Raw genomic sequence first — 60,948 nt, forward strand, 5'->3', positions numbered from 1 at the left:
AAAGAACTGACTCATTTGAAAAGACCCTGATGCTGGGAAAGATTGAAGGCAGGAGGAGAAGGGGACAACAGAGGATGAGATGGTTGGATAATATCACTGACTCAATGGACATGAGTTTGAGCAAGCTTTGGGAGTTGGTGATGGACAGGGAAACCTGGCATGCTGCAGTCCATGGGGTCACAAAGAGTCGGACACGACTGAGTGACTGAACTTAACTGATAGTTTAAAACATTTATTAGTAGTTAAAGCAACACGTAATAACAACAGAATCATATATCATACATAGACAAAATAGAACCAATGGATGGAAGTTAGAAGAAGACTGGTTTCACCTAATAATAGGCATTGTCTAATTAAGGAGAACAGGCTTCTCTGGTGGCTCAGCTGGTAAAGAATCTGTCTGCCAATGCAGGAGAGAGATGCAGGTTCAATCCCTGGGTCAGGAAAATCCCCTGGAGAAGTAGATGCAACCCACTCCAGTATTCTTGCCTGGAAAATCCCATGGACAGAGGGGCCTGGCGGGCTCTAGTCTATGGGGTTGCAAAGAGCCGGACATGGCTGAGTATGGACGCACATACACAATGAAGGAGAACTTGCCCCATTCCTGGTCAGAGGTCCTTCCATTTGGATACAGTAGAGGGGGTTTTCATTTTGTATTGATATGATGGAATATTCCACAAGTAAGAATTTATATTTAGCACTAGCCCTGATTGCTTCCCATCGTTTTTCGTTTCTATAACCTTCCTCTTAGCACCTTCATTTCTCTGAGATATCTAGATATCTCGTTTAGAATTGTCTTCCCTTCAGGTGGCCTCCCCACCACATCCTGTAGGTGGTGCCCCCAATCCTGGCCTGAGTCCGAAAGTGTGAGAACTCCCTTTCCTGATGTTATTGCTGAGACATTGTTCAGATACACCTCCCCAGTGTCTCAGTGGTAAAAGAATCCACCTGCAATTCAGGCCATTCCCTTCTCCAGTGGACCATGTTTTGTCAAAACCCTCCACCATGACCTGTCCCCGTCTTGGGTGGCCCTACATGGCATGGCTCATAGTTTCATTGAGTTAGACAAGGTTGTGGTCCATGAGATGGTTGGATGGCATCACCGACTCAATGGACATGAGTTTGAGTAAGCTCCGGGAGTTGGTGATGGACAGGGAAGCCTGGCGTGCTGCAGTCCATGGGGTCACAAAGAGTCAGACACAACTGAGCAACTGAACTGAACCGAACTGGTTCTGTGTATTGAGTCCCTTTGTGATTGACATAGCTAGAGCTGCTCTTTTCATCTATCCCTGATAGGAATAGAAGGGAAACACGCTAGACAGTTCTAGTTACCAGAGGGAGAGGAGAAATCCACAGGCAGTGACTGATACAAGTGCCCAAAGGATCCAAAAGCACCATCCATCAGTGTCCCACGAAGACGCTCCGTATAGGAATGAAGGAAGGATTTCCCTGGGGCCCAGTGGTTAAGAATCTGCCTGCCATCGCAGGGGGACACAGGTTCAATCCCTGGTCTGTGAAGATGTCACACGCGGTGGGGCAACTAGGCCCATGTGCCACAACCACGGAGCACACACTCTAGAACCAGCGAGCCACAGCTACTGAATCCCGCACGCCCTAAAGCCCGTGCTCTGCCACGAGAGAAGCCACCTCGGTGAGAAGCTCTCACAACGCAATCAGAGAGTAGCCTCTGCTCGCCGAAACTAGAGGAAGCCCGCACACAGCAACAAAGACCCAGCACAGCCAATACAGAAACAAATCATTGTTTTTTTTTTTAAAAAAAAAAAAAAGTAAAAGGAAGTCCATGCAGCATCTGACATTGGGTTTCGAGGGCAATAGTGTGAGGATGAGTGATGACTGGCCGATGATGTTGGAACTGAGAGGCAGGTTTGTTGTTGAGGTTGATAGGATGTTGGTAGAATGTTACTAGATAATGAATAGAAGACTGATGAGAATGGTGATGGTTAGTGAGGGACAAACTGGGTAACTGAAATCTGGAAATTAGACTGCTAACTCTACCCAATGGGTGATGTCCTGTAGAGTTAAAGTTCCCAGAAAAGCTTCTCAAATCAAAATAATGCATAAAGGCAAAGGCACAAATATCTGGCATCGGACCATGTCAACAAGCTGGGCGACTTCTCCCACATTCATTGTGAAGCAGTTGCAAATGTTCCAAAGTCACAGAACACCACCCAGATATGGTGGATTGGGATGGAGTTGTTATTGTTGTTAAAACAGACCGAGGAGAGATAGGCCTTGAGGTGAACAAGGGAGGGATGCTTATAGCAATTCTATTTATAAGTCAGAAAAGTTCTTTGGGATATTTCTAGACTGCTGGGAATTTGGCAGACACCCCCATGCAAGAGCTAGGACACTGAACTATGTACATCCAATTAATTAAATAACCAGTGCCTCCACCTGGACTGGTGAACCTGACTGATTTACTTTGAGCTGCCAAGAGAGTGCCTGTAGGCAATGGAATAATGGCCCCAGACAGACAGGGAAAATTTATAGCTCTTGGCACCTATTCTGACTCCTTGCTTCCTTCTCTGCATGTGTGAGGGTTTGGGGTTTTTAAAAAAGAAGCTCAATTATTGGGATTCAATGGTCAGAATGGGGAGCACAGAGCAGTTCTTTTTGGCTTCCCACACACTGGGTCCAGAGATAGAAGGCTTCTCTTTGACAGCTTCTCTTTGCCGTCCTTTCCTCCCGAAAGGACGGCAGGGAATTAGGCCCCCAGCCTCGTGCAAGGTCCACGTGGCGATTAGCCCAGAGGAGACCTCAAAGGGCACAGTGGAAAGTCTGGAGGAGCCCAGAGCCGACCGGGGGGCTCTTGACCCCCAGGCCCCGGCTGAGTCGTGAGGCACATGCTTTTGCTTGATGAGGAGATGGAAAGAGCTTAAATCTTCTCACTCCACTCTGCAGGAAACATTTTTATTTCTCTTTATCCAGGAAATCCTTCCATTATACATGTATTTAGCCTATGACTCTTATACTGAGTTGAATAATGTCCCCCAAAGTCCGTGTCCACCCCATGCCTGGGAACATGGCTTAATTAGAAATGGGGTCTTTGCAAAATGAGATCATAAATTGGATTTGTTGTTGTTTAGTCACTAAGTTGTTTCTGACTCCTTGTGACCTTGTGGACTGTAGCCTGCCAGGCTTCTTTGTCCATGGGATTTCCCATGCAAGACTACTAGAGGGAGTTGCCATTTCCTTCTCCGGGGGATCTTCCTGACCCAGGGATCGAACCTGCATGTCCTGTTTGGCAGGTGGATTCTTTATTGCTGAACCATCACAGAAGCCCCATCTTGGGTTTGTTGTTGTTCAGTCGCTCATTGTGTCCAATTCTTTGCGACCCCATGGATGGGAACACGCCAGGCCTCCCTGTCCTTCACCATCTCCCAGAGTTTGCTCAAACTCATGTCCACTGAGTCGGTGATGCCATCCAAGCATCTCATCCTCTGTCATCCCCTTCTCCTCCTGTCTTCAATCTTTCCCAGCATCAGGGTCTTTTCCAATGAATTGGCTCTTCACATCAGGTGGCCAAAGTATTGAAGCTTGGGCCCTAATCCAATGACTGGTGACCTCAGGAGAAGGGACAAGAGAAAGTACACCATGTGAAAACAGAGACAGAAATAGGAGCTATGCAGCCACAAGCCAAAGACTGCTGGTCACCACTACAGCCAGGAGAAGAAATGAGAGACCCTTCACAGGGAGCATGCCCTGACAGCACCTTTGGACTCCCAGCCTCCAGAACTGTGAGAGAATAAATTTCTGTTGCTTTCAGCCACCTGGTTTAGGGTGCTTTGTTACAGCAGCCCCAGAAAAGTTAACACAACCCCTAATCTTTGTTACCTGTGGTCAGTGTGTGTCCTTTTAGACACAGTGCCCTGGAGAGGACATTTCTGACATACAGGATACAGTGACTGGTTAGCTCTTCACCAGGTTACTTAAAATTTCTTAATAATTTCAACTAATAAAAAGGGTAGGAGATGAATATCAACAGCCTATATATTTTTAACATTCCCAAAGTGTTTGTGTTAGTCCCTCAGTCGTGTATGACTCTTTGCAACCCCGTGGACCATAGCCCAACCAACTTCCATCCATGGAATTCTCCAGACAAGAATGCTGGAGTGGGTTGCCATCCCCTCCTCCAGGGGATCTTCCCAACCCGAAGATTGAACCCAGGTTTCCTGCATTGCAGGCAGATTCTTTACTGTCAGAGCCACCAGGAAAGCCCCAAATCTCCGCATAAAAAGAGAACAGAACTGGAGTAACAAAACCAAAACTTGGTGGACAAGATCTGCAACAAAAATGGTAACAATGCATCTCGACACACCCAGAATGTGAACGCTTAAAGCCAAACGGCTAGTAGCTGCCAGAACGGCGTGAGATAAACAAGTGTGCAGGAGGATGGTGAGGAGAACCGGCTGGTCCTCTCTCTGCTGGTCCTAAGAATCACAAAAACACAATTTAGGGCCTTTGCTAAACGCAGCAGTTAGGACCCTGCACTTCCACTGCAGAGGGCCTGGGTTCGGTTCCTGGTTGGGGAACTAAGATCCCTCGTAGCCTCACAGTGCAGCCAAAAGACACACACACACACACAGTTTACCTGATACTTCTGTAGGTACTCACTGTGGTCAGTCTGAGGAAAACAACCAAACCTGAGATGGGGGTTCTGAAGGCTCCAAGTCACAGGTGAGAAGAGCCACACCATGCCAGACATGCCCGAGAGGTGGACTCAACACAGTTAACACCAGAGTCCCCTTCAAACCTTAGCCCTGCACTGAGGAGAAAACTGCTGTGGAAAGAGCCTGAACTGATGAGGTCAAGCCCACAAGGGCAGAGGGAACAGAAGGCCCAGGTACTAGTGAGGAAGGGGTGCGACATCAGAGCCCAGGAAGCCGTATTTTATAATACTTTATAGAAAGAAAGAAACACTAGGGCTCCGGACCGGAGTCATGAAGCTCAGACCACTCTCTCGGCCCAAGCTTCTCCTCCAGAAGTGCAGGAAATTATTTTACTTAAACACGAGCAGCTGAAAAGAATTTCTTTCAAATATCACAGTAAGTTAATCCGAGGGAAAAGAGATGAGAGGCAATGTGAGACCACCACGGCCCATGAAGACATAGCAGAGTGACGTGGCCAGACGCAGATGAAAATGGGGCACTTCATATTTCAAAATGGGCTAAAAAAATAATAAGATGTTAAGAGTATGAAAGAACATCACAAATTCAGGATTAGAAAAGCTCAGAAAGGAGGTGACTGAAGAAAAGGATAGTGTGGGCCCTTCCCTAGCGGTCCAGGGGTTAAGACTCCACGCTTCCAACACAGAGGGCTCGGGTTCAATTCCTGGTCAAGGAACTAAGACCCCATATGCCACACAGTGCAGCCTTAAAAAAAAAATCAAATAATAATATGGAAAAAGAGGGGAAGGAGGATTAGGTATGAAGTAAAAATGACTACTAAATGAAAACTAAGCCAGTATCACAAATGCAAATACACGCAAAGGACAATGTCTTAAGTGAAACAGATGAAAAGGGGAAACGTTTTAGTCAAAAGGAAAGAGTAAGAAAATGAAAAGATTTCCAGAGAAAGTGGCAGGAGATAGGCAAAAGTCAAATCTTCATATTACAGGAAACCTCCAGAAGAAAACCAAAGCTATAAAACAGGATAATACTCAAAATTAAAGTTTAGAACAGGTTTCCTGAAGCAAAAATACTTGAAACTGCACTTCATGGGCATACCATCCACCCAGGACAGTCCACAGTCCACTGAGATATATGCTAGTGGAGCTATTTCAGGAAGAAAAATATCTTTGGACGTTGGTTACATAGTCCAAGTCACTGATAAAGGAAAATGTGTCAGGGACTTCCTAGTGGTGCAGTGGTTAAGAATCCATCTTCCAATGCAGGGGATGTGGGTTCAATTCCTGGTTGGGGAACTAAGATTCCCACATGCCACACAGCAACTGATTCACAACGAAGAGTCCATGAATGGCAGACAAAACCCAGTGCAGCCAAAAAACAGAAAGAAAAAGTGTCAGATTGCAGTTAGGCTTCTCAGCAGCCGTACTGTAGGCCAAGAAGCAATGGAGCAGAATATTTGCTATGCAAGGAAAGAAAACAGGAGCCAAGCCAACCTGTAAGTGTCAAGACCATAGATAGATTGCTGTAAACAGTCAAGAATTCAGGAGGCTGTTACTCTCATGAGCTCTTACTAAGGATCGACCCGAGAGCAAGCTTCAAACAACGCTGACTGAAAGGACTTGAGAGGTCGGACAGCAAGCTTGGCGCCAAGACTAAGTGACGGTAAGAAGGGGTGTCCCCGGGAAGGCAATGGCTGTGCCCTGACACTGTGGACGTAACACCGTACTCACAGGTGGGGGAGGGAAAGAGTGGGAAAGGAACAGAAAAAGCAGAACCAGCTTGCTGATTGCCTGAGAGGAAGTGAGCGCGTCGGACTTCAAGTTACATGCTGGGGGAGACTCGGCGGAGCAAGAAGAATTCACCGGCTCATTTTAATATTTCTCCTCGAAGAAAAGCAATATAAAATAGGCAAACTCTGGAGAACGGTATGGAAGGTCCTTAAAAAACTAAAAATAGAGTTGTCATATGATCCAGAAATCCCACTCCTGGGCATATATCTGGATAAAACTATAATTTAAAAAGATACATGTACCCCTCATTTCAAAGTGAACATTTAATTTCCAAATACATGGAATTTTTAAAGTATCTTTGATATTAGTTTTAATTTTTCACTTTGATATTAATTTCTCATTTAAATGCTTTCTTCTCTGCAATCACTCTCTGTTTTGTTTTCAGTCTTCTGACTTTATTGCAGTTTTCATTGCCTAAGCTAAAGACCTCTCTAGGTAAATGTCACATGGCACTTGAAAATTTGTGGGTTATTTACAAATATCTTTTGATATTGATCTCTAACATAATACCACAATGATAAGAGAACAGACTCTGTATGATTTCAATACTTTCAGACCATGAAATTTTTGTACCTGGACCGATGTCCCTGGGTATGTTCCAGTGTCTCCCAGTTTACAGTCTATGGGAACTTGAATAGAATTTGTACTCTACTATTGTGTGAAAATTGGGTAAATCTTAATTATGTTGAATTGGCTCACAGTGCTTTTCAGGTCTACCATATCCTTCTACTTCTCTATATATTCATTCTATTAATTTTTGAGAGTTTGCCATTGAAACTCCAACTAAAAATCTTAATTTATCTACTTAACAAAAATTGCAATATATAGTGGAACTATATGTAACTTTGATCTATATTTTCCAAGTCTCCTGTAAATTTGTTTTATTTTCATAATTTAAAAAAATAAAAAATACTCAGGGATCGAACCCAAGTCTCCCGCATTGCTGGCGGATTCTTTACCAGCTGAGCCACTAGGGAAGCCAAAATAAAAACATGATACACACACCCCAATGTTCATAACAGCACTGTTTACAGTAATGAATATAGGGAAGCAACCTAAGGGTCCATCCAAAGATGAATGGATAAAGAAGGAGTGGTGTATACATACAACGGATTACTCAGCCATAAAGAAAAAAAAAAGGATGAAATAATGCCATTTATAGCAGCATGAATGAACCAAGAGATTGTCATACTAAGGGAAGTAAGTCAGACAGAGAAATAGCATTTAATATCACTTGCTGCTGCTGCTGCTAACTCGCTTCAGTCGTGTCCGACTCTGTGCGACCCAATAGACGGCAGCCCACCAGGCTCCGCCGTCCCTGGGATTCTCCAGGCAAGAACACTGGAGTGGGTTGCCATTTCCTTCTCCAATGCGTGAAAGGGAAAGGTGAAAGTGAAGTCGCTCAGTCGTGTCCGACTCTTTGCGACCCCATGGACGGCAGCCCACCAGGCTCCATAAACAGGTGGCTCAGTGGCAAAGAATCCGCCTGCCAATGCAGGAGACGCAGGTTCGATCCTTGAGCTGGGAAGAGCCCCTGGAGGAGGACATGGCAGCCCACTCCAGTATTCTTGCCTGGAGAATCCCATGGACAGAGGAGCCTGGCGGGCTACGTACCCAGCAAGGTAGCGTTCAGGCCAAAGAGTGCTGAGGGAAACAAAGCAGGACACGGTACAATCCTGAAGTCTGCAGGGTGCGAGGAAGTTTTAACAGTAATGCTATGCATGCCTGCAGTGACAGGCAACTTTCACAAAGCAGAAGCTGTGAGAGATGACAAGAGAAATACACAGAAATGCGTTTTTTAAAAACCAAGACTATTTAGAAAACCTATCTCAAACCGAGACAAACCAACCAAATAGACAAGAGAGAGAGAAATAAGACTGCATGCAGAAAACTTGAAAAAAACAAAATCACTGAGGCTGATCTTGTAGATAAATTGAGAGACAAATTGGATGCTGTGACGTGCCACCCATTTTCCTTCAGAAAGGAGATGTTTCGTTCCCCGCCCCTCACCTACTGCAAGTGCCAGCAGGAGATGGCCCTCGGCTGTCAGCACTCATGCGGGTTCATCTCAGCAGAAGAAAAAACTGCCTGGTCCAAGGTCACACCTCCTCCCAGAGCAGCCCACATCCTACGACAGACGAACAGGGAGGCCGAGCAGCCCTGCCGGTCATCCCAACTCAGCGTCTCTGAAGGGCCTTCCCAGCTCCACAGCCCGCGGCGGGCTTAGCCTATTCTGAAGTCGAGATGACTCTACTTGTCCCTTTGCCCAACCTTGCTCCCTCGCCAAGTGATCGTCCAAAGAATGTCCTTTAATAAACACCGTGCGGGCTAGTCCGTCTCAGAGTCTGCTCTCAGGGAATTCAACTTGTGACAGGAAGGTACAAATTAAAAATACACTGAGGTACAATTTGTTAACCTATCAAATTGGGCACAAGGCCAAGCGTGTGACTCCACGCTCTGTTGGCAATATAAGGGCAAGAAGCACTCCTACACTGCTGGTGGGAAATTTAGTATTATCTTACAATATTACATAGCACTGACCTTTTGCCCCAGCAAATCTGGGAATTTATCCCAAAGATATATTATATTAGCAGATATATGAAAAAAATACATGTCCAAAGACTTATTGTAGCACAGCTTTATAATAATAACAAAGGACTAGAAGCCAATGGCAATCAGTAAGAGACTGGTTAGGTAAACTAAGTATTATTACATCTGCATGATGGAGCCCTACATAGCCATGAAAAGGAGTGAGGGATATTTCTACATACAAACATGGATGCTTTCCAGATGACAAGTGAAAAAGCAAGGAAGAGAAAAATATGCCAAGAATGTTTTCCTTCATTTTATTTTAAAAAAGGAACTAGATAGATAAATACAGATGAACAGACATTTGCTTATTAAAAAAAAAATAAGGAAGTATGCACAAAAATAGCTTAATGGTAGCAAAAGAAGAAAAGGAAAACAAGATAGAGGAGATGAGGAGAGAAGCTAGACTTCTCTGAATGTACCTTGCTTTGTAAATTCAACCTCGGAATTAAACTTAAAAAGCAAGCCCTAAAAATGAAAAGGGGAATTATACAAATGAACCATAATTATGTAACATAACCACCGGTTGGTAATATAACCACCCAAGAAGGAATTATTCCCACTGACTTAAACACAATAATTTGACTATATATTCCTAGTAGGATACAGTCTAAAGACAAAAAGAACTTCAAAAATGTTGCTAACTGTTTCCTGTAATCATATTGTTAGCAGCAGTGTAGGTTCACATTGTTACTCAGAGACTGTTGTATGTGTGCTGGTTGTGGGATAAAGCAAAGGCATAATTACATTACCATTAAGAGTCAGGATTTCCAGTGTGAGAAAAAGATAAATATGTAAGGTCAATGAGGCTCAGTTAAAACTCTGCAGCTCTGAATTTGAATTAGTAACATCAGTATGAACACACTATACATTTTGTCTCTTAGAAGTAATACATATTTCCTAGCTATGGCCACTGAGAGGACCTATAAAAAAATAACCAAGTTAGTAGCAATGAGCATCTCTGTCTGTAAATACACTTTCCATTCAAAAGAACCAGGATTCGTTAGAGAAATGGCTATTCCCAAGACCAGGACAGGAGTACGCTTGTAAAACAAGGAGACTATCAAGACCACTAGGGTTGTGTCAAAGTAACTCAGGAACCAACCTGAAGAAGCTCCCACTGGCCAAAGGTGGACACATGTAAACATCAATAAGAATAATAACTACAAAAGATCAAAGCTTTTTTTGTGTCCAGGAGTTTATAACTCCCCTAAAGAAAACTCATTCATCCCTTTGGGGGCGTGCCAGGGAGCCATAATTTGAAAAAGACAGTAAAGAAAGAGAAAGAATCAACCGTTGATAGAGCCTTTAATCTGTGAACTGTAGCTCTGGGTAACCAAAGAGTTGCTTACAGGGTGTCTCTAATAAAAGAAGTCCAGCTAATAAACGAAAAGGGAAGGTAGAATGAGAACATCACCGTTTTGCAACCTGTGGTGAATGAATGGATATAAGTGTTGGTCATTAAAGGCTGTAATATCACAAAATGAGAAGCAAACAGCTATTTATGTGCCTCCTGTTAGAATAACACACCACCAACTAGGGAAGAATCCTGTCAAAAAATTAAATGAGTCTGATAAAGGCTATAACTTTAATTACCAACTTATAATAAGAAAATATAAATGACGGAAAAAAAAGTTGAGTGACCACTCTGATTTGCTAAGGACTTCCAGATTTGAGCACAGAGCAAACTGGCTCAGTGGGTCACCCTACGTTATTTATCACCTTTGTTCACAAGGGCGAAATCAGCAAAATCCAATTGTAGAAATTTCCAAAAGATGAACAACATAGATCCTTCAATCAAAACCAAAAAAGCAAGGGAAAAATATGGAGGAAGACCCTGTAGATTAAAAGGGACCTAAGAACCCCATCAATTGCAATGTGTAGACCTTATTTGGTTTCCGATTCAAATAATTCTTTTTCAAATGTGTATAAAAACTGAAGAAGTTCGACCACTAACTGGACACTTATTATATCAAGAAATTTTTATATTTTCAGTGTGGTAATGTGATTGTGGTTGTTTCTTTTTAAGAGGCCTCATTCTTTCAGAAAGGGTCTGAGCAGCAGTAGAGAGAAGGAGAAAGTTGCTGGTTATCCAGGCAGATATTGGTCCAAACAGGGTCCACAGCCCTGTCTCCTCAGAGATGGGGACACCTCCAGGAGGAGTGGGTGGGAGGGACCCAATCCTGCCCTGATCCCAGAGAAAGACCTCCAAGCACAGGCCATCCATCAAGAGTCTAGTGTGTTACGTTCGTGCCCAAAGAGCAGCCAGGTTTTACTAGAGTGTGTTTCAAGGGTTGGCAGGGTGATGGACTGGGCATCCAGATGGGTGGGGAGGGCAGGAGCCCCGTGTCCCGGACCTGCACTTATTCCCTGTCTGAACTTGACAGGCTTCGTGTTCTCCCGGGACCTCAGCTGATTGTCTCTGTCATGAATGGATGGAACCAATGCTCTCCAAAGAGTCCTCTGGCTCTGACCTGCTGGCCCCACGCAGCTCAACATTTTCAATCAGCCACTCAGCCTATGCCACTCAGTGACAAGTGACAGTCACAAAAATGCACAAAATGAAAACATCTATTTCTCCTTCCTATCCTCAGGGGCAAGGGATGCAGGATGCGAGACACCCAAGTCTGCCATGGCCTTTGGGGCCTCCTCTGCTAGGAGACTTTCTCAGATGGCCTCCCACTTCATTTCAACTCCAATCTCAGCTCCGTCATCAAGGAATTTATAGTTGTGTTAGGAAGGTGAGACTAACACGCGTTTCTACTTTATTTTGTCAAAGGTGAAAAATGCCACCTTCTCCAGCACAGCAACCAGTAAGATGTATCCCCAGAATAACTTGGCTTATGTCACATTGTTCCATAATTGTTAGCCCTTAACATGGGCTTTTAAATTCTGCTTTAAATAGACTCACAGACATAGAAAACAAACTTGTTGTTTCCAACAGGGAAAGTGGGGCAGGGGGTAGATAAATTAAGAGTTTGGGATTAACAGATACACACTACTGCATATAAAATACATGACTGAGCAACTAACACTTCTTCCTTCCTGACTGAGCAGCAGGTGGCTCTCTGATCTGCTGGGTGTACCAGTTGTTCTAACTGGACTTCCTGCTCTGGTTAGTCCATTCTGCTGTGAACTGAATATTTGTGTCTGCAAAACTCATATATGGAAACCTAATCCCCAAGGTGATGGTATTACGACGTGGGGGCTGTGGGAGGTGATTAGATCATGAGGGTGGAGCCCTTGTGAGTGGAGTTAGTGCCCTTGTGAAAGAGGCCCCAAGACCTCCTTTGCACCTTCAGACATGTGAGGACAGCCACCCATGAACCAGGAGGCAGACCTCGAGAGAAAGATCTGCCAGTGCCTTGATCTTGGACTTCTCTGTCTCCACAACTGTGAGAAATACATTCCTGTTGTTCACAGGCCACCCCGTCTGTGGTGTTTTTGTTATAGCACCCTGAACAGCTGAGACTCCTCTAGCCCCTGGCAGTCCTCGGGGGCTGCTCTTCCCACGTCTCTTCCCCAGGTGCCCTCACAGAGCCTCCAGAGCTGCAATTCCAGCGACCTCGCACGCACACAACCGTGCAGGTGCCATCACGCATCAGAGTGTGACTTCAGTTGGACTGTCATCAGACTGGCCCCATCTGAGGAGCTGGGGGACAAATGGGACCCTGCCAGGTTCAGATTCCCGTTGTGGATTTCTTCCCTATGTGGGACACTTTGTGCCTGAAAGATTCAGAAACTGACAGAGCATTGCTGTAACTACGGAAGCCCCCTTTCACGCTCTTTTTTAGAGTGAAGAGAATGCAATATCTGTCCAGAAAACCTCCACCCCCACTGTCTTCACAGCAAGAAATGAAAGTTCAGTCCTTTCAAGAGTCATCTGGAGCCACCGTCTGGGCGTGGGGGTGGCAGGTGAGATCAGAATCTCAGGTAACCAGGTAGCAAGCACTTGGGTGGCTCTGAAAGGAAGTTGCTTCTAACTCGAGTTCACCTCACTCCCAAGCTGTAATTCACACAGACCCCTGATCCCACAGGAGAAAGGGACCTTGTGGGGAGAAAGGATGGGGAGGACTTGGAACCAGAGACCCGACAGTGACGGGAGTCTCTGCTGCTGAAGAAGGGGCGAACAAGCCCCACGAATTACCAGCTATACCTGACCAGCGCAGAGCCTGAGGAGGAATGAGGCACAGATGCACCTGCCCACGAGTCAGGGGCCATCTCCATTTTCCAGGGAGAAAATCAGGAACTGAGAAAACTGTGAACGGGCCACACTGTGGATAGGCTGAGCGAGGAGACCAGAGGGGGGTGGGGGGTGGGGGACAACAGCCCTTTCTTGCTACCCGCTAGACAGCCAGCATCCCTATCTCCGTCTGTGAAGACTCCACAGGGACTCCCGTCATGCTTCAGGGCTGAAAGGATGTGCCTGTGTTCCGGCAAAATGTCAGAGAGTGGGACTTCCCTGGTGGTGCAGTGGATAAGAATCCACCTGCTTATGCAGGGGTCACGGGTTCAATCTCTGGTCCAGGAAAATTCCACATGCCGCGGGGCAACTAAATCCATGCACCACAGCTACTGGGTGCGTGCTCTAGAGCCTGTGCTCTGCAACAAGAGAAGCCACCACAATGAGAAGTTTGTGCACCACAACAAGAGAGGAGCCCCCACTCACTGAATCTAGAGAAAGCCAACAGGAAGCAAAAAAAAAATCCAGCACAGCCAAAAATAAAATAAATAATTTTTTAAAAATTTGGAGAGTGGGGAACTTCCCTGGTAGCTCAGTGGCTAAGACTTTGCACTCCCAATTCAGGGACAACTCCTAATGCAAGAGGCCCAGGTTTGAACCCTGGTCATGCTGATCCCACATGCCACCCAGTGGAGCCTAAATAAATAAATAAATATTTTTTTAAAAAAAAAAAGTCGGGGAGTGGACAAGTCATCATGGAGGAGAGTGTCTCCACCCCCATCAAACAGGTGTCCCCCTAAACCCCAGCTCTGCTTGACCAACATACAGCTCTTACAACTAAGAGTCATCACGGCCCATGCAGCAAGGCAGGTCACGGGAACGTCACAGACAAGTCTCCACGGAGCGACCAACCATGAGGCGGGTCTTGGAGAGTGAGAAGGACTTGAGAAGGAATGAAAGAAGTTGTGTTGGGCACTCTGAAAGGGGAGTTTCATTATGTTCGTTTAGTTCTCTCACCAGTTTCCAAACTGAAATACAAGATCACTGAAGGGCCTGGCCAGGTCTCATACGACCGCTGTTGTGATCAACACGGCGCCCAGCCTGCAGCGGGCTGGGGGTCAGGAAGCCGTGTTGCCCTTAACTCTCTAGCTTTTGGCCACTTTAGGCCTCATTCTCCTCCGCTGAAAATTAAGGGGGATGCATTCTGTCCTCTAAGGAACTTTCTTGACTTTCTGCCAGTCTAGGTGATGCTCAAGAGAAATATTTTACTCAAAAACTATCCTGCTCTTGGTTGAAGTCAAGATAGGGGAGCCTGGTGTGTGAAAAACCACTGCAGACAGTTGAGTTTGCTCTGCTTGGAGTTAGGTCAACAGGGCAGGACCCTCAGCAGCACTGCCAAGGACCAGGATGGGGCTCAGCAGGGTCTGGAGCCAGGTAGACACCCAGTGAGGATGGAGTCAGGGAGAGAAGTGCTGGTCCCACAGGCATCCGTCCGTTCCCGCTCATCCAGCACTTAGTCCAAGGAGCTGCCCCTCCACCAAGGTCAGTCACAGCTCCGCAGCAATTTATTCATTTCCAAACCACAAATTTGACAGTTACCCAGAATATTCAATGTTGGCAAAAAACTAGCAGAAAGCCACGAAGACTCCGGCTTCAGCAAGCAGTCCTCTGCCCCTAACCCTTCCTCAGGGCCGTGTCCAGTGTAAGATGGATCTCTGATAAGCAGCGGCTCCCACTGTCCCTTCCAGACCTGATCCTCCACCAAATGCCCGAGCTCTCAAGAGCCTGGGCCTCCAGGAGGGGGAAGTGAACTGGCTCATGAAAGGAATTTCCTGAGACCTGGGCTGAACGGCTCAACCCCAAACCAAGCATTACCCCAAACCAAGCATCAGCCCCAATGGTCCAAACCAAGCATATCCCCCAAACCAAGCATCATCTCCAAACCAAGCATTATCTCTGTGTCCTTCAGGACGCCTGCGTGGAAGGACAGTGACAGGAACTACTGGATGGAGCCGAGCGGTCCTCAGACCTGCCCTTTCTGGGCTCCTCACCTCCCTCTCTGCTGTTTACTTTGCATTTTCCTCACCTCCTCTCTAACCACCATCTCTGCCCCTGTTCTGTGCTCAGTCGTGTCCGACTCTTTGCAACCCCATGGACTGTAGCCCGTCAGGCTCTTCTGTCCATGGAATTTTCCCGGCAAGAATACTGGAGTGGGTGGCCATTTCCTCCTCCAGGGGATCTTCCCAACCCAGAGATCAAACCCATGTCTCTTGTGTCTCCTGCACTGGCAGGCAGTTTCTTTTCCACTTTGACACCTGGGAAGCTCAGATCTCTGCCCCTAGGTGCCTCATTAGCCATCACTAATTATTATTGCAGGAAAACTGCTTGCCAATCCAAAAAAAACAAGGAAGAAAGAGAGGGAGGGGAATTCCCTGGTGGTACAGTGGTTAGGACTCTGCACTTTCACTGCCCAGGGCCTGATTTCCATCCCTGGTTGGGGAAGTGAGATTCCGCCACATGGGCAGTGCAGACCAAAGAAAGAAAGAAGGAAGGGGACGAGAAAGCTAGCTTTACTGCGGCCCCCTCTTTCCACAAGGGCCATGGCAGCTCACTCCGAGTCCATCAGATACACGTCTGGATCACGACCCATAGCCTGCAAGAAGGAGAAGGGTGGAGCCCCGGGCAAGGTCAGCTAAGAGCTGACCAGAGACCCTTGAATGGATCTGCCCAAGGCAGTGAGGGGAAGCCTGGGGGCAGCCAGGGAAGTGGGGGAAAGAAGAGGCAAAGAAGGGTCTTCAGGAAGAGGAAACTGACCAAGAGGGTCTTGGAAGGACTAGGAAGGAGTTCAGCCAGTGAAAAAGGCACCGACATGGAAACAGACAAGATTCCAGGACTAGAATGTCTAAGGTCATCTTTCTGGCCTGAACAACTTCTCCAGCACTCACAACGACCCCCGAGATCTCCACTAATCATACACCACAGGCAACACCTCGGGTTAGTGGGGACGGGGTCCATCTGGAGTCAGGGTGGTCTGGAAGAGAGGTGGCAGCAGGCACAGGAACTATCCCTTGCTTAGGGGACAGGTGTCTGCAGAGACACAGGTCACAGGGGCGTTAGCCCAGAACAGAAGCCTCGTCCCTGCAGCATCCTTAGAGACCCAGGGGGGCACTGGGCACACCCTCCTCCTCCCAGGTTGGGGTTCCAGCCACTTCTCAGCTTCCTACCGGAAGGGTCCCCCCAGGGCTGGTGGACAGAGGGCAGCTGGGTCATGGCGCTCATCACTGTTTAACTGCATTCCCCCATGCTCCTCCCACCCGCCCTGAGAACAACACTTCTTTAGGGCCACTCAGGGTCCCAGGTAAAACCAAACATCTCTGCAGAACAGTCACAGGTCCAGGGACCTAAGGCAGACTGACATGAAATAAAGCCCTCTAGGCTCACTTTCCCTTCTGTTAAGGGTTTCCTTTCACCTAGGCCTCTTAAATTAAAAAACGCTTGCTCCTTGGAAGAAAACCTATGACCAATCTAGACAGCATATAAAAAAGCAGAGACATTACTTTGCCGACAAAGGTCCAGCTAGTCAAAGCTATGGTCTTTCCAGTAGTCTGTACAGATATGAGAGTTGGACTATTAAGAAAGCTGAGTGCTGAAGAATTTATGCTTTTGAACTGTGGTATTGGAGAAGACTCTTGAGAGTCCCTTGGACTGCAAAGAGATCAAACCAGTCCATCCTAAAGGAAATCAGTCCTGAAAATTCATTGGAAGGACTGATGCTGAAGTTGAAGCTCCAATACTTTGGCCACCTGATGGGAAGAACTGACTCCTTGGAAAAGACCATGATTCTGTGAAAGATTGAAGGCAGGAGAAGGGGATGACAGAGGATGAGATGGTTGGATGGCATCACCGACTCGATGGACATGAGTTTGAGCAAGCTTTGGGAGTTGGTGATGGACAGGGAAGCCTGGCATGCTGCAGTCCATGGGGTCGCAAAAAGTCAGACATGACTGAATGACTGAACTGAACTGCCTGAAATGAGGCCTCTTAAGAGGCTTCCCAAGTGGCACTAGTGGTAAAGAACCCTCTGCCAATACAGAAGACATAAGAGCCGCAGGTGCGATTCCTGGGTCAGGGCGATCCCCTAGAGGAGTAAACAGGAACCCACTCTAGGATTCTTGCCTGGAGAATCCCATGGACAGAGGAGCCTGGTAGGCTACAGTCCATACAGTCACAAAGAGTCAGACATGACTGAAGCACGACACACGCAGGCCTCTTAAGACCATGAGATCAGACTCATTTGACCTTCCAGGTGTCCCTGGCCATCACGTTCCCTCTGATTCCCCAGTTGTCATCACCTGGCAGCGCAGAAAGAGGAAGCCAAGCCATTACTTGTGGCTGCCCTGTCGCAGGAACCCTCTGCAGGCTGTTTCCCTAATGACTGATTTTCTTGCCAGTTAGCATCTCAGCTTTTTGCAGCCAGACCTTATGCTATTGCTAATTTTAAAACAATGGTAGGACAGTTGAGCTAAATTCTTCTGTTTGGGTTTCTAAGCGCTGGCTCTAGTCGACTTCCAGTTCACTTGTACGGTGTGATTATAAAATAATGAAGCTAATTAGTTAATAAATGCCTTGGAACCCCCTTTTTTTTTTGAAAGACAAAAGTTAGCTTTAAAAAAAAAGCCTTGACTTATACTTTTAGGAAATAAAGTAAAAAGAATCACTTTATTTTAAATAAGTGACCAAATAAGATGACCAAATTGAGTCTTTATAGGGTTTGATATCATACACCCATGCAGCTTAAAGGGACTATTCAATCTTTTACTGAATCCTCATTGATTTTTATACCAACCACTCTTTTATGATAAACAGTTATCTGAAAACTGCTACCAAATAGTCACTTTGAAAGGCTTTATGCTTCAAATTTGTGTCCGTGTTTTTGAGCCCTTAAGATAGACTAGACTCACATCTTGTGTGCTTTCCATGACCCCTGTCCTGGTGGGACCACCAGGACTCCTGCTCAGAACCCGTGTGAGCAGTGGAGGTCACCCTGAGCAGCCAGGATGAGTGCCCTTCAGTTCCCACTGGACTGGCCACCATCTGGGGGATTGTGGGTACCACAGACCTGAAGTTGGAACAGAAGAGCCCGAGGGGGACTTACTCTCAGCCTTGACCATCAAAGGACAAATGAGCAGTCACAGAGAGCGGCAGGCAGGAGCCCTCCGCACAGAAGCCAGTTGGGAAGTGGAGACAGAGCAAGACACGCTGGCAAAGTGCCTGCCATCTCCCTGGCCCCACGACAGAGGCCTCTAAGGAGGCGCACAGACCACCAGTACTCCACCAGTCCTTTCTCGGACGACAGACAGGAGAATGATGGGAGGTTTAAGTCCTCTGAGACACCTAGAGAGGGCCTCCTGGAGGAGGTGACGTCTGAGCTAGGGCTTGAAGTGGAAGGGTTTCTCTCCAGGCCGGGAAGGATAGAGTTTATTTCCAAGGAGAGGGAAAGATGGAAAGATGCAGGGAGAACTCAAGCACAGTGAACAGGATGGAATCTCACATGGCTGGAGCTTCGGGCGTGCGGCAGCAGCAGGCAGAAGGGCAGGTGAATCTGGAAAGGAAGACGAGAACCCTCGGTACCAAGCTGACGAGGAGGGCTGCGTCCTGCCGGCAAAGAGAAGGAAGCCATCTGTCCCTTCAGGACCTGGGCATGCTCCAGTCCATCTGCTCCTGCGATGTGGGCAGGTGGGCTGCGGAAAGGGCCTCCTCGCCTGCCCTGTGGCAGAACAGAGCCTGGAAAAGTCAGGCGCTGTGCATGGAGCTACGCCCAGGCTGGGCACCCAGCGTTTGAGAGGGTGATGAGCTTGCTGTGATGAGAATTAGAGACGGGGCCTCCCCAAAGCCCAGGTGAGCAGTGGCCATCATGGGACACCCAGCTGTGCCCTCAAGATGCCCATCAGGAGGGATTCCAGCCCTCCAGAGCACCAGACCATTCCCTAAAGGTAACTCAGACCAAGGACGAGCCCCACGCGCCCAGCCGAGCCAGCAGAGTGGGGCAGAAGATGTAAACCACGTGGGCCTTTAGGGATCATCCCTGGGGTAGAGACCCCATGTCTGCTTATGAGCCGAGGAGGCTCCGGGAGTGCCAGTCACCCCAGTCCCTTCCTCAGCCCTGGCTGCCCAGAGAGTCACTGGCTCCCAAAGTCAAGCACACAGGCCCTTTGGAGGTTAAGGATTTTACTGCCAAAGTGTGAAAGCGAAAGTCGCTCAGTCTTGTCCGACTCTTTGCGACCTCATGGACTATACAGTCCATGGAATTCTCCAGGCCAGAATACTGGAGTAAGTAGCCTTTTCCTTCTCCAGGGGATCTTCCCAACCCAGGGATCGAATCCAGGTCTCCCGTATTGCCGGAGGATTAATTACCAGCTGAGCCACATTATTCCCTAAATCCAGAAATGCTCATTAAGTGAATAAATTATAGAGTGCTTGCTCTGGGAGAGGCACTGTGTGGTGGTATTGGGAGACACAGAGGTGAGTAGCCCCTGGATTCGGCAGTCTAGGGTACAGAGGGTGGGCTGGGGAAGGCAGAAGGGGCTCCCAGGCCCGGGAGGGGGCGCACCCCCGTGTGTCCAAGAACGGTCACCCAAGGATCTGCAGGAAGTCACCAAACAAAGGGCCGAGAGGCAAAAGGGGCAGAAGGCACAAAAGCCTGCAGAGGGGAGAAGGTTCTAGAAATCTCAGACATGGGCAAAGTTCTGCCGGCGATCACGCTCCAGTTCCTCCCTCAGGAGTCGTGGACCCAGCAGCTTCCGCCAGCCTCTGGGCCTCGGATTTCAAGCAGGCCATGAGAATAAGGCTCACCACAAAGGATGGGCCTGGGTAAAATCCATGAATCTTAATTGAGACTGAAATGTGAGAGCTAAGGCTGCTGGGGCGGGGCAGGGGCGGAGTCCCGGTAAGGACAGGGCGGGGCGAGTTTGCACCTGGACCCCCGCGCAGCGAGTCAGGAGTCACGAGGCCGAGACACACCTGGGAGTGCCTCTCTCGGCTCCTGGATCTTTAGGTGCAGAGGTGGGGGTCCAGGGAGGCAGCCCAGGCCTGCCCACAGTCACCCCTCCAGGTCCCACCCCACTCCTCCGGTCCTCTTGGTTTGGGAGAACCCTGAGCTCTGAGCAACAGCCCCCAGCAGTGGGTGGCTGACCCTGCAGGAGAGGAGGGGACTGCGCCCCGCCAGTCCTGTTGCCCTGCGCGCCGCCACCCTCCGCCACCAGAGCCCAGGTGACAGAGGAGGCCAGGAGCCGGTCTGGAGCAGCGGGCAGTTGCCACAGAGCTGGGTAGCGCAAGCCTGAGGACAGGCATGGAGGAGAACGTGGTGACCTGCAGGCCCAGGGTGAGGGCCCAGAGCCCTGGACAGAGGCCCACTTCAGCTCTGCCAGCCACTGGAGGACTTCCCCAGCCCTGCCTGCACAGCCCAAGGGTCTCCGTCCAGCCCAAGGGTCTCCATCCCACGACGAAAAGCAATATTTGCATTCTTTCCTTCCTTCACTGGGGAAGCACATGAGCACGCCCCAGTGCCCGGCACTGTCAGGGCCCTGCAAAGTCAAAGAAGCCTCCCCACCCCTCCTTCAACAGACCTGATATTCATAGCTCATTGCCTCGGGTCAGCAGGGATTAACTCCCTCGGCTGTGGGACCTGCCCCTGGGGGCAGAGTGGTGCACACTGATTCCCACACCTCCCTCTTTCCTCTCTTTCTGAGCCCCCAGTAATGAGATGCCCTTCAGGCTCACAGGCTACTGACTTCTGAAGGTCCTTCCTCTCCTGTCCAAAGCAATTTCACTGATGATTTCTATTTAAAAAAAAAAAAAAAGATGAAGTTGGATCTTAAAGGAGTGGGCAATGCACGGTGAACTAAAGTGGCCCCTGGTGGAAAATAGCCTGCCAGCCAGCCCCCAGAATTGCCCCCAACACGGCTAACACACCTGAGAACCTGGCCAGGGACACAGCAGGACCCCCACCAGGTGCAACCAGCCTAGGGCGGGGGTTAGGGTTAGGGTTCAGACGGTAAAGCGTCTGCCCGCAATGCAGGAGACCCGGGTTCGATCCCCGGGTCAGGAAGACCCCCTGGAGAAGGAAATGGCAACCCACTCCAGTATTCTTGCCTGGAAAATCCCATGGACGGAGGAGCCTTGTGGGCTACAGTCCATGGGGTCGCAAAGAGTCTAACACAACTGAGCAACTTCAGTCACTTTAGGGTTAGGGTTAGGGTTCTTGGGCAGGGCCTGGTCAAGGCCGAAGGCTACCCCACTGCTAACCCACTGTTCTAGGAAGCCTTCAGAACTTAACGCAGCCCAGCAGAGAGCTCCCCGAACACAGGCATAGCTTGGGTTTATACACTGCTGGGTTCGGTGGAGCCTGACCTCCTGTCAGGGGGAGAGTGCTACCCCCTGGCCGGGGGAGGGGAGGACAGAGAGGCTGAGAATGGACAGTCTCTGTGCTAGGCTCCACGCTGAGCTGCGATGCCCATTCACAGCACCCCTGCCAGCCTCTCAGGCCCCCCCAAGGCCCAGGTCTGAGGCCACACCCTGCTACTGGCCAGTGTTGGCCCCAATATTGTGTCTGAGCATCACCGCCACCCTCTTGTGCAGCCTGGAGCTTTGCACTGCCATATGCCTGCAGCACGACCCCCAGCCAGTCACTGACCACCCCGAGATGACCGTCCTCACGTGGACTAGCGACACCTCCCTCTACAGGCTGTTAGGGGCTCAATGACGCAGCTGGACAGATGGAACTGTCAGGAGATGGAGCCACCGTGGCTGTTGTCCCCCGCCCAGCCTCTCAAATCTCAGTGGCGGCTCCTGACAGGGAACTGGGGCTGGTGTCTCAGCCACACTGGAAGCTCTTTCACCCAAATGGAGTGGACCGAGCCCTGGGCACCCATGTGCTTTCACTGAGGACAAGCACTTAGAGATTCTCCTCTGCTGGCCCAGCCCCCATCCTGAGCATAGATGTGTGCACTTGCGCGCACACACACACACACATACACACACGCACACACTCATCCCTGAAAACGCATGCATGAGGCTTCCAGGCCAGGCAGTGCCCTTCCCTGGCTGCAGGCAGCTGACCAGGGGGCTGGCATGTGCCGAAAAGAAATAACCAGCGTCAAACCTGATACAAAGCCCAGAGAACACGCGCGAAGCTCTCCTCTCCTCTCCTCCCGATGCCCACCAGCATGCAGCGCTGATGCGCTGGGCTGGCCCCCAGCCTCTGCCCCAGCGCCCCCTCCCAGGCTCCCCAAGCCCTTGCCCCCCGTCCTTGGACAGAGTGCAGTGAATCGGGCTGAGCTGCCAGAAGAAGGTGCTGTCAGGACAGGGGAGACGGGAAGGATGGAGGCAGGGACGTGACCCAGCGCTTCGGCCCCTGCGGGCCAAGTGGAGTGAGCGCCGTCTGCACCTTTGCTTCTTGCCGTCAGCCTCTGACCACATCTGTGTCCTGCCCAGGGCGCCCACTTGTGCCCGGAACCTGTGATCAAGGGCATCACCCCAGCTAGAACCCCCCACCCCGCACCCACACACATCAGTCCACCAGGGAGGCCTGTGTGTGAGCCATGAACAGATACGTGCTCACACTCACGTGTACATGCCTGAACACGTGTGCCAGAACCTATCACACAAAGCTACCTTTTCTGCCTGGCCCCCTCTATGTGTCACCCCTCCCCACACCCCGGGGGTCTAATCCTTCTCCCCACTCTCTGCCCCGTGCCCATCTTCCAGGTCCTGAACCCCAGGGCACACTGAACACACAGGGGCCCCTCCCTGGTCACACCCTCTGGGAGGGGAGCCTGGGCCCTGGCACAGAACCACTGGGAATGTCTCTCCTACCGTCTGGGCAAAGGGCTCCCTCCAGGTGGCTCAGAGACCAGGCCCTTCTCCCAGTAGCCTCCTGACCGCAGGCCTGGGAAGTAATGTGTTTTCCTCAAAGCAAGGCTAACCAACCCAGCTCGAAGGGTGGGGGGTTGTAGGATTAAGTGGCCCTGGAGGCCTTGGACAGCAATGATGCCCATCGGCTCCTCCTGCTGGCTGGCAGCTGCCCTGACTCGGCCACTGCATGGCAGGTCCTCTGAGAGGCTGCGTGTTCCTACAAGACCAGCAGCATGTACACACACACACACGTGCACACAGCCTCCACCCTTCACTGACCCCAGGACATCTGACTTCTTCCTCCAGGGATGGGAATGAGCCACCCGGAAACTTCCAGCTCCTCTGGTCAAGGATCACAGGTGACCAAGGGATGCAGGTGGTCAAGGTGAGGCCTATCTGCAGGCAGACACCAGTGGGGCTCTGATAGGGGCTGAGAAAACCAGCGTGCCCGGACTCAGTTCACTGTGGGGGCCCAATCATACAGGATCCACGTGAGGCTGAGTTAAAGGTCAGGATAAGGTCTTCCCAGGTGGTGCTTGTGGTAAAGAACCCACCTGCCACTGCAGGAGACGTGAGAGACTCGGGTTTGATCCCTGGGTCAGGAAGATCCCCTGGAGGAGGAAATGGCAACCCCCTCCAGTGCTCTTGCCTGGAGAATTTCATGGACAGAGGAGCCTGGTGGGCTACAGCCCATGGGATCGCAAAGAGTAAGACATGACTAAAGGGACTTAGCATGCATGCAAGGCCAAGTTGGGGGCGTGGCCAGATATAACCCCAGATTCAAGTCAGCATGGGCTGGACTCAAGAGCTGTGTGTGAGGGAGAAGAACACGGCTGTATCAGCCGTCATCATGGGGTCAGTTTCAGGGACCATTGTGCCAATCCGCTAGTGACCAAGGCTCTGAAGTGTGGGACCCCAGGTCCGGCATCTCATTAGGACAACCTCTATATTCATCGCAGGCCAGGTGACTGTTTGCCATCCTGAATCCAGGACCACAGAGAAGCAGGGCCCTCCAGAGGCAAGAGGCCCTGGAGGTGATGTGTGTCAGCCCCAAGGGAGCACCCCCACTGCACCCACCCCACACCCAGACGTCGGATCTGCCCCTGCAGGCCCGGTGCACACAGACGGACTGGCCCGGATTCCCTTGGACAGGCCCGTGCCCACAATGCTATTGCCACACACATGGGATACAGCAAGTGGCTATTACACCTCCCAGCACCACTGGAGTCTCCTCAGGATAATTATTTATTATTCATAGTCATCAGCATCTTCATTAATTATTCATATGATCCTTAATTATTATCCTTAACAATAAGAGCAGTAAATAGCAGAAAAGTCCTTGAGGTGCCTAAGGCCCAGGGCCGGGTGCCTCCGGGCAGTTAGACCAGCTACTGCCCCTGGGCAGTGGGGGGACCACAGACCCCCATCCACTGCCCGGCCCTGTCCCTGCCCCTGCACCCCCCCCCACCGGGGCCCCGGGGACCGCAGGAGGAGGTGGGCCCCCAAGGGCTGGGGGAGGGGCTGTGCCTTCCTATTCCTCTCCCGTCGACGGCCAGGGCCTCCCGGGCAGGGCCTCCACGGGGAGGGGCCCAGGCGGTGCGCTGAACCCTGGGTGAGCCACGTGTCCACACTGGGCAGCCCCACTAACTTCCCGGGTCTGAGCCGTGTCTGTGCAGGGGCTGGGAGGTGAGGGCCCCCAGCTGGCCCGGCAGGGAGAGGCGTCGAGCGGGGCCGTCTTGGGGCAGCTCCTCGCACGCCATGAACTGGGAAACCTGCGGAGAAAACAGAGAGTGTGGGGGGCCAGGAGCCGAGGAGCGGGAGAGGGTCAGAGGAGAGAGAGGGTCTGGGGACTCTGGAGCCAGACAGGAGGGGGTTTGGAGGGGTCAGGAGAAGGGCTGAGGGAGACAGCAGGACTCCAACTGCCGAGGGAGGGGGGCAAGACCGGACGTGGAGAAACATGCTCTGGGTGGACAAGAGCCGGGCCGGGCAGCTGGGGGCCCCGGGGCAGCCTCTGTCTGATCCTGCGGGGAGCCCCAGGCCTCAGCCACTTCCCTCCCCAGGGAACCTGGCCGCTGGATTCAACGCCAACCCGGAATAAGGGGCCCTGAGCTGGCACTGAAGCTAGACAGAAAAAGAGACAAGGTTCCTGCCTGCAGTCTCAAAAGGACTCCAGGACCTAGAAACAGAGGCAGGCTGGCGGCCAGGCTTCGGAAGGCCAGGGAGAGTGCCAGGGCAGGCGGGAGGGGCTTTGTGGGTGCTGACGAGTCTGCTGTGAGATCTCTGCGGGGGAGGCTGTGAAGGGAGACTGGCACATTTGCTGACGTGGGCCCTGGTGTCTGCAAACAGGAGCAGGCAGCATATGGGAGGGGAGCAGATGCCCACGGGGGAGGGGGCAGCAGAGCCCAGGCCATCTCGGGTTACCCGAAGGACCCCTGCTTGAGACCCAGACACCGCTGTCCTGTCAGGAGGCCAGGAACACACAGGTCCACTCAGGGGAGGACAAAGGATGACAGAGGCCCACCTCTGGCCGGAGGGAAGAGAAGCCGACCAGAAGGGCCACCCTGGGACTTAGCCAAAGTCTCCGGGACAACCCTGCAAAGTGCCGAGCATGAAAGTCATGGGTCGAGTGGAGAGTCAGACCCGGAGGTGTCAGCTACAGCAGGGCCATGGGACCCTGTCCCAAGGGTGCACTGGCAGCCAGCACCCACCACCAGGCCCCCCAGGGCTCAACAATCTCCTCCACATGCAGCCACGGACACAGGCACCCGGAGTAGACCCGGCCCTTCAGGTAACCCCAGGGGAGCGCACGCCACTCGCCCTGTGGGCTGCGGGCTGCCTTGGCCCAGCTGTCTGCGTACTCACAGCTCCTCCTTCTCCAAGAATACAGCCTGGGAGGAGGGCAGGGGTGGGGGAGGGGAGGAGGCTGGGGCCCAAGGCCACAGAAGGGGCAGCAAAGCAGGCCAGGGGTGGAATCGGTGCAGAAAAGGCAAGGCCGGGGGTGCTGGGGACTCACCTGAGAAAGTGAGTCCAGGGTGAGGGTGGGGATGGGGCCTGCGGGCAGCAGGGGGGAGGTGGAGGTGGGGCCGGGCCCCGGGGTGGTCACAGCACTGTAGGCCGGCGGGACCAGCGTCATCTGTCTCTGCAGCAGCTGCAGGACGGTGGCCATGTCTGCGCTCAGCCGGGTCTCCAGCCTGGGCGAGAAGGAGGAGGATGCTCTGGGTCTCAGAGAAGTGGAGACACCAGCAACTGTGACTTCAGGACCACCCTGTGGACAGCCAGCTGGTCAACCCCCCAGGCCCACTTTCCATCCTAGGCGTGGCAGCCCCAGCCTGGCTCCAAATGCAAGGAGAGGGCGAAGCCGTTGGGACACATGGACAGGTCTAGACGGAGCGGACAACCCCCCTGGCACCCGACAACACTGCCCGAAACCCACAGATCACGCTGCAGCACTCTCCTGTCCAACACCTCCTAGCCTGTCCCCCTGGACATTCACGGGACCCCAGGGACCGCCCTCACCTATTGAGCTGCCTCTGGAGGGCGTCCAGCCTGGTCTCCACGTCTGCCCGCGGCCGGCGGCCAGGGCTGGACAGGGGGATATTGAGGAGGCTGGGAGCAGGGGCAGGGCACCGAGGCAGCTCCTGGTACTGGCGGCCGCGGCTGTCCCCCCAGAAGCTGAAGATGTTGGACACTCCTGAGAAGGCGCCTGCATCCAGAGAGCAGGGTTGAGGCTGGAAGGGAGGCCCACAGCCCACCCGCGGGGCAGAGGTCGGGGGGGGGGGGGGGGGGGGGGGGGCTCACCCTACCTGACAGTGGGTTACACGTGTCGCTGCTCTTCTCACCATCCTCGGTCAGGGGGTCCCCACCCGGCGGCTCTCCGGGGGGCCTGGGGCTGGAGAAGGGCACCAGGCGGAGGGGGCTGGAGCTGCGGCCTGGGCCCTCATCCTCACTGCTCTCGGGGCTGGAGGGGCCGCTGGACAGGCTCTCCCCCCACGGCCCCCCCTGCCGGCCCCGGCCACTCGGCCCTGCCCCCGCCCGGCTCGGCCCCAAGGCCGACACCTCCCCTGGCTGCTCCGGGTCTGTGGGAGACAGAGAACGGGCCTCAGAGATGGCAAGAGGAGGCAGAGAGAGGAGGGGAGGGCCGGGGAGGGGAGGGGGCCGGACGCCCTGGCTTGTCCCCAGTCCTGTCTTGTGCTTTCTCCCCCACTTCCAAGAGGACTAAGAACTCCGCGGGCGGGACCACATCGTCTGTGACGGCTGGCTGCCCGAGCTGGGTCAGTAGCACTGCTGGGCGGGGCTCTCTGGGACCCCGGGCCCTAGCCCTCCCTGCCATGCTGGCCGCCTCTCCCTCCTTTGCCCTGACTTTCCTCCCCGCATCGGTTCAAAGCAGCGCCCATCAAGACACCAGCCCTGTGAGGACCCAATAAACTTAGGCGCGCCCCTGCCCTGGAGAGTGCAAGAGGGCTTCCTGGAGAACGTGACATTTCAAGTGGGCCTGAAAGGATGGGGTGAGGAGGAGGGAACGCTGACGGTAGGGGTGGGAGCTCTGTGGGGCCTAGGAGGAGCAGACCTGCCGGTCCCGCCCTCTGCTCCGCCCCCTCTAGGCCCCGCCTGGCTCCCGCCTCCCGCCTCCCCTGGGCCCCGCCCCCTCCACTCCCCTCCCCCGCCCCCTCCACTCCCCTCCCCTGCCCCCTCCCCTCCCCCGCCTCACCCTTGTCCGTGCGCCGGCGGAAGGACAGCTTGCGTTTGCGTTGCCGGTTGAAGCCGCCCTCCAACTCCGCGCTGCCCGGAGAGCCAGGGATCATGTTGGTCTGAAACCCAAGAGCAGTGTTAGGGCCCTTCCGCGCCCACCTGCCCTGCCCGGTCTCGGGGAAGACCCTCTCATGACCAGAGGAGGTGGGACTGGGCGTGCCCGCTCCCGGGGAGGTGTGAGCTCCGCCGCAGGACCAGGGCTGAGACTGGCACTTTTCACAACCTGGTCTGACCCAGATACCATTAAACAAGCCCAGAGAGAAGGTCCCGCGGCGAAGGGGCAGCCACCCAGCAGGGCGGTCGGCCGCGTGGCCCACTCACATCGCGCAGGTTGAAGGTGATCTCCAGGCTAGACCAGAAGTGGTCAGAGAACTCGGGGTACATGTCCAGCACCTCCAGCAGGTCGTCGCGGTGGATCTTGTGCAGGTCGCAGTAGGTGAGGGCCCGCACGTCCCCGTTGGACTTCCCAGGGCGCGCGTACAGGTTCAGAGGCTCTCCGAAGATGTCGTTCTTCCCTGGAGGCCACCGAGAGGGGGGCTCAGCCCCGGGGCGGCCGCAGAGGCAGCAGGCACCTGTCTTCCGTGCATTGTCACCCTGGCCGGGCACCTCCCCTCAGTCTGATCATGTGCTGCCCAGCCCCAGCCCCCAGGGCCAGGGGGCACCAGCCGGCCCATCTGCCCCCAGCTCCCAAAGGCAGGACAGGTGCCGTGTGGTGCCCTGGAGGAGAAGGGCCAGGAACCTGTGCCTCCCAGCTACTATAGGGCCAGCCAACAGCGCCAGCCTGGATGCCCAGCTCTGCCCAAGACCCTGGCTTCCTCCTTAGGTTCTGACTCCTCTGGTACCCCCCCCCACCAAAGCCCATTCCCACACATCCCCTGGCTAAGCACTGCACCCCCATGAACAATGTTCTTCAAGCTACAGATCATGACACAGTAGTGAATCAAGACAAGCATTTTGTTTACTGAGAGAAAACAGGATAGCATAGCTGAGCACAGGCATAGAACGGAAAACACCGGGATGCAGTTAAGGCAACTGCAGTTTACCAAAACTTTGGTTGCAGTGGTGTTTGGGGGTGTTTGCAGCATGAGCATTAAGCCCCACCGTGACACACCAGCCCTGAGGTGGTCAGGGCCGAGGGGAGGACAGGCAGAGGGCAGGAAGTCCCCAGCGCCCAGGCACACCTGTCCACGTGCTCAGGTAGGGCGGAGAAGAAGGGATTCGAGGGGAAGAGGGGCAGACTCCCTCTGCTCTGGAGGTGAGGACTTGGCTGTACCACAGGGCCCTAAGTAGAAATCCGTCACACAACCTCCCCCACTGCCTATCTTGGAGCATTTGGATTTGGTCCCATTTTAAGAAACAAGAGTGTCACAGCCCCCCAAAGGGAAACTGAATTTGGAAACCTCCAGAGTTCAGCAGCACCCACCCCCCACCACCACGCAGGGTTCCTCTCCCCGGCCCCGTGGGAGGACCTGAGCTTGGGTGAATTAAAGGAGCCCAAGGCCCCTGTGGGCAGTCACAGGGCCACAGGCCCCGGGGGCTGTGTCCTTCGAGGGCTGGACCTCTGCAACCGTGGCAGGCACTCCGGGCCCAGCTCCCGGTCCCTGCCATACCCAGGATGGCCACGACCACGTCACCCCGCAGGATCTCGATGGAGCCCCGGGAGATGAAGTAGAGGGCGGTGAGCAGGTCCCCGGCGTGCACCAGCGTGTCTCCGGGCGGCGCGTGAGTCGTCTTGAACTTCATGGCCAGGGCCCGCAGGCAGCCCTTGGTGGCCCCTCGGAAGGGCTTGCAGTGCTGCAGCAGTGAGCGGTTCAGGTGTAGACAGATGTCGGCCTGCAGGCACTCGGGGAAGCCCTTCAGCACCTGGGGGCAGGGGGGAGGCTCAGCACGCCCTCTCCTGGGACCCCCACTCCCACCCCCCCCACCTGGAGAGCCGGCCGGGGAGCACCAGGGTGTCCAGGATCTATCAGGGGAAGGACCTGGGTGTCCACGCCAGCTCCACCCCTCCTCCCTGCAGACTGTGCACCCCTGGGACAACGCCTCACTGCTCTCACCTTCACCTTCTAACGTGTGAGGCGTGGAGACCATCTCCTGCCTGGGGCTGTCCTATGGATCAACCATGATCACCCAGAGCCTGCCCCAAAGTGAGAGCTCGCCCAGGAAACGAGCTCCACGCGCAGAAGGACCTCTCAGGGTCCTGCCGGTACCACCTGGGCCCACCTGGGGGGAGTGTGACTCTGGCGGGCTGGGACAGCACCCGCCGAACCTGGAGGAGTCCCCACCAGCGCCCTGCCCACCCCCCGCAGCCCCCCAGGCCCAGCCCGGGCCCTCACCGCGTTCATGTCGATGCCGTTGGTGTAGGACCAGGCGTGCTGGAAGTACTCCTCAAGGCGCTGGCGCAGCGGGTTGGGGATCTGGTGGAAGCGGATGAACTCCCGCACACGAAGCATCTGCGTGTGGTAGCGGGCCGTGCCCGAGTACAGCCGCTGGATGATGGCCGACACATTGCCGAAGATGCTGGCGTACATGAGGGCTGGGGGCGGGGTGCGTGGGGCCGTCAGCCTCCGAGGGACCCTGTCCACCCCGGCACCAGGTCAGTGCCAACACACAGTCCCGCCTCAGTGTGAGCACACACACAAGATGCACGCACAGAAGCCCGGGCACACACATTCCTCCGCCCCCACCTTGCATCTCTGCCCTGGTATTCGCAGCCACTGAACATGCCTGTGATGGGGGCCCCTGCAAGTGTGGGGCACCCACTCTGGCCCCTCTAATACCCTCCCTCTCCTGTGTGGCTTGTGCCCACGCCCGCCCCCAGGGGCGCACTCACAGCCGATGAGCATGACACAGATGGAAAAGATCTTCTCCGAGTTGGTGTTGGGGGACACGTTGCCGAAGCCCACACTAGTGAGGCTGCTGAAGGTGAAGTAGAGGGCGGTGACGTACTTGTCCTTGATGGAGGGGCCGCCCAGGCCGCTGCTGTTGTAGGGCTTGCCGATCTGGTCGCCCAGGTTGTGCAGCCAGCCGATGCGGGAGTCCATGTGCGGCTGCTCCATGTTGCCGATGGCGTACCAGATGCAGGCCAGCCAGTGCGCGATGAGTGCGAAGGTGCACATGAGCAGGAAGAGCACAGCCGCCCCGTACTCCGAGTAGCGGTCCAGCTTCCGGGCCACACGCACCAGCCGCAGCAGCCGTGCTGTCTTCAGCAGCCCGATCAGCTACGGGGAGCAACAGATATTCAGTGGGGTGGGGTGGGGGTGGTGATGGACGAGGCATGGGGGGCACTGCAGCCCTCAGTGGGGGGGCAGCGGAGGTAAGATCCCCAAAGACTTCTCCCCAGAACCTCCTCCTAAAATCAGTAGGCGCGCCTCCCACCCGCTGTGCCCGGCAGAGTCCCAGTCCCCTTTTGTGCCAGCTCCCTGGTGGCTCAGACAATAAAGACTCTGCCTGCAGTGCAGGAGTCCCAGGTTCACTCCTTGGGTCGGGAAGATCCCCTGGGGAAGGGAATGGCAACCCACTCCAGTGTTCTTGCCTGGAGAATCCCACAGACAGAGGAAGCCTGGTGGGCTACAGTCCTTGGGGTGGCAAAGAGTCGGACATGACTGAGCAACTAACACTTTCGCTTCACAGTGACAAAGGGCTCACAGTTCCCCAAAACCAGGATGAAACAACTGGGGCTCGGAAAGGTGCACCCACCCTCAGGTGCCTGGCCAGAGCTGCTGCCAGCTTCAGAGCATTTTCATGTGAATCAGAGGGCAGTGGCGACTCTGGACAGACACACTGGGCAAAGGCGGGCCCCCTGGACCTTTACAACCAGGAATTGGCTCGGAAAGGGGTGCAGGCCCAGGTGAGCTGGGGGCACCGTGCGTCTGCCACCCCCTCACCCCACCCCCTGCTGCCCTCCCCCCTGCCCCCTGCCTCCTGGCCAGCCCACCTCCTCGGAGCCAGAGCCGAAGATGAGCAGGTCAAAGGGGATGGCGGCCACCATGTCAATGAGGAACCAGCCCTTGAAGTAGTGGACGGCAATGCGGCCAGGGTGGCTGACCACCTCCTCATTGGCATTGACATAGGTGGTGCGGAAGTTGATGAGGATGTCCACGATGAACATGATGTCGACAATGAGGTCCACCACGGCCAGCGGCTGGCAGGCGTAGCCACAGTCGGGGGCCAGGGGCGCCTCTTCGGTCTCCTTCAGCAGGAAGGCGGCCGAGTAGGGGGTGAAGACTGCCGTGTAGATGACCAGCAGCAGGATGAGCCAGTCCCACACGGCCTTGAAGGGGCTGTAGTGCAGGATGGTCCAGCGGTGGATGCGGGGCGCCTGCAGCTTGTACTCCGGCAGCACGTCGGCCCCCAGGGACAGGACCTGGGCGGGTGGGGAAGGTGGTGCTGAGGGTGGGGCGGGGGGAGGGCAGGCCACCGGCCCTGTGACTCCTGGGCGGGGCCCTCAGAGAAGGGGCCAAGCGGAGTAACAGGAGGGGGTGTAAGGGGGGGTGTAAGAGAGGGTCTGTAGGAGGGGAGCCCCCCACCCCACCCTCAGCCATGTGGACACGGCCGCTGACCACCATTCCCCATGTGGCCTTCTGGCTGGCTCTTGAGTCCAGGGCACCTCACAGGAACACCCACAAGCACAGCTCCCCACCAGCGATACAGACCCACAGCTACGGATGTAACTCCCACCTTGCTCACCCTCACGGCAACCACACACACACACACACATACACATGTCCCATATACACTGCCTCCGCCAGGAAATGCTCCAAGGACTACGGCTTCCAGCCTGGGAGACATAAACAGCGATGGTCACTACGGTTCCTGCAAGTCCCGTTGCTGGCAGCCCAGGGACTGAGGACCTGAGTGTCCCTTCCTGCCACTGACCCAAGGATACCAGCCACCCAGACTCAGGTCCTTTGGCACCCAGAAGAGAGAGAGAGACAGCATGACACTCACTCCCCTCTCTCTACTCACCCTGGCCCGGGGCCGCCATTCAGACACGATCCCCGAGCCCACCCAGGCTCCTGCCCCTCATCACTCAGGCAGAGGCAGCACGCCACCCAAATCTGGGGACAGCAGCCACCACACTCCCCCACACCTTCAAGCCAGACTAGGAAGAGCTGAGACCAGCTTTCCCGCGCCGTCCCGGGAGCCTCAGCCTGTCCCCCTTGAGGCCTCCCCCTGCCCCCACGCAATCCCCAAATTCTCCAAGCCTGGCTCTGCCATCCTGAGAAGCCAGGCCCAAGGCCTCACCCACCCTCCCCCTTGAAAGCCAAGGCTGCCGGCCCTGCAGGAGCAGCACAAAATGCCAGGGCCCACATCCTCAGGCCTTGTGCTGGGGAGGGGGTGGAATCCCAAAGACTCCCATTCACATCCACGCTGGGGACCCCCCTGGAACCACCTTCACCAGATGGACTGTTTGGAAGGCACCTCCTTAGAAGAGGTAACTGGAAGTTAAGACCAGCTGCAGCTGGGGGTTTGGTCACCCGGGGGTGACCACAGGGGCTCTCCGGAGGCACGCAATGGGGCCTGGGGCAGGGAAGGAGTCTGCAGCTTCAAGGCCCCCACTTCTGCCCTGACTTCAGCCCCAGCCACTCGCTCCTTAAGGCAGAGAACATGGGGCAGTGACCTTCCGGGGATCAAGAGGGGGTTGAAGAAACGGAACTGACCAGGGCCCCAGCAGACAGGAGGCGGAAGAAGGCTCCTGCAGGGGGCTCCTCACCCCAGCTGAGTGGCCAGGCCCCCTGGGCTGTACTGGACCACACCTGATAAATGTGATCCTGCCCCCAGCACCACCACCCCGCGTCTGCCCACAGCACACCAGCACTGCCCCGGGCACAAGCACACACACGGGGGGCAAGCCCAGGGCACCAGTCCAGGACCCACAGACCCCATCTTACAGGGGCCGGCCGGGCTCAGGTCTGCAGCCACCAGCTCAGCACACGGCCTTGGACTTGGGCGGGTGCGTAACCTCTCCTGACCCACGGTCATACAGAATGCTAAAGCTCCTTTAAGCCCAACATGAGGTCCTCACCTGTGGCTGCGAGAATCCCGCCCCCCATACCTGTCCCCACATTGGGAGGAGCAAGAGAGCCAAGGCAGACGGATCGGGTGTTGATGACAGAGGTGAGGGTGCTCAGACTCCGCCCTGAGCCGCCTCCAGCTCCCCCTGCCACCCTGAGCTGGCCCCTGGCTCTGTGACAGAAGCCCCCCCCCCCAACCCCACTGACCCCAGATGGAGGGGGATGTGGAGAGCTGGCTCCCCGGAGGTGCCTACCAAGCTGTCAGCCCGGGGGTACCACCAGCTCTTCAGGTTGGACCAGGTGCCTGGTTCAGACGGCCCTCTCCGCTCTTCCAGTGGCCTCTGACCCCCAGCCCCCAAACCCAGACCCCTGAAGCGGTCCATGCCTCCCTCACCCACCAGAGTCCACCCCCAAGGCACGGAGTGCTGGCCTGGCGGGGTGGAGCCCCGGGCCTGGGCACTAGGCCCAGCTGCTACCCGCTCACTGGGGGAGGTGGGGTGGAAGCCGGAGTGGCTCCTCTCCTCCCCCCCACCCCCCCACCATGCTCCCCACCGAGCTCTCCGGGGCACCCACTTTCCTGTTCTCCCCTCTCCTCCTTCCGAGTTTCCAGCTAGAAGGCCAGGCCAGGAAGGCCAAGGAGGAGGGAAGCCCTGGCAAGACAAACACTGTCCACCTAGGCCCGGCAGCACTGAAGAAGAGCAAGCTGGAGCCAAGAGTGGGACAGGCCGGGCCATAGCTCCCGGGGCTCCCCCCACAAAACCACTGCACCTCGGAAGCCATCTCCTGACCTGGAGTCAGAGCCCTCTGAGCCGCGTCGGACCTGCATGAGGGTGGGGGGCAGGAGGGGGAAGCTGGGGGGAACACCTACCTCCTGGGCCACCAGGCTGGAGATGCGCACGGCCCGTCTCACCCGGCCTTTCTGGGCCCTGGGCTGCAGGGCCCCTGTCCTGCTCGCCTTCCCGGTCGGGGCCGCCATGAAGGACTTGGCTCCCCCCAGCCTGCCTGCCCTGGGGCCCCGAGGGCCCACGCCAGCACCTCACCTGCACCCCAGAGGCTGGCGGCCTGGCTCCCGGGGCAGCCTCTGGCCTGGCAGCCAGGGTCGCCGGGGCTGGGCCTTGGGGCTGGGGTCACCCTGGCAGGGAGTGTGGCCAGCAGTCCACCTGGCTGGGGCAGCCCATGGTTCCCCCCGCCCCCGCCCGGTGCAGGCCCCACGGCCGGGCGCTGCGCTCTGCCCGCTGCCAGCCCAGCAGCCGGCGCCCGGCGCTCTCGGAACCTCCAGCTCCTCCAGCCGGCCCCTCCTCCTCCCGGGTCCCCACCCCCACTCCGCCCCGGCCGGCCGGAGGCCCCCTCCCCCGCGGCCCCCGCCTGGGGCTCCTGCTGCAGCCGCTCCCGCAGCCCGCGCCCCTCCCCCGGCCCCCGGCAGCCCGGCCTGTCACCGCAGATTAATGGGCCCTTCAACACCCCCGCCCCGCCGGCCAGAGTCAGACAGACACCCAGAGATGGAGAGACCGCCCGCCCGGTGACCAGAGAGTCCAGAAACACACCCGCACGCTGGCACACACAGACGCGTGCGTACACACACACACACACACACACACACAGCCCACAACACAACAAATAGCACACCCCATGGGCACGCAGGAGCAGGGTGGCCGGCAGGGCTCCAGGTGGGGCCGGGGAGAGGGCGGGGAGGGGGCAAGTGGGGTCGGCCGCCAGATAAGGGGCCCAGCGTGTGGGGGGAAGGTTCTGGAGTCAAGGCCAAGGGGCTGGAGACCTGGCAGGGACCCAGAGAGCCAGAGGCGGCAGCGGGAGCAGGGCCAGGAGGAGGGCCGAGGAGGCCCCAGCTGACGGACAGCTCCCTTGCTCCGGTCACTGCTGCCAAAGGGGCCGGAGGGGGCAACCGGGTGAACCCGGCTGTCGCTAGCTCCTCAGTCCTGACTCTCCCCTACCCCCAGGCCAGGATGGGAAGGGGCTGGGATGGACTGGGCAGTGGCTGGGGGCAGGGGAGTCGTGCAGAGAGACAATCTTCCTGCCAAGATGGGGCAGGACACCAGGCTAGTTCTGTCACTGGGCAGGGTTGGGCAGGTTCCCCCCAAGACTGGCAGTCTTCTCCAGCACAGGATTCAAGGACCTGACCCCCTCTCTATGTGTGCCCAAACCTCCATCAAGTCCCCTCCCGACCTGGGAAGGAAACTCTCCTCTGGCCCATCACATTAGCCTAGAAGAATCAGGACGACCCCCCCCAACCTTGACCTCTGCTTGTTTTAGTCGCTCAGTCATGTCTGATTCTTTGCGACCCCATGGACTGCAGTTAGCCAGGCTCCTCTGTCCATGGGATTCTCCAGCCAAGAATACTGGAGTGAGTTGCCATTCCCTTCTCCAGGGTATCTTCCGAAACCCAGGGATCGAACCCGTGTCACCCGCAATGCAGGCAGGTTCTTTACCATCTGAGCCTCCAGGGAAGCCACCTTGACCTCTGTGCCCCTCCTAATGTGAAGCCTGTTGGTTCGCCCCCAGTACGGTCCTCACCGCACCCTGTGCACACACCCCCCCGTGCCCCACGGCTGCCTTCTCCCGCCCACCCTGACCCTGCCAGGCGCCAAGCCTCGACTGCCCTGTCCTCCCCAAGCCCCATCCACCCGTCCCCTGTACCTGCCCCCTCCCAGGGCCTCCCCCTCCAGGATCTATCTCAGACTCCTCTCTTCCAGCACTGAGACGCCACCCCCACCCCCAGCCGCCACATTCAGGAAGCCCTCACTGACTGCACCCCTCCACCCCCTCCAAGCTCCTCCCAGGTGAGCGGGGAGCCAGGCGCGCCTACCTGGGTGACCTTCTCAGTGACGTTGTGGGTCCGCTCCTTTATCTTAGGGGCGATGATCTCCCTGTCGCTGGTGGGCGAAGCCAGGAAGGGGTCGCCCTTGAGATCCACGAAGTTGAGGGTGATCTGGGGGATCTTGCTGATGGTGCGGTAGCGCACGAGGTCTGAGTCAGAGGTGGAGTTAAGCAGGCCACTGCGCAGGGGGTGCATGGCCCCTGGGGCGGGAGGGAGAGGCGGTCAGGGCGGCAGGCGGGCAGGCGCGAAGGCCGCCAGGTCAGCGACTCGGAGCTGGGATGGGGACGGGCCGGGCAGAAGCCAGGCCATGGGGCCCAGGGAGCCAGGCCAGCTCAGGAGACGGGGGGGCGGTGTCCCTGAGAAACAAGTGAGGCCAGAACCCCTGCCCACGTTATGGAAGCGGGCCCCTGATGCCCTAGGAGAAGAGGAAGCAGTAAAAGCCCTCACTGGGGTCTGTTCAACAGGCACTGGGAGCCTGCCCCAGGCCCAGGTGGTGTGGCAGGGCCCCTGAGGCCTCTCCAGCCCTCCCGACTCCCCTGTGGGCATCCCGGCTGCAGGCAGGCCTGGGAGAGCCAGCTCCCGGCCCACACTGCCTCCCAGAGTGGAAGAATGCAACAGGGATGAATGCACGGTTTAATGGAGTAAAAGGCTACTTAATGGGATTAAATAAGTGCTTAACAGGATTTCCATCTCCCAGGCACACAGGACAGGGCGGAGAGGGAGGAAGCTGAGGTCCTGCGGGTGGGGACCCCTTGGAGGGGCCGTTTCTGCAGGGGGGGCGGGGGGGGGGGGCCGACCCTCACCGGTGCTGGCGTGGCGCGGCGGCGGCGGGGGCAGCGCCCCGGTGCGCATGGCCTCGATGTCGTCGGCCGAGGAGGCCCGGCGCACACTGGCGCAGCTTTCTCGGGAGCGCGTCCGGGCCAGGCTGCAGCTGGAGCCCGAGGCATCGGGGTTGAGGCTGTGCGCCCGGGGCGACGGGTGTGGGCCCGGCGGGCAGGCGGGCGGCTGCGGAGGCGGCGGCTGCAGCGGCGAGCCGGGACCCACCAAAGCGCGCCTCTCCTCTGCAGCCCTCCCCGCCACGTGGTTGTCCATGGCCGTCACCTCGTCCAGGGCCAGGGACTCGCTGCTGGGGGCCGCGGGAGTCAAGTCCACGTCCACCACCACGGCCCCCGGGGCGCCCGCGCCGCCTGCGCTACCGGGCCGCACCGACGAATCCCGGGCAGTCAAGGCCAGCAGGGCGGGCAGCTTCAATCGGAAGGTCTTGGCGCGGCCTGCGGGTGGTGGTGGGTAGAGGGGAGGTGCGTGGCCCCAGCAGCCCGGGAAGGGGCAAGGCCTAGGAGCTGGAGCCCCAGTCACCAAGGGGAGGAAGGAGGGAAAGTGGGGGCCCCCGATAGCCAGAGGGTACCCCTCCACCCCCACCCCTGCTACACAGGACTCAAGTCTCCAAAGAAGTCTAGAAGAGGGGTCCCCAACCTCGGAATGCAATGCCTGATGCCCGGAGGTGGAACTGATGTAACAATAACAGAAATCAAGTAGGGAAGAAATGTAATGGGCTTGAATTATCCGGAAACCACCCCCCACCCCACCCCTGGTCGGTGGAAACCCGACGCTGGTGCCACAAAGGTTGGAGACCACTGGCCTAGAACACAATCTTATCTGAGACTGCAGCAATAATAAACCACTGTCTTTCCTGGTGGTCTCCACCAAACCACCTGTGACTCTCCCAACTGCGCCCAGTGGGTGTCAGTATCTCCACTTTTTAGACTGGAGGAAACTCAGGCATCAGTGAGTTATGTCATTTGTGGGAGGTCACACAGGAGCTTTGGATGCTTTTTGATGCTTTTGAACTATGGTGTTGGAGAAGACTCTTGAGAGTCCCTTGGACTGCAAGGAGATCCAACCAGTCCATCCTAAAGGAAATCAGTCCTGAATATTCATTGGGAGGACTGATGCTGAAGCTGAAACTGCAACACTTTGGCCACCTGATGAGAACAGCTTAATCATTGGGAAAAGACCTTGATGCTGGGAAAGACTGAAGGCAGGAGAAGGGGACGACAGAGGATGAGATGGTTGGATGGCATCACTGACTCAGTGGACATGAGTTTGAGTAAACTCCAGAGTTGGTGACGGGGAGGCCTGGCACGCTGCAGTCCACGGAGTTGCAAAGAGTCGGACACGACTGAGCAACTGAACTGAACTGAACACAGGAGCTGGCAGGGCCTGCATCTGAGTGGAGAAGGAGTGATGCCATGGGTTCCTGCTGTACCCCGCCACCTTGCGGGTGGTACCCATGGGACAGGCCGGGCCAGCTTTATTGCCATTTTAGAGCTTGAGAAACCAAGAGGTGGTTTCTTTTGCCATGACTCTGAGGGAACATTTAAAATTAAATCCAAAGAGGCCACAGAGGGGCGTGGGGGGGGTGTCTGAGCCTTGAGTCACAGGAGGATGAGGTGAGGCCTCCCTGTCTCCAGCCCCAAGAAGCAGTCCCCTCATGTTCCCAAGTATCCAGGAAGCAGCCAGTTCAGAACTAGGACCAGGAACAGAAACGTCCCAGAGCTGAGTCCATCAGAGACGGGGCCTTCTTATGAGCAGTGGGAACCACCCTGGAGCGGCCAGGGCCAGCTGGGAAGGGGGACCCCCCCATCCCTGGGGCTGGAGAGAGGACCACTCCCAGGGGGCTGCTGGAGGGGGAACCCAAGCCGGTAAGGCTGTGAAGCCAGGCGTGATCCTGCCCCCCAAGGAAAGGGGAGTCTGGACTCGGTCACTCCACACCATCTGTCCACGCTGAGCCACATGGGACTGGCCATATCCTTCGTGTTCACTCCCCCATCTCTGAAAGGTCCTCCCCCTCTGCTGCCTCCGAATCCCTGCCTGCAGAGCCTTGGTCTTAGGCAGCCTCATGGCCCCAGGGGAGGGAAACCATACATTCCTGCACCAGCCAGACAGCACAGCCGCACTTACCGGGGGCCAGCCAGCTGGTGGGAGGGGCGCGGTGGTTGGTGTCCCGGGCTGGCGACCCCACCAGGTCCTTCTCCATCACCACCTCGAAGTTGAGAATGAACATGATGACGGCTCCATCTTCGTTCTTCACGGGTACCACATCCACCAGGCATAGGAAGCAGCTCCCTGCAAAGTGCGGACACTGGCCCCTGTGTTCCCGGGTGGGATGGACACCCCTCCCCCGGAACCTGAAGGGGCCTGTCCACTTCTGACGCCCCCACGGCTCCCGAGCCCACTGTTGCCCCCTTGTCTCGCCAGCGGCTCCTGCCCCACCCCACCTCCTCCTGCCACGTGCCAGCCAGAGCCGCCTCCCTGATGGGCCGCGCCAGCTTTCCCCTTCCAGAGCTCTCCCTTCCTCTCTCTCTGCTGGCCGTGTCACTCCTGCCCTCTCTCCCCGTGTGCCTTCTCCTCACACTGCCTTCTGCTCCTTTCTTCCTACATTGTTGCTTCATTTCCCCTCTCCTCTCACGTTGTATCTCTGCTCTTCCTCAGGCAAGACGGTGCAGCCCAGAGAGGACGCCCAGACTTTAAGCCCAGGATCTCAGGGCCCAGATCCCAGCTCTGCTGCCTAATCACAGATGCCTTTTCTTCCATGTTTACCCCACTTGGACCTCATTTTCCTCATCTCAAAAATGGGAACGCTAACCATTTGCTCCTCGTGAGTTGTGACGATTAAGTCAACACCTGCCAGGTGCTTAGTGTAGTACCTGGCATGCGCTGAACACTAGAGGCAAGCGGGCACCCTGGCCCCTCATTCTGTCTTTCCTCCTCTTTCTCAGTCCCCAGCTGGTGTGTTGCCCACAAAAAGTTCAGAAGTTGCGAGCTAGAGTTTCAAAAGCTTTACAGCAATTTGACATTGCCACAATAGCCAAGCATATGATTTTTGCATTTCACACCAGTACTGGTCTGTAAAGAAGGCCGAGCGCTGAAGAACTGATGCTTTTGAACTGTGGTGTTGGAGGACTCAAGAGTCCCTTGGACAGCAACAAGATCAAACCAGTCCATCCTAAAGGAAATCAGTCCTGAGTATTCACTGGAAGGACTGATGCTAAAGCTGATGCTCCAATCCTTTGGCCACTTGAGGCAACGGCCTGACTCATTAGAAAAGCCTCTGATGCTGGGAAAGACTGAAGGCAGGAGGAGAAGGGGACGACAGAGGATGAGGCATCATCAACTCAATGGGCATGAGTTTGAGCAAACTCTGGGAGACAGTGAAGGACAGGGAAGCCTGGAGTGCTGCAGTCCATGGGGTCGCAAAGAGTGGGACACAGATGAGCAACTGAACAACAAGAACTGGTCTGTAACACATTAGAAATTCCCCAGAGTCAAGAAGCACTGTTTCTAGATGTTTCATCTCTGACTCTGGTGAGAGACATCTTGTCTTTTTCTCTCTTCTTGACTTTATTTATTCCCTCCCAACCTCTCTCTGGCCACCAGGGCCCCTATTCCAGGTGATGTCAGTTCAGGCCAAATGTACCCAATATGCCTCTGCCCTGACCAGCACCCGGCCCGCTCACCCGCCTCTCCACTTAGTTCTCAAAGAGACCCCATGGGCTTTCAGGCTCTGCCTAAGGCCCAGCTCAGAATCGCCCCCTGCAGGAAGCCCTCGCTGTTGCAACAAGAAGGTGCATTAACATCCCATCCAGGGACCCGAGGGGGACCAAGCATGCTCTGCATCTCCTCTTCCAGAGCAGAGACTTCTTTCCTGGTGCTCATCTGTGTCCTGTGAACTGCAGGCGCCTAACTCGCCAGTGTCTGTGTCCCCTCTGACGAGCCCAGCAGCCAGAACAATGCACCAGGGAGCAGGTGCTGGCCAGAGGGCTTGGTGATGGGGCGGTGCTGATGGTAGGGGAGGGGTTGAGGATGGGGACTGGATTCTGGAGGGAACATGGCTGGGGTGAACTGAGTCAAGGCGAACAACCTGGAGGGGCTGGTGGCTAAAAAGGCCAGGGAGGGGGGGCGGCTAGCCCTGGGGAACACAGCCGAAGCTTCACCAGGGACCCGACAAGGCCGGGCACAAAGGGAGAGGCTGGCCGGGCCCAAGGAAGATCTGCTGGGGACAGGGCTAATTGAGGCAGCAGAGCAACGATTCTAACAGCTATGGGATTAACCTCGCAGACTGAGATCCTCTGCAACCAAGGGAACCGGGGAGGCACTGAGATGAGGGGGGCTGGGCCAGAGGAGGGGCTGGCCAGGAATTCTCCGCCCCACCCCAAAGCCCTTCCACTCACCCAGGCCCTCATGGCTCAGCGCGCAAGACCTGACCCGGGAGGCGCTGTCCGGGTCTCTCTTCCAGTAGCCGCTCCTGTCCTCTGACCTCCGGCCTCTGACATGGCCCAGCTGAAGCTCGGCCGTGGTGTTGGGAGCTGCAGGAGGCTGGGCCCAGCTGGAGACCGTTTGGCACCCAGACAGCCCGCCTGGAGTTTATGCCCTAATATGGTGATGGCCGGCAGCGGCCTGAGCAGGGACTGGCCCTCACAAGGACTAAGGAGAGGCCAGAGACCAGGAAACCCTTAGCCCTGGAGACCCTCCCACCCCAACACCCACACCTTGGGAGTCCAGTGATCCAGGCCCTGGATCCTCATTCTCCCCTAGGAAACTCATCTAAGATAAGTCCAGAGCCTGGACCTCGGATGAGCCCAACCTTCTGGATGGCCTGGGGAATCCTGCCCCCAGGACACCAACTCAGGATTCTGAACCTGAGGCCTCAACACCCCATGCCCACTTCAGTTGCGGATTCTTGGCCAGAGAGGCCAGAACTGCACTCTGCAGCCCAGAGAGCCCAGGACCCAGACATCCCCGGACCCTGACAGCCCAGGGATGTCAGAAACTCCAGATACAAGCCCCCCTTACAGCACAGGCCCATCCCCGGCCCCTGGACACACAGACACACTCGGAGCCCCCTTGGTCCTCTCCCTTTGTCGATAATCAAAGAATTTTTCCCCTTTCAAATAACCCTGTAAAAGCCCTTGTTATTCCAAAAATGTGAACTGGAACCCTGCCTGATGGATTGTGGGGGGAACGGGGAAGGGGGGTCGTCATGGAGAGGCTCTAGCTGCTGTCTTTGAGGGGACATAATGGAAGGAAGGAAAGCAGGTGGCCCAGGTTGGCCAGGGCTCCGAGGGGCTCTGCCTCCCACCACCCTGCCTGGCTGGCTGGGTCTTCTGTGGGCTGCCGTGTCTCACACACGCACACACCCAACTCTTAAACCAGAACTGCCAGAGGACCCCATCCCATCACTGGCTGAAATGATGGTGGGTGGGGGGGTCCCTGGGGGCAGCTGAAAGTCATCAGGCCAGGGGTGGGACAGAGGGACAGCCAGAACTGGGCATCGGGGGGCGGAGAGGGCAAATCGCCGCCTGCGGGGCGGTGGGGCCGTGACCTTCACACAGCTCAGCAGAGAAGAGACGCGGCGACTCGGTGTCCCGCTTGCCCCTAGGGAGCCCTGGGCTGACGCACCGCCCTACGCAGCCGCGTCTCGCCCTCCGCGAGCCCCGCTCCCCCGTACCCCAGACCCTACTCATCACTCTGCGCCCCTCCTCCCGTCGCCTCGCCCCGGCCCCGCCGAGCACCTCCGGGAAGGGAGCCGAGGCGGACATCGGCCCAGAGCCGGGTGAGGCTGCACTTCCGCCGGGGGCCGCTGTGTGGCAGGCGCGGCCCGCGCTCCCGAGGTCGCGGGGCCCTGAGCGCTGGCGCAGGACGGAATGGGTGGGAGAGTATGGAGAGGTTCCTGCCCGTCCCACCGAACGGCTATGGGGCTCCCAGGCGCAAAGGTGAGGGGGCGGGGGCACAGGGTACGGAGTTGATCGGCCTTTGCTAATTGCATCAGAAGGACTTTGGGCAAGTTACCTGCCCACCCCACCCCCCAGCCCCAAAGAGCTCGTCTGCAACACGGAGCGATGACCATGCCCCATCGCCCCATGTCACGGTCTGGAGGGATGGATGACGGGGGCACTGTGAAGCAGGGGAACCCAAGAAGGTCTTGTCTGTCTGTGTATTTTGGACCACAGGGTGCAGCATGGGAGAATCTTAGCTCCCAGACCAGGGATAGAATCCTCGACCACCCCCGGCAGGGGAAGCATGGAGTCTTAACCAAGGGATAGAATCCTCGCCCCCTGCGGCGGAAGTGCTGAAGACCGCCAGGGAAGTAAGTCCCCAGGGAAGCCTGGATAAATGGAGGAGAAGGAGAGGCAGAGGGCCAGCCTGGCTCACGTGGCTGATTCCAAAGAATGCCTGACTCACACCCCTGGAACCCCCAGCCCCAGCTGTGGCAGCCAGGCTCCTTTGCCTGCCTCCTGGGCTCACGGGGGCACCCTGGGCCCGGTGGGGATGACCAGGAGAGGAGAGGCAGTCACGGACTGACGCCCCACAAGGACAGGCCCCTCTGAGCCTCCGATCATAAGGGCTGCAGAGGTCACACAGCTCACTGAAGGCCACGGAGGGAGGGAGAAGGGGGGCAGTGGGAGGACCCCGGAGGACCAGGCCTGGCCACCCCCCTTCCAGGTGCAGCAGGTACAGCTCCTCCTGCCCCTGGGGAAGGGTACCATCTTCATCAGAACGCGACACTGACTTGCTTCCACCTGGTGTCCGCCCGTGCCCAACAGTGTACCTGGGCATCATCACTGCCCTGCCTCCCAGCCCATCGAGGGGCCCCACTCACAGTCCCAAACCCAACTGCCCACCTCTAGGCACTCCCAGCTGGGCCCCAGGCAGGACCTGCCCTTGGCTTTCACAGGGGCAGGCCTTATCTCTCAGGGCAGCACCGGCCGCGGTGGGGGGTGGGGGGTGGAGGGAGGAGGGGGGAAGGGGAGGGCAGCAGGTGACCTGAGTGTCTTTGGACAAGCTCCCCAGGTCAGAGTCTCTAGTGGCTTGTCTGCAAACCAGGTATCACAGCTCCCTCATCCCCCTGAAAGGTGGCTTTTCATCCCCCTGAGGCATTCTGAGCACACGAACAAGGCAGGCCGGGCCCCCACCCTCCCTGGGTTGAGGAGTCAATGGGACTCCCAGTTCGGGGTCCAGGGTGAGTTGGCAGAGAGAGGAGTCCTGGGGTGCTGAGCTGAGCTGATCTGCCCCCATCCTCAGGAGACCGGACCATTGCTGTGTGACTGTGGCCAGGTTAGCCACCTCTCTGAGCTTCAGATTTCCTCTGGGTACTGCAGGGACAAGTGACTCTAGCCCCGGGGGGCCGGATGAGATGACAGACAGCCTGTGGAAGCATCCGGAGCGGTAACGAGGCAGGGGGCCGGGTCCTCGCAGGGAGGGAGACCTTGGGGAGGCAGCCATCCTCGCCCCGGTCACCGGCCTGCCTTGCTGGAGCAGGAGGAGTTGGGCCCAAAGTCACGCCGAGGGCAGGAGGCTGGGGCTGCAGTCAGCCTGTCCGCCCCCAGGCAGAGGCTGTCTCCGACGGCGGCCCAGGGCTGCGCAGTGTCAGGTTATATTTAGCCTGGTGGCGGCGACAGGAAGATGCCGCGGGGAGTCGCTCCTGGCCGGGGGCCACCGTGTCGCCAACATCCCTCTCTTGGGCAGTGGGGGCCCAGGAAAGGCCAGGCACACTGCAGGCCCAGGGGATGGAGCGGGGGAGCCTGAGAGGCCAGCCAGTGAATGAGTGTGTGCGTGCATGCGTGTGTCAGTGTGTGAGAGAGAGAGGCAGGTAGCCAATCCCCCGACTCCAGGAGCTAAGTGGAACAGACCCCCTCCCCAGGGAAACTCGCTGCAGAAGCCGGGCTTGGGGAGCACGGTCCAGACCCCAGCTCACATGCGAGGAGCATCTCCAAACAGACTCTCCACTAAGCCCACTGGCCTAACACCTTCCCAGAGACCTGCAGGGCCTGACGCAGGGCCTCGAGGGGGCCTCTGCCTGGCATCCAGACCCCACCCAAACACACTGCATGTGGCCTGTCTGTGCTACTGTTCTCCAGGGCAGCTGTGATGGCCTCACGAGGAAAGCTCTTTCTAGAAAAGCCCTGGGGACGTGTCTGTGAACTGGGAGTCACAGCCCTGCCCTGTGCCGCAGCAAGGCCTGGGAAGGTGAAACCAGGACATGTTTATCCGGGGAAAGCTTCACTTCACGGCTGCATCCCAGGCCCCTCCTCCCAGAAGCCTCTGCACTTAACCTCCCTTCTCCGGCTTCCTGGAGCCTGGCCCTCCTCAGCCCTTCAGAATCCCCTGTTACCAACCAGGTCACACCCTCAGCTGCCCTCCCAGCCAGGCCTCCCATCCCCAGACCCCGGAACTTGTCAAGTCCCCGGCTGACTGGCCTCAGAGCCCCCTCCAGTGGACCCCAGCTTCACAGACCCTCCAACTCCTCACAGCCATACCTTGCCACCCTCTCTCTAGGTGCCCAGAGGACCCCTCTACCAGAGCTTTCTTGATGGCTCCATCCGGTCTACAGGGATGTTTCTCATTGAAAGCTCATCTAAAATGACTGAGTTCAGTTCAGTTCCTCAGTCGTGTCTGACTCTGCGACCCCATGGACTGCAGCACACCAGGCTACCCTGTTCATCACCAACTCCTGGAGCTTACACAAACTCATGTCCATCGAGTCAGTGATGCCATCCAACCATCTCATCCTCTGTCGTCCTCTTCTCCTCCTGCCTTCTATCTTTCCCAGCATCAGTGTCTTTTCCAATGAGTCATCTCTTCGCATCAGGTGGCCAAAGTATTGGAGTTTCAGCTTCAGCATCAGTCCTTCCCATGAATTTTCAGGACTGATTTCTTTTAGGATTGACTAGTTGGATCTCCTTGCAGTCCAAGGGACTCTCAAGAGTCTTCTCGAACACCACAGTTCAAAAGCATCAATTCTTTGGCACTCAGCTTTCTTTATGGTCCAACTCTCACATCCATACATGACTACTGGAAAAACCACAACTTTGACTAGATGGAGCTTTGTTAGCAAAGTAATGTCTCTGCTTTTTAATATGTTGTCTAGGTTTGTCTAAAACTATTGGGCTGGCCAAAAAGTTCATTCTTTTCTATCTGACCAACTCAGTACAGCCCTAATGTGGGCGGTAACTGTACCCTGGCTTCTTGGGGAGGGGAGATTTCTCCCTCTGCCCAGAGCCACAGCCCTGAAGCCAGGGCTGGACTGGCTTCAAGGGAAGTACTGGGTAAGCAGATGTCCAGCTGATCCTGAGCTCAGGGTAGGGACCCACGCTGACAGCAGGTGGGGACAGGGCTGTCTCCTTCACCCTTTCAGCTCCCTTTCAGATCCAGGGGCACTGACTGTCCTTTCACAACAGGATCTGCTCATTTCAAACCCACCCTGAGTCTGGACAGCAGTCAGAATCCCCTAGGAATTATTTCCCCCCCTAGGGATTCTTATGGGAAGAACTGACTCATTGGAAAAGACCCTGATGCTGGGAAAGATTGAAGGCAGGAGGAGAAAGGGACGGCAGAGGATGAGATGGTTGGATGGCATCACTGACTCAATGGACATGAGTTCGAGGAAACTCCCTCTGGGAGATGGTTGAAGGACAGGGAAGCCTGGTGTGCTGCAGTCCATGGGGTCACAAAGAGTCGGACACAACTGAGTGACTGAACAACAGGGATTTAGGTGGCATCTTCTGCTGAAGTGCAGGGCTTCCCAGGTGGCTCAAAGGATAAAGAATCTGCATACAACACGGGAGACCTGGGTTCCATCCCCGGGTTGGGAAGATCCCCTGGAGAAGGGAGTGGCTACCCACTCCAGCGTTCTTTCCCGGATAAGCCCATGGACAGAGAAGCCTGGTGGGCTACAGTCTATAGGGTCAAAAAGAGTCAGACATGACTGAGCAACTAACACTTTAACACCTTCTGCGGAAGCACTATTCAATTCACTCTGGTCAACAGAGAGCACGGAACTCGGAGGCTGACAGCCTGGAAATCCGTGCAAGGGGGCTGGGGTATCTCTGAGCCTTAGACCCCCACCAACCCTCTTCATGAGGACCCCTACCCAGCTGGCCACAGGAAGCAAGAGCACATAGAATTGAGGCCCACTAGGACAGCAGGGGTCTCTGCCCCCATCCGGGGTTTAGCAAGCTTCTAGAACAGCTCTCCCACCTAGGCTCCTGACATACCCTAGAGGGCCTGTCCCAAAGGTCACCCAATCAGGGAAGCGCCAGCTTCTCGGTCATTAAACAGAGACTTGCACCCCTTCCCTGACTCACCCACCTCCCAGGACTCCAACAGACAAATACACGTGCGTGTGAAAGCCTGCTGAAAAGGCAGCTGGAACATTCCCACATCAACACATATGGCAATGACCCAGACATAAACAGAGAGAAGCAGCATTATTCAGATGATAGGATCATCTCCCTAGAGGACCAATAAAATCAACAGATAAACAATTAGAACTAATAAGAGAGCTCATCCAAGGAGGCTGCCAAACACAAGACCAGCCCATAGAACATACAGCATTTCTCTCCACCAGCATAAAGCTATCAGAACATGTGTGTGCTAAGGCGCCTCAGTCGTGTCCGACTCCGTGCGGCCCTACAGACTAGAGCCTGCAAAGCTCCTCTGGCCATGGGAGTCTCCAGGCAAGAATACTGGAGTGGGTTGCCATGTCCTCCTCCAAGGGAATCTTCCCAATCCAGGCATCAGACCTGCGTCTCTTATGTCTCCTGCATTGGCAGGCAGGTTCTTTACCACTAGCACCACCTGGGAAGCCCATTAGAATAAGCAGTCAAAGATAAGATCTCTTTTATAACAGCAACAAAATCTGAAGTATCTAGGAAATGACCAAGAATGCACAAAATCTCTATAAGGGAAAAAAAAAAAAGCTTTAAGCTAATAAAGGGTGCAGAAATAATCTGATAAATGGAGAGTCACTCCAGACTCTCAGAAGGGACAGATATTCTAAAGATGTCAATTCTCCCCCAAATTAGCCTATAAAGCCAATCTAATTCCAATCAAGATTCTAGTGGCGTTTCTCTTCCCAGGAACTTGATAAACTTTCTCTAGAGTTCGTAAACGAGAAGATAGGTCCTCAAATATGTGTGTCAACCTTTCAAAAGAACAAGGAGGGGACTTCCCTGGTGGTCCAGCGGTAAAGCATCCACCTGCCAGTGCAGGCGACATGAGTTCAATCCCTGGTCCGGGAAGATTCTACATGCTGCAGGGCAACTAAGCCTGTGTGCTACAACTACTATGCTCTGCAACAAGAGAAGCCACTGCAATGAGAAGCCTATGCACCTCAACTAGGAAAAGCCAATACACAGCAACAAAAACCCAGTGCAGTCAAAAATAAATAAATAAAATTTTTTTAAAAAGAAGAACAAGGAGGGAAGATTTGCCTTTCCAGATACCAAGACATACTAACTGCCATACTTTTAATGGGGTTTTGATTCATGAACAAATAAATACTTGAAACAAGAGAGCTCAAAGACAGACCCATAGATATATAGGGAATTAACCAGTGATAACAGTGGCCCCACAAAGCAACGGGAAAGAATAGGCTGTTTACTGATGTGTTGGGAAAATTGGCTCAGCACACGGAAAAAAAAATACAACTTGATCCCTATTTGACACCACAGACAGAGGTAGGCTCAGGATGGATTAAAGACTCGACTGAGTCTTTAAGTGAAGAGAAGAAAGTGTAGATCTTTGCAGTCTCAGGACGGTGAAGGGTTTCTTAAACAAAACTTCAAAAGCATAAAGAAAGCTAGAAAGATCTGTGAATTTGCTTGTATCAAAATTAGGTATCTTTGTTGGATAAATCTGACAGGACTAAGTAAGAGCAGATACTTGCAATATCTTGAGTCAACGGGGATTAACATCCAGCACACGCACTGAATATTTAACTGTATGCATTTGTATTTCCAGAATCCATAAGCAACTCTTACAAATCAACAAGAACAAAAGACAGCAGCTTCACGGAAACGTGAGCCCAGGATATGAGCAGGCAATTCACAGGAAAGAAACCGGAACAGTCACTTACAAGATGCTCGGGACTATGCTCAGGACTCGCATGAAATCAAAGAAATGCAAATTAAAGCAGTAAGATATCACTTTCACCTATTACACTTGCAGAAATTAGCAAGGTGGCTAATGCCAAGTGTGTCAGAGATGCAGGGGAATTCTATGCTCTGCTTAGGAGGGTGGTGTTAGCTGCAGCCCTGCTCACACACAGCCTGACAGTGCTGGGTTGAATTAAGTGTCCACATACCCTGTGATCCAGCAACGCCACTCACTCCTGGGGATAAATCCCAAAGATGTTCTCACGTGAGTCCAAAAGGGGCCATGCGTGAGGATGTCCACTGTAACATCCTTTATTGGGACAACCATAGAGACCTCCCCAAGAGAGGAGACAGGTAAAAGGAGGGAGGTGCACGCCAGAGAATACGGAGCCCTAGACTCAGTATCAAGCAGCAAGCTGGCTGGACTCGAAGGCGGACTCCCGGGCAGCAAAAGTGAACACCAGAATACAATATACAGCACATATCATTTACATAAATTAAACCTATACGCAGCCAGACAAAACACACATTCTGCAAGAACATATGCAAGCAACACATTCACAGGAAGTACATTTGAATGGCTGCCTAAGGGAACGGTAATGGGACTGGGGACTGAGAAAACAGGAAAAGAGGGAGAAACCCACGAAAAGATAAAGAGGAGGGACCTCCCTGGTGGTCCAGTGGTTAAGAATCCACCTCCCAATGCAGGGGGACACAGGTTTGATCCCTGGTCGGGAATCTACATTTTGTTCTATTAACCCAAATTTCCTGGGGCTCTGGGCCTACTGCAGCCCAAATGGCCGCCTGGAAGTGAGGTGGGAATGGACTCCGGTCAGAAGCGGGGATGGAGGGGTGCAGTCAGCGAGGGCTTCCTGAAGGTGGCGGCTGGGGGTGGGGGTGGTGTCTCAGCACTGGGAAGAGAGAAGAGTCTGAGACAGATCCTGGAGGGGGAGGCCCTGGGAGGGGGCAGGTACAGGGGATGGTGGACGGGGCTCGAGGAGGACAGGGTTTGGGGAGGACAGGACAGTCGAGGCTTGGTGCCTGGCAGGGTCAGGGTGGGCAGGAGAAGGCAGCCGTGGGGCACGAGGGGGTCTGTGCACAGGGCGCGGTGAGGAGCGTACTGGGGGCGAACCAACAGGCTTCACATCAGGAGGGGCACAGAGGTCAAGGCTGGGGGTCCCAATCCTTCTAGGCCAACGTGATAAGCCAGGCTGGGGCGGGGACCCAGTGCCAGGGCCTGGATGGCCCAGAGGGGCAGTGGGGTTCTGTGCTGGGCAGGACTCGAGTGGAAAGAGGAAAATGACTGGAGTTCCCACTCAGGCCCCTGCCAGCTGCCTAAGTCCCCTTAGCTTTTCTGAGTGAGTCTGGCACCTGGGGAGGACCCTGCTAAGAACCACCTGCCCACAGCCTGCATCCCAGCTTGCAAATGATAAGTGCAGTCACAACAGCAAGGGTGCCCACGATACTGCCCCCTGCCCCAGCTCGGCTCCCCCCATCCAGGCCTCCTGGGTCCATCTCTGGGAAGACTGAGAATCCCCAGATGCCATCCCTGTTCCCCAACAATGACCACGGCCCCCCCCCCCCCCCCGGCACGGCAGGACTGGGGGATTCATTGCTCTCGGTGGCCACCTCTACCTGGCCCACCTTCCTCTGGCTCTGACAGCCTCCCCATCCTCTTAAAAGACCCCTCCCAGCCTCAGCATTCTGTTATTCTAAGGCTCTTCACAGAGGGAGCCACCGTGGCCTAGAGATGGGAAGTGACTTGTCCAAGGTCACACAGCCCGCCTACAACTCAGCCAGAGTCATTCAATCATTCATTTGTTCAGCAAGCAGGAACTCAGCTCCCCCTGTGCAGGAGACATACAGTCACAATGGAGCACAAAAGAGGCCGCCGTCTGCCCTCCCGGAGCTTACAGTCTAGAGCGGGGGAGTCGGATGCAGCAGCCTCACCCAGAACTGTGAGCTGGGGACATGGGGATTAAGGAGAAGTAGATACTGCCCTGCCCGCAAGGTGCTTCTAGTTCAGTACGCATGAGACAGAATTCGGAGAGCGGCCTGATTGAGGCCCACCACAGGTCACAGCGTGGAGCTCTTTATGGGCCCTGGGCTAGGGACAGGAAGGGACTTCAGGGGGACAGTGGTTCACCCCGAGCCTCCCCCATACTCATCACTCATGCCAGGCATCCTTCTGCGCCCCCTCTTCCGACCCTGACCCCATGGCAGGGGGGAGAGTGTCAGTGAAAGTCTTTCACACGGAGGGAGAGCCGCGTCCACACGCCTCCCTGCTTACAGGGCAGGGGTGACACGAGAGAACGTCTTTATAAAGAGAAAGGTTCGCTCTCCACCCAGGCGAGCAGATCCAAAGGGGGGCCTTCCAAGCCCCCTCGGGATGATGTTTAACTGTGAAAAGACCGTCTCGGGCTCTTTGAAGCCCCACCTCCCTGGAAGCCACCTCCGGGCAGAGAAGAGGCTGAGGCTCACCCTGTCTCACGCCCCCAGGCTGGCCCTCCTGCTGCCCACGGCCCCCCTCCCCAGAACCCAAGGCCACCGTCAAACTCTGCTCCCATCCCAGACGCGCTCTGCACAAATATTTACATAGTTCCTCTCGGGGGCTCCAGCAGACACAACACGGAGGAGCCGCCCTCCCGACACTCTCCAGACCCCAGAAGAGGCCAGGAGTGGCCCACGTCCTCGGTGGAGGCAGGCCCGCCTGGCCCCCAGGGTGGGGCTGGGACACGAAGCCCCCCACGCAGGCCAGGGCACCCTGCTCCGGCTCAGGAATGATCTCTGTCTGGAGCCAGGGAGGGAAAGCGCTACTGGGCTCTGACGCAGCCCCCCTGCCCAGCTCCCAGCCACCACCGTACAAGGGCCTCACCTGCCCAACTCCAGCCTGACCCAGGCCCTGATCAGAAGGCCCAAGGTGGAGGGGGGCCCCCAATGGCTTCCCCAGCACCCCAAGAAAAGGGCTGTCTATGTCTAACCTCACCCTGGTCTGCTCCATCTCAAGGACACAGAACATACACCTGGGCACCAGCCTCCATCTGACCTGCCTGCCAGACTCAACCTACCCCAGGGCTCCCTCATCAACTACCCTGAGTGATGGGGGTCTGGGGACCTGAGGATCGCAGCTTGGAGGGGACAGGATGGCAGGGAGTGAGTGTCTGAGATTCAGGCCATGATGGAGAAGGAGGTGTGTCACAGTGAGGAGTCGGCCTTCAGGGACCAGGGAGGAGGTGAGTGAAATGGCCCGGGATATGGCTTCCCAGGTGGCTCAGGGATAAAGAATCCACCTGCGGTGCAAGAGACGTGGGTTTGATCCCTGGGTCGGGAAGATCCCCTGGAGGAGGAAATGGCAACCCACTCCAGTACTCTTGCCTAGGAGAATCCCATGGACAGAGGAGCCTGGCGGGCTACAGTCCACAAGGTCGCAGCAGTTGGACATGACGTAGCGGCTAAACCACCACCACGTGGCCAGTCACAAGAGGCCCAGAGGAAGTGTCACTGGAGCTAGGAGTGCCTGCACAAGCACCTGGGAAGCTGAAGTGTGAGTCTGGGGACCGCAGATCAGTAGGCACGGGGCCACCCCTGGGGTTCTGGCTCGCCACGGGCTCTGGGGACCCTGGGGAGCACGCTGGCCTGCTGGCCCCCACCCCTCCCCCAGCCCACAGCTCAGCTGTTGCAGTGGGGGCCCTCTGACCCTGTTACCATGACAACCAGCCTGCAGCTGGAGTGAAGAAGCCGACAGACTCTTCTCTAGAGACACCCCCATCCCCACCCACGCACAGGCTCCCGGGGACACGGGGACACGGAGACCAGGCCAGGACAGACAGAGAACTTGGAGCGCCGAGAGGCGGAGGCCACCAGGGCAGAGGGACAGAGGCAAGGAGGGAGGCTCCAGGGTGCCGAAGGGAGGAGAGAAAGACAGCCGCCGGGGGGAAGGAGACAAAGACCACGGGGACAGGGCCGGCAGGCGGCAGAGACAGAGAGGCAGAAACAAAGAGCTCGGCGGACAGAGCAGGGCCGTGCTAGAAGGGGCCGCGGCCCTCCCAGGGTGGCCTGGAAAGGAGGCATGACCAGCATCGCTCCCTGCCCAGGTAGCACCCCGAGCCCGGGGTGCGGGTGCCGGCCACCTGCCCGCCCTGCGCTGCTGGGCCCTGCCCCCAGTTCGGCCTTAATCCGCGGCCTGCTGTGAAGGGGCATGGACACACAGCCAGAACACCCCCAGCACCCCGTGTTGCTCCCCGGCCCCGAGTCGGGCCTCCCCACCTCCCAGCAGTCCCAGCAGCTAAATAATGGGGCTGTCTGGCTCAGGGCCTTGACGCTACACAGAGCTAGGCTCGAGGCACCGACAAAGCACAGCTGTCCGCAGGGGCGCCTGCCAGCAGGAGGCCCCACCCCTCTTCCAGCTACCCACCTCCCTGGGGCTGGAGCCCAGGGACCCACTCTGCCCTGGCCAGCCTGGGCAGAGACCCTGAGAAAGGCCTGAACAGAAACAAGAGGCGGCACTGGCCTCTCCTCCGCTGCCCATGCACCAGGCTGTGAGCTCACGAACAACACGCACACGCGGCCCAGCTCAGGCATGGAGATCTGCCCAAGGGGCTGAGCAGAGGGACCAGGAAGGGCGGCAGAGGAGACCTGCCTGCACCCTGGGCCCCAAGTGCCCGGACAGGCAGGGGCCCACGTGACCTGAGGGCCCAGGCCGGGCTGTTGGCCACCAGGAGACACCTGATCCCCATGTAAACTAGTGAGGGCAGAGAAGGGGGCAAGCAGGCAGGGAGGGCTGGCAAAGAACCTTCTGGGTCACAGCCCCAGTTGGAGTAGGGAAATAAATGGGGTGGGGAAATAACTTGAACTTGGGTGGGAGGCCTGTTCCAGTCCTACTGTCTCCTTTGATTCGCAGGTAACTTGACCCTCTGCTTCCACAGTTTTTCCATCTGTAACTTGAGTGGGCTGGATTAAGTGATCCGCAAGGTCACCCAGATTCCATGATAGCACCTCAGCAGAAGGGGTCCCAGGGCCATCCTCTCCCAGAGGCGGCAGCCTGGGGCAGGAGGGATGGAGGGCCAGCTCCTCACACACTACGGCGAAGACACTTGGTGTGCCACGGAGGGGCCCAGCCGGCACGCAGTCCCAGAAGTAGAAACGGGCCCAAGGCAATAACCAACTTGGTCCACACTGCAGAATCTCCAGTGTGAGTCCCAAACCCAGGACTTACATATTCACATTCTTTTCATGACACTAGCGGTTTGCACACTTTCCAAATAAAAGTGTGCATGCCACAACAGGTAGTATATATAGATACATCTGTAACTACTGTGTGTCATTTTCCACACAGGACAGCAGAGCAGAGTGGACAGGGATCTGATGGGACAGACATGGTTCCACTCCCAGCTCTGCATCCTGTAGGAGAGTTTCTTGGTGATGGTGGTTTAGTTGCTAAGTCACGTCCCACTCTTCTGACCCCACGGACTGGAGCCCACCAGGCTCCTCTGTCCATGGGATTCTCCAGGCAAGAAAACTGGAGTGGGTTGCCATTTGCCTCTCCAGGGTCTCTTTCCAACCCAGGACTCAAACCTGGGTCTCCTGCATTGCAATCAGATTCTTTTATCTCTGTTTAAGGAAAGTTTCTTCATTTTCCTAAACTTCAGTTTCCTTATCCCACAAAGTGGAGAAAAACTAGCATCTACTTCCCAGCCTTGTTGTGAAGATTCCACAAAAGAGTGCAAGTGAAACAGTCAGCCCAGGGCCCGGTGCATAGAGAGCACCCACTGACATTAACTAGTACTAGATCGCCAGGCAGATAGATATAAAAAGCAGACCTGCTCACCTGCTCTGATTAAGGTTCTGGGGAGATGTGAGTGAAGAGTCGGAAGGAAGGCCCTACCTTCAGAGTTTGCATCTAATTTTCCCAGCCCTTGCCTCCCAGCCAGCGTGCCCATTGTGCTGTCAGCAAACCCTCTTCTACGGGTCCCTATAACCATATGCCACTCTGATTCTGTCCAGGGATCTCACAGCTAGGCACACTTGTGAAAGTAAGACCATCTGGGGACCTAAGCCTTTGCAGGGCAGTCTTAGTGAACCCTGAGCAAAAGCCAGGGGCACACAGGGGCTACTGGCTCAGTCTGCCCCCAGCGGGGGTGACAGAGAATGCTTTCCGCAGTGGGTAAGCAGGCAGTGAGTGGGCAGGAACCTCTGGTCTGGTACCTTGCCTCGTCTCCAGACCTTGCTTCATCCGGCTCCCAGGGGTTCAGTAAGTGCTGGTCACACACACACGGGACAGCGGCACTGTGGGCAGCCCAGCGGCACCATCTGGAGCCCCTCCCCAGCCCCCTGCTACCTGCAGGTCCCCCAAAGCCTTGCTGCTCTGGCCTCCCTGAGCAGGGCTCCACCCGGCCAGGGCAGGAGCGGGTGTGGGAGCAGTCCCGCCCAGGGCTCTGTTTATCCGCTCTCCGGAAACCCAGAGCAGCTGGGCGGGGAGGCGGTGGCTGAGCAGAGACACCTGGAGCAGGAAGGGGTGCAGGGCGGGGCGCTCAAGATGAGACAAAGGGAACTGAGGTTGTGGGGAGAGGCACACACCTCCCACCCAGGTGAAGCTCGGAAGAGACAGGGGACGGGAAAGAGTCGGCTGAGAGCCAGCCAGAGTCCTGCAGCCCTTCCCCGCCTCGCCTCGAGGACAACGCCCAGACCAGTCACCTGGCAGGGACTAGGGTGGCTGGAGGCCTGTGGCCGGAGGTCAGCGCCCAACCACCAGCCTGGACTTTCATTACCTCCGTCCGGGCACGCATATTGCCATCCCAGGGCCGCGCCGTCAAACTAACCCACTCAGCTCAACGCGCCCACATCTGCCCAGGGAGGAAGGAACCAGAGGCGCCAGGCCACAGACAAGCAGCCCCCTGGCCACCCTGTAAAACAATCCCAACCTAGTACTTGAGGCCAAGAGATCCGGACCGCCCTGCAGCCCGCGCCTCCCACCCGGCGCACCGCACAGGTCCCGGCTGGGGTCACGCCCACCCCCAGGCCCCGGCAGAGGTCAACGACCGGGACTCCGGCCAATCTCTGGCCGCCCCTCACCCACCGGCCCCGCCCCCACTGCCTTCCAGCCCCGCCCCCGCCGCGGCCCCGCCCCTCGCCGCGGCCCCGCCCCGCCCCAGGCCTCACCTACCATCTTTCCGGTAGAAGGCGATCTCCACTTTGCGCTCCTCGGCGCCCAGCAGGGCCTGCGCGATCTGCGCGGCGGCCCGGCGCTGCGTGCGCGGCCCGTGCAGGAAGTCGCAGGTGCACGGCCGCTGCATCACCTCGGCCCGCGAGTAGCCGCACAGCTCGCAGAAGCCGTCGTTGCAGTAGATGACAGCGCAGTTCTCCACCCGAGCGTTGGCGATGATGAACTTGCGGCCTGGGATGGAGGAGGGGGGGCGGGGATAAGCGGGCACGTGAGCAGGGACCCCTGCCCCCCGGGGTCCCCAGCCCTTGCCCGCGTTCTCTTGTCACACCCAGTTGCCCTCCTGGGGACTCCCCGCCCCAGGAAGCACAGCAGGGCCTGGGGTCCCCAACAGGGGACGAACGCAGCTGTGCCCCGACACAGGTGCCTCGGCCGGCCCCGGCCCGGCGGCGCGCCCCCTTCCCCCAGCCGCCTGGCCCGCGGGCTGGCTGCGTGGCTTCCCCGGGCAGACTGCCAGCAACCCGCCGCCCCCTCCGCGCGCCCGGGGCCGAGGCCAGTCTGGGCGGGTGTCGGCAACGCGTGTCAGCAGCCGCGGCGGAGGGATAAACACTGGGCCTGGAGACGGAGCCTGGGAAGGGCCAGAGATGGCGGCCAGCGTTCCCTTTTGCACTGGTTCTGGCTTCTCTTCCTGACCCCGGCTCTCTAGACTTGGGGAGGGGGGGCACTCCCTAGGCACTCCCTATCCCAGGGATCCCTAGGAAATCACTCCTCCGAGTATTAGCGGCCCCTGCCAGGTCAGCACTTCCCGGGACTTCTGCACCCCCTCCAAGGGCAGTCAGGGACTGGGGAGTGGGCGCACGGAAAAAGACGCTGAGGAGGGAGATACTACCACGTGAGCACCTCAAATCCCTTCTCTCATTTAATACTCTTGACAACCCCATCATTATCCTCGTTTTGTAGGTGAAGAAGCGGCGACTCCAAAGAAGTTCATGCCCTCATCTTGCAGCCTGTAAAAGCTAGAGCCAGCTTTTGAACCTAGGTCTGGCAGAAGGTGAGGAGTTAGCGGAGGGTCATGGGCAGAGGCCCAAGGTCACAGGGAGCAAGGAAAGGGACCTGCAGCTCCAAACCCCGAAAACACCCAGAGCCCAGGGTCCAGAGCCCAGGGCCAGCCAGCATGTAAGCAGACAGACCCCGGAAGGGGCTTTCCCACCAGGGATGCGAGGCTTTCCCCACTTTGGTTCCATCAAGGTGACGTGCCCCAGTGGACCCGCTGCCGCTAGACTGGGCTCATTTCCTCCACACCTGCCCCAAGAGCCAGGCTGGTGGGTGAGCAGCAGGCAGGCAGCGGCCCCAGCTTGTGCCAGGAAAGATGCTCTAAGGATAAGAGCTTTTTATAAACACAGAAGTTTCCGGCCAGTTTAGCCTTTAATGCTGGGGCTTTCAGTAGCAGTGGGAACCCTGCCCCCTCCCTTGCCAGTGGGCACAGCCCTCAGGCTGCAGCCCTGGGCGATCCCATGGGCAAGGCTCATGGGCTGCTGCATCAAGAGCTGGCCTTCTCCTGCCTTCCTCCCCTTGCTTGCCCTGGGGCCTCCAGGAAGTTACTTTTTGAAGTCAGGTCATCTTTAGGTCAGTTCCCTGCCCCCCCCCCCCCAAATTCCCAGGCAGCCCTCAACCCTAGAAGGCAGGGCGCCCTCTCACAGGAAATGACCCCTGACTGAACCTCCAACTCCACCTGAGCCCAAGGCAGTCCTGGGTACCAGCCCCACACGCAGCAGCTTCGGCGACGGAAAACCACCTGGCCCCCACTCCCAGGCCTGGAGAGAAGAGCCAGTTTCTTCGAAGGCAGTCCCTACCCACCCACCCCCCTTCCTTCACTGAGCTCCTGGAACCATCGAGACAGAAAGGACCCGAAAGGCCCCTTTGGCAGACCCCCCTACTTCCCAGATGTGGAAGAGAATCACTCAAGGTCACATAGCAGTCAGTGGCAGAGATGGGACCGGAAGGCAGGCCCCCAGCTCCCAGCCCAGCTTCTTCCCAAGCCTCCCGAGCCTGTGAGAAGGGAAGACCTGGCCCCAGTGCCCTCCACCACGGCAGTCTCCTCCCCCTAAGGATCATCGTGTTCCTCCGCTTCAGACAATGCTGCCCATCGAACTGACCCCTCCCTTCCCCCACCTCGATTACAAGCACACGTCGTCCTGTGCTCACAGGGTCATAGGCAAGGAATGTCACCCGCTCCCAGGGCCCTTGGCAGTCACACCCACCACGGCACATGCAGCCTTGGGGACAGACACAGGCATGCCAGGAGGGTGCAAACACTCACACGCAGAACGTTCACCTAGCCTGGGACACTTTTGAAAACCTCTTCTACCAGCCGGCATTAGGGCTGCTGTAGTCCCCACCAAGGGGCTCAAGACAGAGAAAAAGCAACACAGGGTCATTGCAACACAGAGCCTACTTAGACCCGCAAAAACCTAGCCTGGGTCCTGGCTCCCTGTCACCCCCAAGGCCCAGAGCTCACAGCCTGTCAGATACCTCCCCACTGCCCATGCAGAGTCGAACTCACGGGTGACACACACACACTCCCAAGACCACATGAGGCGCTGACCCTACATGCTTGGCTTTCAGTCTCCAGACGCCACCAGCACCTGCACAGAAGGTCCCACAGTTCCGCCAGGTACATTCTCCTGTTCTCGGTCCACACAGCCCCATTCACACCCAGGCCCCCAGAGTTAGATACCTGCACACTCCCATCCTACCTCCCTTCCCTGCACACTCAGGGTGTCACACTCACACACTCCCCCCATCGATCGATCGCAGTCTAACCTGAGCCTCCTGCTGCGTGCCCCAACCCCAGGCCCCTTGGCCCCAAGCCCACGGCCCCCCTGCACCAAGCCCGGCCCCTGCGACCCCCGGCCAGGGCCTTGGGGTCACCAGCCACCACAGACTCACTTGCCGGCTGCAGACGGCCCGGGCACGCCCCCCCATTGACTCTCCAGGAGAGCTCGGCCCGCCCCCAGAGACCCCTCCCCGTTGGCCCCCTCCCCCACTCACTCTGGCCCTCAAACTTGCGGATGATGGTGTCCAGAAAGGTGTTCTGCGGCGCGACGTGGCCCCTCCGCACCGGCATCCTGAGCCCATGGGCGGGCCGGGCGGGCCCCCACCCACCCCGGCCCGGCCCGGCCCAACACAGGCTTCGGGTGGCCCGGCCCGGCCGTGGTCCCCGCACCCCGCGGCCAGGCAGAGCACGGGCGCGGCCCGGACTGGGTTGCGGGCGCGGGGTCCCTCCGCTCGGCGCCGGCTCTGGACCGCGGGCCCGGCCTGAGCTCCGGCAGCCCGCACACCTGTCTGCCGGCCCCAGCCCGAGCCGCGGGCCCCGCTCTGCCGCGTCCCCGCGCTGCGCTCCGCCCGCCCGAGCGCGCCGGGCTCCCGGCTACCGCCCGCCGCGCCGACAGCCGCTCCGGCGCCCGCGGCTCGGGCTGCGCCTGCGGCTCGGCCCGGCCGCGGAAGGGTTAACGCGGCGCGCGCCCCTCGGGCTCCGGCCCCCGCCTCCCGGCCCCCCTCCCGCCCGCCGCGCGCCCGCAGCGCCTCCCTCTCCCCCCACACACCCCGCGCGCCCGCCCTTCCCATTGGCTGAGCCGCGCCGAGGGCTCACCCCCACCCCAGCCCCTCGCTTAGCCCCGGAGCCCCCGGGAGTCGCGCGCCCCAAGAGGGGGAAGGGACCTTTAGGCAGGGGAACCGTGAGGACAGGTGCGAGGGCCGGCCTTGAGGGCGCCAGGGAGGGGGTGGGAGCGGGGTGGGGGGGTCCGCCCCCGCCCAGCTCTCTCCTGGAGGGACTGAGGGACCTGACCTCTCCCCTAAGGGAGAGGACCGGCCCGGACGCCCGGGTCCCCCACCTCACCGAGCACCCGCTCGTATACACACGGTGTGCGCCCAACGCCCGCTGTCGGCGACACGGGCGAGGCCTGGGCCCTGGGGCGACGAGGCCAGGGTCAGGGGAGACCCGAGAAGCGTGAAGGGCCAGACAACCTGGAGGCCTCCCAGCCACCGAGATCTGAGATAAGGGTGCGTGAGATTGGGGGGTAGCCCAGGGTAGGGGCGCTCCCCAACACACACACACACACACACACACACACAC

At 56.8% G+C, this 60,948-nt stretch overlaps 1 protein-coding gene and 1 long non-coding RNA gene across 4 annotated transcripts; one reads left to right on the forward strand and one right to left on the reverse strand.

Annotated features, from left to right (window-relative positions):
• Positions 1-24,350: 24,350 nt before the first annotated feature.
• On the reverse strand, positions 24,351-60,366 carry KCNH2 (potassium voltage-gated channel subfamily H member 2). Of its 3 annotated transcripts, XM_043872710.1 has the most exons (15): positions 59,865-60,359; positions 56,817-57,047; positions 39,681-39,845; positions 37,523-37,990; positions 36,708-36,919; positions 31,807-32,235; positions 30,703-31,090; positions 30,206-30,405; positions 29,483-29,735; positions 28,194-28,387; positions 27,832-27,931; positions 26,927-27,199; positions 26,640-26,826; positions 26,137-26,314; positions 24,351-24,895 (listed from the first exon to the last, which is right to left on the reverse strand). In XM_043872710.1, the coding sequence occupies exons 1-15, from the start codon at positions 59,938-59,940 to the stop codon at positions 24,767-24,769; spliced, it is 3,483 nt and encodes a 1,160-aa protein (XP_043728645.1). In that variant the 5' UTR covers positions 59,941-60,359; the 3' UTR covers positions 24,351-24,766. The 3 variants fall into 3 exon arrangements, with proteins under 3 accessions (XP_043728645.1, XP_043728647.1, XP_043728646.1); XM_043872711.1 differs by lacking the exons at positions 24,351-24,895; positions 26,640-26,826 and having other exon boundaries at positions 26,154-26,314; positions 59,865-60,366; XM_043872712.1 differs by lacking the exons at positions 36,708-36,919; positions 37,523-37,990; positions 39,681-39,845; positions 56,817-57,047; positions 59,865-60,359 and adding an exon at positions 34,755-35,268.
• Positions 24,902-29,967, forward strand: LOC122674411. The gene is made up of 2 exons (XR_006334965.1): positions 24,902-25,911; positions 26,269-29,967. It is a non-coding gene; the product is annotated as an uncharacterized LOC122674411 (long non-coding RNA).
• Positions 60,367-60,948: the final 582 nt, after the last annotated feature.

Source organism: Cervus elaphus, chromosome 18, assembly GCF_910594005.1.
Source record: "Cervus elaphus chromosome 18, mCerEla1.1, whole genome shotgun sequence".
NCBI classification, from domain to species: Eukaryota; Metazoa; Chordata; class Mammalia; order Artiodactyla; family Cervidae; genus Cervus; species Cervus elaphus.

What these genes read in the sequence shown, in the direction of transcription:
- KCNH2 (XM_043872710.1), bottom strand. Translation starts at nt 59,940, where the DNA reads ATGCCGGTGCGGAGGGGCCACGTCGCGCCGCAGAACACCTTTCTGGAC. An exon ending in TCACCTTCAACCTGCGCGAT is followed by an intron (nt 27,932 to 28,193) that starts GTGAGTGGGCCA and finishes CTTGGGTTTCAG; the next exon opens with ACCAACATGATCCCTGGCTC. An exon ending in CACGTGTAACCCACTGTCAG is followed by an intron (nt 26,827 to 26,926) that starts GTAGGGTGAGCC and finishes CTCTGGATGCAG; the next exon opens with GCGCCTTCTCAGGAGTGTCC.